Genomic DNA, 58,386 nt, shown 5'->3' with positions numbered 1-58,386 from the left:
GTTGTTGTAACACACAACGTCAATTACAAAACAAAACCGACGTCTGTATACTGAAAAATGAACCAAAAAATTGTCCTGAAGAAGAATAGACGACCTATTTTATACAACATACGTCGTGTAAAAGAATACAATACGTCTTTAAATAAATAAAATATGACGTTATTAAATCATACGACGTCTAATATATTTATATAACCGTCGTGCAATAGTAATGCCACTTCGTTTTTTCCATTAATATTGACGTGGAAATAGCGGTTAGGGTAAATCACCGTCGTTGTTGTAACAAACAACGTCATTTACAAAAAAAAACCGACGTCTGTACACTGAAAAATGAACCAAAAAATTGTCCTGGAGAAGAATAGACGACCTATTTTATACAACATACGTCGTGTAAGAGAATACAATACGTCTTTAAATAAATAAAATATGACGTTATTAAATCATACGACGTCCAATATATTTATATAACCGTCGTGCAATAGTAATGCCACTTCGTTTTTTCCATTAATATTGACGTGGAAATAGCGGTTAGGGTAAATCACCGTCGTTGTTGTAACAAATAACGTCATTTACAAAAAAAAACCAACGTCTGTACACTGAAAAATGAACCAAAAAATTGTCATGGAGAAGAATAGACGACCTATTTTATACAACATTCGTCGTGTAAAAGAAAACACTACGTCTTTAAATAAATAAAATATGACGTTATTAAATCATACGACGTCGAATATATTTATATAACCGTCGTGAAATAGTATTGTTACTTCAGTTTTTCCATTAATATTGACGTGGAAATAGCGGTTAAGGTAAATCACCGTCGTTGTTGTAATAAACAACGTCATTTACAAAAACAACCGACGTCTGTATACTGAAAAATGAACCAAAAAATTGTCATTTAGAAGAATAGACGACCTATTTTATACAAACACAGTCGTGTGTATATATATACTACGTCTTTAAATAAATAAAATATGACGTTATTAATATTTACTACGTCTTATATATTTACATAACCGACGTGGAAAATATGTTAGGCTCATGACTTACGACATATTTATTTCTATAAACGACGTAGTATGTGATATACAACGTCGTGATCATGTAAAAGACAGCCGTGTTTCTCTATTTATACGTCGTCTTTAGTAAAATAATAGTCGTCTAATCCATCCAAGACGTCGTCTTTTGTAACGTTCAGGTTCGATATCTATCCTTTTAGACGTCGGTATTATTGTACTGAAGTCGTGTTATTTGTAATTACATGTCGGCTCTTTATCCTTCTCCGACGTGATATCGTTAATAACTGTTTCACAATAACGTCGTCTTTTTTCACTTTTAGTTCGCTTTTAGACGTCGGTAAATTCAATGCCGTCGTTGAATGCTCCAAAACGTCATTTTTTATTGACAATTTTATGACAACAGACGTCTGTTTTTCACAGTTTTATAAGGACCGTCGTTTTATAATACTGAACCAGTATTTTATGTACTGATTGTTTTGTGCCCAAAACCTGCATAATGAAAGTGAAGAAAACACATTACAATTTATTACAAAATTAATGTCATACAATAGTGTTGTTTAGGGCATAAATAATTTCATAAATTACAAGAGCATGATTCAATCCATATATCTTCACACCCATCTCGAATATTTTGACTCCCAAACTCACCCACTAGTTCATCAAATGTGTCAACATTTGGCATCCCTCTAGTAAATGGCTCACACTCAATTTCACATCACCTAAGACATCATCACCAATAACATCATCATTATATTCTCTATTAGGCGCTGATAACACTACCGACCAACCATGATGCATTGGGTCGTCAACAAAAAATACTTGTTTGACTTGAGAAGCCAAAACAAATTGGTCATTCCTATGTCCAATTTTACTCAAATCTACAAGGGTAAATCCAAGTTCGTCGACTACAAGGCCGGAAGTACTATCTATCCAATCACACCTAAAGACTGGGATTGTAAACTTTTGGTAGTCAAGGTCCCAAATTTCTTGAATGACACCATAAAAACCCATATTTGAGAGAATTGGGTTTTTATCAAACTCATAAGGATCGGATCCAAAATCACCAAAATCATTATCATCCATCTCTATTTCTTCAGACACAAAACTGTACCTACTATGGTCATCATCTTCTTCAACATTTCTACTAGCATTAGTAGTTGGTTCCCAAGGTTCTCCATGAAATGTTCAATTCTTATAGCTTTGGTCAACTCCATTAAAGTATAAGTGATCCCTTATAATTCCAACCCCAAACAATTTCAAATTCGCACATTTAACACATGGACAACGGATATGCGTTGTAGTTAGAAGATTTTCTACAGAAAATTGCAAAAATGCTTCCACCCCTAACTCATATGCCTTCGATCTTCTATCCGAGTGCATCCATGACTTATCCATCTCCGACACTATATCCTATTATCTATAATAAGGTGGAAAGACAAGCAATGACTATCACTATAGCAGATTATATAAGGTTTTAATAGCAAATAATATAGTAAACAGATGACGGTTTTTAAACAACAACAGACGTATTATGTTGTGTAGATACAGCTGCACCAAAATGGATTCAGTTGCATCCTCAACTTGTGATACTCGCAAGTGCACGAGCCGTTGGTAGTTTAGCGTATGTAAGTGCGAGGTCGATTCCACAGGGATTGGTGATTGAATGATCCAACTCAGTTTTCCTACACAAATAATAAATGAAAACAAAAGGAAATAAATAAAACAAGGAAGAAAGAAAATAACTAACTCAAGCAGATAAGTTCCCAAGTTCAATTAGATTAATGGATTGATTCTAGCTAAAGTATGATTAAGCCATGGTGTGTGGTCATAACCTTGTGTTCCTAATTCCCTAATTTGATCATTTGTTGTCTAACCTAAAATTAAGCATTAGGAACCCATTAAGCATAGAAGAACAATTTAAACAACCAAGCATGTATCTAATCCCTGTTGTCGAATGTCCATACATACTCTTCCTATTCATAGTTCAATTCGAATTAAAGCATGGTGTATACTCTTAATTCAAACCAAGATAGCTAACATGCAAGCCTAAATGGTGATCAATCATTCAAACTAGCATATTAACTTATAAGCATAATGAATAAGAACATGAATCATAATTGAAACTTGGAAACTAATCAAACTTGAAAAACTAAAGAAAAGAATTTACATAATGAAAAGTAAAGTGGAACTAAGAAAAACTTAAGGAAAATTTCAGCACAAAAGATTTCATTACAACAATTGAAAACTAGAAAATGAAACTAAGAGAATTTGAGGGAGAGAAGGGAAGGGAGCTCCAGAGAAGTGTTTGAGAGCTCCCCCCCTTGGGGTGTGTTTAGAAGCTTAGAGAACATCCCTATTTATAGGCCTAGGGGAAGTGAAAATCTGAATTTGATATGGCTAATGCATACAACACTTGTATTAGAAAATATGAATTGGTTGATGCACTTGTATTAGAAAATCTGAATTGGTTGATACACTTCACCAATAAATCCCACCAGCAGCCCTAGCTCATCTTCATGTCACCATGACCAAGCTTCCAACCAGCTACAATAGCTCATGCCTAGCTCACCATGACCAAGCTTCCAACCAGAAACAATAGCTCATCCTGAGGTCAGCATGACCAGAAACTTCAATGGCTTACAAATTGGGCTTCTCTTAATCAAATGACGACTTTAAGCACTCCAAATTGAAGTTCAGAATGTGTCTGATCCAACCACACAAGTATTGGCCCAATCCAAGCTCGGATGAAGAAGTTAAGGCCGAAACAAATTGCTAACTTGTTTTGCTCGCTGACAAAAATCCATCCTGAGCATGGTTCAGTGTTTGCTAGGTTACGGACTCCAGAGTTATCCAATGGGGCTGAATTTTGGATATGTTATAGTACACACCCATTGGAACAACTTTCATGAAGAATGTGGCCTCATCCGAGTTGTGTAGGTTGCTGAAACAAAGCTTGCAATATGACCTACGGAACTGGACTGGCAGGGGGCTGTAGCCAAAATGAGTTTGTCTTTAAGCACTTCTTCCCTTTATCCAAATCAGGCTTTAACATGCATGGATTGCATCATTTCCTATCCAAAGCCATCATTGTTACCTAAAGCTGAAAGATAAACACAAAAAGGATTAAAAGCACAAGTTTAACTCAAAAACATAACCAAATCATAAGCTAGAAGGGTACAAAATGATATACAATTATGAACCGATCATATTACACATATATAGACGACGGGTTTTAAAAAAAACGTCGTCTAATGCTAGCAAGAAACAGACGCCAGCGAACTTGAACCACGACGGTAGTTAAAAACTGCGTCGTGGTATATATTTACAAACGACGGTTTGTTAAAAAAACCGTCGTCGTATGCATAAAAAGATATCGAAATCCCAGTTTATTTTCAAGAACCCAAAATATATTCAGAACACAACATATATAAGGTGAAAAGACAAGCAATGACTATCACTATAGCAGATTATATAAGGTTTTAATAGCAAATAATATAGTAAACAGACGACGGTTTTTAAACAACAACAGACGTATTACACATATATAGACGACGGGTTTTAAAAAAACGTCGTCTAATGCTAGCAAGAAACAAACGTCAGCGAACTTGAACCACGACGGTAGTTAAAACAAGCGTCGTGGTATATTTTTATAGACGACGGTTTGTTAAAACAAGCGTCGTCGTATGCATAAAAAAGATTTCGAAATCCCAGTTTATTTTCAAGAACCCAGAATATATTCAGAACACAACATATACATTAATTTTTATGTAGGGTATTAAGAACACAACATATACATTAATACTAAGCACGAAACCAACATATACTAAGCATGAAAACATTAAATCCATTCCCGATTCATAATAACAAAGAGTATTAAAAGATCCGACAACATTAAACCCTAAACCCGATTCATGAAAACATTAAACATTAAATCCATTAACCCATACCGTCGACAACATTAAAAAATCACCAAACCCTTTACCACAGAACTGAATATCATTCAATGAATTTACAAGCATGAGATTAGGGTTTGCACTTACAGGTAGGCAGAGCTCACAGTTTATGGCCAACTTGGATTCGACGGAGTTGTAAACTTGGCCAACTTGGATTCGACGGAGAGACCAACTTTGAATTAGAGTTGAAGTGAGAGAGCGGAGCGAAATGTTTTAGGACACAGAAATTTTGGCAACTTGTATAAGAGTTAGAGCGAAATCTGAAAATTTTAGGTCGAGGTGAAATTTTTAGAAAGCACGCTTTTTAAAAAACATCGACGGAAACAAAAACACAATCGTCGTTAAAAGTTCAACCTAAACATGACGCTTATTTTAAAAATGACGTCGTTGTAAATATCCTTACGACGCAAAACCAAACTACCGTCGTTAAACCCTAATAGACAAATATAACCTAAACCCTAAATCCTAATAAATAAAACCACAATTATATATATATATATATATATATATATATATATATTTTAAATAATTTCTCCAAAGGGATTAGGGTTTTATGTCCTAAAATATCTCGTCCATAAAACCCTAAACCCTAATCCCTTTTCTAAATTTATATAAACCCTAAACCATGAAAGTATAAGTGATGTTGTGACTCATGAAAACATTTCTCTTTTTGGTTTTAATTTTAAATTTGTATAACTCAAACTTAATTTTTTAAAGCTTAAGGGGGAAGAAAATATCTCAATGACTTCATAGGAGTTGACGTTGCATTTTTTGGATTTATTTTCAATTTATTATGAATATTTCGAATTAAATAGAATAAAATATTATTTAAAAAACCCACAAACCACGTCGGCGTTAATAAATTAACGACGTTTTAAATTATAGTAAACGACGTAATTTTTAAAGAAACGTCGTTTAAAGTTAAAACCATGGCCATTTTTACACAGAAAACGACGTACAAACCATTTTCCACGACCTAAACGTGTATAATGTAATTAATACACGTCGGTATATGACAAAAAACGACGTGTTAAATAATATACCATGACGCGAGAGATTAATTTATCGACTTATTATTTTGGAGTATACTACGACGGTACCTACAACACTACTTTCGTGTTTATTTACCACGTCCTAAGTTCAAATTACCGTCGTATTTTTTCAATTTATACGTCTGCCTTCTCTGTAAACCGCCGTCTTATTTTTATAGATTTTTAAAATTAATTAATTTTTCTTTTATTTTGGTAATATATTTCTTAACACAAAACAAAATTTAATTCTCAATCCTCAACAACATATTCATCTTAAAAGGCAAATCTCTTCGTGTTAAATATTTACACAATATATGTACACAAATTTGGCAAATACATCGTGGCAAATATATGTTCAACTATTTCTTCCTCTCATATGCAAGCTGGGCCCTCTCCTTCCTCTTGTTCTCAAGCTCCTGCACAGCCTCGATTCCTGAAAATCAAAATCAAAATCAAAATCAAAATCAAAATCAAAATCAACAAAGTGTGAACCCTCACTCCTCGATTCCTGGTTACATTGTAGTCCCCTTTTCCACAGTGATCAACTTCAAAACTCCTGTGTAGCAAGGTGGAACCAGCCTTAGAACCTGTTGTGGGTTGTGCCTTTGGGGTGAAGCTGGGAGTGGGCTTGAGGTTAAGAATGAATAGACACCACCTACTCATTTTGAACCTCAAGCCCACTCCCAACTACAGCCACCACTGAGTCCGTCTCTGCGAGCATCAGGAACACCCATGCAGGTTCTCAAGCTGGTTTCACCCTTGCTACACAGGAGGATGTAGCAAACCCATGCTTGGTCTTGTGAGGAATCATTCTGCAAACTCATTTGCTTTCAGAAAGACAATTTCTTGTGAGGAATCATTCTGCAACCCTAATTGAAAACTGAGAGTTAAAAAACGAGTGAAAAATCATATTTAAAAAAATTATCGAAGTACAACGTCGGTTCTAATATACATAGCGACGTCATATTTTAATAATCAACGTCAGTTTAGATAAACAAGCGCTGTCATAACTACATCGGAAATCCAAAAGTCATTTGGCGAGTATTAAAAAGAGAACGACGTCGTTTTCAGAACCCCAAAGTAACCACGTCGGTTTATTAAAATACACAGTCGTTCGGCAGTTGTGATAACTACGTCAGTTATGAATTATTTACCGTCGTTATAACTTTATAATACGACGGTTTGTAAACCCTTTTACGTCGCTTTGTAAAAACTATGACGTTGTTATGTGTGTACAACGTCATTTTAAAGAAACCACGGTTTAGAAATGCGCCCTTCGATAATCATCGACGGAAAACAAAAAAACCGTCATTAACAATATAAATAAACATGACGCTTATTACATCTAAACCCTAAACCCTAAACCCTAAACCCTAAACCATAAAATATAAACCCTAAATTATATATATATGTTTAAATAATTTTAGAAAAGGGTTTATGGTTTTACTGCCTAATATATATTAACCATAAACCCTAAACCCCAAAAATAAACCTTTATCCCCCTAAACCCTAAACCCTAAACTATTAAAGTATAAGTGATGTTGTGACTCATGAAAATATTTTTCTTTTTGGTGGTAATTTTAAATTTGTATAACTCAAACTTAATTTTTTAAAGCTTAAGGGGGAAGAAAATATCGCAATGATTTCATAGGAGTTGACGTTGCATTTTTTGGATTTATTTTAAATTTATTATGAATATTTTGAATTAAATAGAATAAAATATTATTAATAAAACCCACAAACCACATCGGCGTTAATAAATTAACGACGTTGTAACTAATAATAAACGACTACATTTTAACAACAAACGTCGTTTAAAGTTCAAACCATGGCCATTTTTACAAAGACAACGACGTACAAACCATTTTCCACGACCTAAACTCTTAACCTCTCGCCGTCTAATGTCAAGAAAACAACGTCGTCTATATAACCAATAGCGTCGTTTTAATAATAATTTACGTCGCTTTTAAAAAAAATATGACGTTGTTATATGTGTACAACATCATTTTAAAGAAACCAAGGTTTAGAAATGCGCTCTTCGTAAATCATCGACGGAAAACAATAAAACCATGGTTAAATATGACATCTATACCCTAAACCCTAAACCCTAAACCCTAAACCATAAAATATAAACCATAAATTATATATATATTTTTAAATAATTATAGAAAAGGATTTATGGTTTTAGGGCATAATATATATTAACCATAAACCCTAAACCCCAAAAATAAACCTTTATCCCCCTAAACCCTAAACCCTAAACCATTAAAGTATAAGTGATGTTGTGACTCATGAAAACATTTTTCTTTTTTGTGGTAATTTTAAATTTGTATAACTCAAACTTAATTTTTTAAAGCTTAAGGGGGAAGAAAATATCTCAATGACTTCATAGGAGTTGACGTTGCATTTTTTGGATTTATTTTAAATTTATTATGAATATTTGAATTAAATGGAATAAAATATTATTAATAAAACCCACAAACCACGTCGGCGTTAATAAATTAATGACGTTTTGAATTATTATAAATGACTTAATTTTAAAACAAAACGTCGTTTAAATTCTAAACTATGACCATTTTTGCACATAAAACGACGTACAAACCATTTTCCACGACCACAACTCTTAACTTCTCGCCGTCTAATATCAAGAAAACAACGTCGTCTATAGAACCAAGAGCATCGTTTGAACAACCTTTTACGTCGCTTTTTTAAAAACTGTGACGTTGTTATGTGTCTACAACGTCTTTTTGAAGAAACTACGGTTTTTCACAACATGAAAACCTCAACAAATTTGGTTCAGCATGATCTTGGGTTTTTCACAACATGAAAACCTCAACAAATTTACAGGGACGTTGATTTCAACAAAAACTTGCTAATTCTAACTAATTTTGTACAAAAACTTGTCTAATTCTAACAAAATTTGTACATTTTATAAAAATGTTTAAGTATTCCAAAATTCCTCTACTCCATATGAACACACACAAACTCTGCCCATTCTTTCCTAACTTCTTCAATGGCAGCTTGGGGGTATGGCACTTGATCCTTTCCTTTGGCAAACTGCAGTCCATAAACAAAGATTAATCTCACAGACGACGCTATTATTCATTTACCGACGTAGTATATATATTCAACGACGGTATTTTTAATTTACCGTCGTTGATAATATAAAAACCCACATAAAAATAAATCTGAAAATTTTCTTCTTACCGTCTTCTCAAATTCCAGGGAAGTATCCTTTATGATGTCTCTCATAAAGCGCATGACATAATACCCGCATTCCACACTGCTTGGTTGCTTTGGAGTGCCGGGCAGAGTTTTCTAAAGAGGTGTTTTACGGCGTACTCTGCCTATGTGTGTATTATACATTTTTAGAGCAGAGTTCACTATGTTTTTCCCGTCCTCATCCACAACACGATTTCCAGGCAGTGGATCCAGAAAATAGACGGTCTCCTTCTTTGCTCTCACAATGATCAAGACCCAATGACGGCTGCACAAAATAAATATAAAGGTTAAATAGTTTTATATGCAGAGCATCATACAAACAAAATCCTGTTTTTTGTTTGGAGACTAACCCTGGATTGTAAGGCATCAGGAAAATCTGTTCACCATCTGTTTTTTGAAGTCGATTGGCTACGAGACGTGATCTTTCAGTTAATGAACCAGCGTCGGCACTAACTAGAGCAGGGTCGATAAAGCCAACCATGTTCACCATATTTGCAGCCTTCAAATGATCAAATAGGCACCTAAATAAATGAATTGAAACCATGAGTGTTTTTTTTTTCAACATAAAGGAGAGTGTCAAATGAATATTTGATAAGGACAAACCTCATATATACTGCAACGACAGTAGCCCCAATTTCTTCCATGCCAGCAAATTGGGTAATATCTTCATGCAAGACGAAGGTGTTACAATCTATGCCAAACACCTCCTTCTCAATAGTAAAGCTCATAGCCTTCTCCTGAGGCTTTAGTGTCGATTCAACATAACTACAAAGGGATTGTAAAGAAGATGGCAACTCCAACTTTGAATAATCTGGTACTTCAGTACTCTGTTTGAACAAATAAAGCAACATAAAGTGACGTGGTAAATAAATAACAACGACGGTTTAAATAACAAAACGTTGTCTTAAAATGAGTTACACGACGGTAAAAACATACCGTCGTAATGAATACTTTATTACGTCGTTTAAATAAAACCGACGTCTAATTCAAATGCAAAATTCATAATTAATGAATTTACCTTTTCAATTTTCTTTTCTCCAACACTGGATTGCTGTTTTAATAAATAAAGAGATATATATATATAAGAAAGATTGTACAACAATTTAAACGTTCAACTAAATAAAAAATGGCGTGGAAATTTAAAACAAACGATGGTTGAAAGAAAATATAGACGTCTGAAAATTGAAAAACAAATGAAAAAGGCAAAGTTAAGAGAATTTACCTTTTCATCTTTCTTTTCTTCAATCTTTTCACCATCCCCAGATTTCTATTATAAGAAATAAAGAAATATATATAAGACATAGTACAAAAAGGGCAAAAAAAAAGAAGTAAAAAAATTAAATTAAACCGTCGTGGTAATAATAACAAACGACGGTATTTAAGAATTACAGACGTGTATATTTAATCAAACGACGGTAAATAATAAACGTCGTGGTATTTCATATACTACGATGGTATCTAAGCTTGTACAACAATTTAAACATTCAATTAAATAATTGCAGACATGTAACATTCATTAAATGTCGTGGTAATTCCTTTATTGAAAAAAAAATGAAAAAAGAAAAGTTATGAGAATTTACCTGTTCAACTATCTCAAGTATCTTTCCTTCTACTCTCTTTTCTACTTCCCCTGATTTCTGTTTTAAGAAATAAAGAAATATATAAATGACATTGTAGAAAAATTAAAACAAATAAATAAACCGTCGTGGTAAACATTAACAGAAGACGGTATGAAATAATTACAGACGTCTGAATAACATCAAACGACGGTTTAATAAAAAGCGTCGTGGTATAACTTTAACACGGCGGTAAATATAAACAGAGAAACAGAGAATTCAAAGTTCAAAGACGTTACCATTTCCTCCTGCTTTTCCCCATTCTTGGCAGTATCCTCCTCAAATTGTAGGGCTCTAACATCAAGTGCCCCAGAGCAGCTTGCTTTGTCCGACATTGGATTTTTGGGACTTTGCCCTTGGATTTGTGACAATGTATTCAGTTTCAGCATGCTTGGATCAAAATTGGGGATGATTTTTGAAAGCTGACTTAGCAAATTTTCCCTCTCAGCTTCTACCAATTGCTTGGTCCTAGCCTCCATCTTTAAACTCTCTTCCCTTGATCTAGCCTCCATTTTCAAAGTCTCTTCTTGAAGGACAAGTCTTACACTTTCCTTCAATTGATCAGCAAACCTTACCTTCTGTTGTCTAGGTAAATTGAAGTATTGCTTAGGGGAAACCCCAGCCCCTACCCCTCTAACTCTTCCTGGATGCTCGGGACCCAAAGCCAATGTCAAAACATCATTGGATCCTGACAGAGAAAGAGTGCCTTCAGAGACTTGCTTTTGCAAATCATCCTAACAAAAAGACATAATAAAAAGTCAGAATAAGGAAACAAACGACGGTTATTCATAAAAAATAGACGTAATATAATATTTCACACGACTCAATAACATAACAATCGACGTAATATAATATTTAAGACGACGCTAACTAAATACCGACGTTATTAATATATTAACACGACGTGAATAATAATCCACCGACGTCTTATGATATAATTACAAAAAACAGAGCATGGATTCCAGATTCAGACCTTTAACGACGCCTTTTAAAATATTTCGACGTAGTAAAACTTTTCACACGACGCAAAAATATAACAGCAGACGTAATAAAATTTTTAAAACAGAGTGAGTAGGCTTACAATTAATGTTGCTTTCTCTGCAGTCTTTGGATCCGGGATGTTACCATGTTTGTCTTCTCTTGCTTTTTTCCATAAGGTAGATCAATCAATATCTACCCCAGGCATGATTTCCTTCAAGTCCTCCTTAAAACCAACATATCCTTTTCGAGACAATCGATGATTGTACTCGAGTTTCTCCCTCCTCTGTGATTGTTCTTCATGCACAGCCTCAAATTCTTTAGATAACCTTCAAGCTACAAAGGCATCCCATTGAGCTTTCTCTATGAATTTGTATGTTTCAGGGGGCTGCCTTAATCTATCCTACTCCTTGATGAATGGAAGGATATGAAACCTCGTTAGTGTAGACTTGAAATCCTTCCATTTCTTGGCGGCAGAAGATAGCACCATTTGCTTGCCCCCTTTACCAACCACAAAAGCCATGTCAACGGCTTCCCAAATCTGCTCTTTTATATCCTTGGATATTTGAACCCATTTCTTGTCCACAAGTGGGACTCTGGAGCGTGCCAACACACCAATGTAGGACTGCATCTCATTATGTGCACGGCCATATGGTTTCCCTTCTTCATTGTACTCAACAACAGGCTTGATTTTCTGAATTTTTCTCTGCACAACACGGGGCATTGTGCTCATACCCCGACCTGACTTTGCCTCCTCAGAAATAGTTGCCGTGCTGGCTGGTTCTGTCTCAGAAGATGAAACAAACTTCATCTTCTTCGAGGCCTTGGTTTGAGGATTTACAACTCTAAGCTCCTTCTTCGAGGATTCATTTTTTTTCAAGCCAGACTCCTTACTTTGGGATTGAGAAACCATGGTTACAGACAAATTAAACCTGCAAGTGAAAATATATCAGTGAAATTAAGAAAAACCACGATGATTATTTATAAACTACGACGTATTATAATATTTCAAACGACGTAAGAACAAAACAAACGACGTAATAATAAATTTACACGACGGTAATTAATCACCGACGTGATAAAATATTACAACGACGTCAATAATAAACAACCGACGTCTTATGATATAATCAAAAACAGAGTATTAAATATTACAATGACGTTAATAATAAAAATTCGCCGTGGTATTGAAAATAAAACGACGTAAATATTAATATACCGTCGTCTATACCACAAAAACAAATTAGGAACAACGTAAAATATTTTCAGCAGAAAAATAATTAAAAAGATTTTCGAAACAAAAACCATTGTTCAGAGAAATCAAACATGCGATGAATATATCCTTAAAAATCAAAAACAAAAAAAGGATATCATTTTAAAAAACAACGATGAACACTTTCACACGACGCTAGGGTGACTGACGAACCGTCGTGGTCTATAAATCTAACCACGTAAATAACAAGCCACCGTCGTCTTATTTAGTTGAAGTAAAAGAACCAGGGTAGTGTTCAAACTTGGAAACTTTTCGTCTTTGTTTGCAAATTTTATCAAACTTGGAAAGAAAAAATGTAAAAAGATTTAAAAAAACGAAAATGATATGCGCATGCAAAACAGGAACAAAAATCCTTCCAGAAATGCTTACCCTTTGCTTGCGATGAAAGCTTTCTTCTGCAGTTTGGTGTTTCAGTTCAGAGATGAAGACGAAGAGGAGATAAGCTTGAAAGTTTGAAACAGTTCTTGGAGAATGAAAAATGAGAAAAGCTTGAAAGTTTTTCTCGGGTTTGGAAACAGTGCAAGTATGGGTCAGGAAGGCGAAAAGTTTAAAATAATAAAAAACCGTTTCATAAAAACGACGCTATTAATAGTATGCGCCCTAGTATGATACATTATACGGCGCTATTGTTAACACTGCCCTATAATATTACTTTAAACGACGGTATGTTTTAATGAAACGACGTTTTTAAATCGAATTACACGACGCATGTTTCTTCAAAAAAGATGAATCGTCATTTTCCAATTTACCCAACGACCTTATATTCAATAATAATGACGTGAAAAATTAATACCACGTCGTTTTAATTACTCATACCGAAGTGTAAGTTTTTTAATTACACAATAAATTAATTTTCCAAAAAATTACAACGTCGTTTTTATATAGCGTCATTGTTAAATAATTTATGCGACCTTATTTTAAATTTAAACAACGTGTATGTTATATATAAACGTCGATAATTTAAAAAACCGACGTGGTATATAAGATTTGTTTATAAATAATTGGTTTTCTGTCTTTCTGTCGTCTTCATTTTTCAATTAGGGTTTCAACTTTTTCTCAATTCTCTGGAGGCACATCACTTCTCTGTCTCATCTCGCTTTCATTTTTCAGTTTGGATGTTGATGTGTGTGCGCGTTTGTGTATCTGAAAGACACAAACACGCACACATCATCTAAAAAATTGTCTTTCTGCACAGAAGGAGAACAAGGTCTGCATCAGCCCTCTTTCTCAGCTCCTCCATGATGGGGTTCTCTGGGTTGATCTCCATGGTCTTCTTGCTCGACATGTACCCAGCCGCTCTGTTATCCCTCAAGGCCTGAGCCTTCATGATTCTTTCCATGTTGGCAGTCCAGCACGGTCAGACGGTCAGACACCACAACCTTCTCTACTCTGTCACCCAAAACATCCTTCACCACCTTGCAGAGTCCCTCAAACTTCTCCTTCAACTCTTCCTTCTTCTTTGCCTCGTCTTCACTCTCATCAAGCTTGAGACCTTCCTTGGCGGCTGAGACAAGCTTCTTGCCCTCAAACTCCTTGTGAGAGTAATTGGCACATCATCCACTTCTAAAACATTGCCTTTGTTCATTCTGGTTCGATTATGATGAGGAACAGAGTTCATTCTGGTAATGATAGACGAATAATGGCATAAAATTTGTACGTCGTTAATTTAACAAACCATCGTGGTTAGTACAATTATGCAACAGTAGAGTTATGGATACCGTCGTAGTATATTATAATTAAAAAATCGATAAATTTATATTTACAGTCGTGGTAACTTAATTTAAATCGGCGATTTTTTTTGTAATTAACCGTCGTAGATTCCTTTGAATTTATGCGTCGCTGACTAAGAAAATTGGGTCGTGTTTATTAATTAATTAACACGGCGTCTTATTTTTATATCGTCGTCTTTACTTTCTACGGCGGTGATTTCATAGATGCAGTCGTTGTTTTTAGGTTCAGATTTTAACTCTGAAAATACCTTTGTAATAAGACAACGCTTTTTAATTTGGTGCGTCGTGGTTTCAAAATATCTATACGTGTGCCGTTTTTTAGGTGTTTAAAGTATGTTTCTACGACGGGTTTCTATTACCGTCGTCTTTTAAAAAACAACGACGGTTTTTTGATCTACCGTCGTTGTTTACTGGTCGTCTTTTGCCCTTTTTGTAGTAGTGAATGTGGTTGAACCATGGATTCAATTTGATTTTGTGGTTGGAAAAGTGTTTGAGGCGAATTTGGTTAAGGTAAACCAGGGATTCTATTTGGACTTGCGGTTGTATTTGGATTGAATTTCCAAATTGCCTACGTATCCTTGTCGGAAACAAACCGGACGTAGTTCAGAACTTGAAAGAATTTGATGAGTTTGAGAGATTGATCTCACTGAAATTTGTAAGGGTAGATGACCCATGAGAAAATTTGGAATGGTTTTGTACCATATTTGTTTATTGTCAATGTCCAAAGAAAATTAACAGGCATTTTAATATGCCCATTAATTTACTCACATATGGTTGTGGGGATGGCATAATTTATTTGGACCACCCATCAAATATTTTGGGCTTTTGAAAGTTAATGGGTAATTTGTTTTGTCAACCCATCAATTTATTTGCAAGCCTTAACATTTGGCCCTTAAGAAAACAGTCCACGTCAGAAAGGCTTTGAGAGCCAGCTGCCATTTGAAACCGATATCCATTTGGAGTAGTAAAGATCAATCCAAATTGAGTCACTCCCATCTTTATCTAGACTAGTTCAAATTTAAACTCAAACTGGACCAAACTATATATCTCTTCAGCTATCCGTTAGCCATAATCAATTCAGAGCTTTGAGTTTTGAGAAAATCAAAGAAAAGTCAAAGCAAAGTAAGTCTTTTCCTTCTGTCAGAGTAGACCAAATAGTTCATTTAACTATTTGAAAGTCATCTCAGGCTTCAACTTTTTTTGTCTTTTAGCTGGTTACTTTTGTTTCGTCATTTTCCTTTTCTTTTGGCTTCTGAAACTTCAACTTTTTTTGGCTTCTTGGTTTTATGTTGCTTTTGGGTTCTTCAACAGCCGCAACACAATAGGCTTTTCAACTTGAAATTGGTCTTTTGCTTTTTGCTGGTTTCTTCCTGGTCTTCCAAACTCCCTTTCTTGTTGTTTTCTTCTTTTGTCTTGGGCATGGCAGGAAATGGCGAATCTCTTTTTGCTTGTTGCATGAACCATTAATTTGCTGCTCTGGCCCTTGGTGTCGATAAGCTCTTTTACCTTTTGGGACCTTGCTTTGCTTTTTGTATGTGATTTTTATTTTCATCATCTCCTTGAAGACTTGACTGTATTGTTTTGGGCTCAAAGACCATTTTGAATTTTCTGCTCCCTTCTGGTCCCTTGGTAACAATGGTCTAATGCTTCGGTGCAATTTTTCTTCATTTGATTGCAGACAAAGATCTTTTGGGAAGGCAATCGTACCGCTAATAACAGAGTGAGAACCCTTTGTGGTGTTTGCAAATTACTGCAGAGGATAGCTGTCTTGGTGACTTTCGTGGGCTATCTCTTCGTTCTCCAATTTGCAGACTTGGGATTTCACTGTGCTGAAGGTGGGTTAGGATGAAACTCGCCATTTTCTATTTTCGGTACTCAAGAACACTCGCAAGGTCTTCTCTAAGTACCACAATGTGCCCATGAACACTCGCAATGTGTTCATAGCACTCAGTACTGTGGGTTTCTTGCAGAAACCCATCTGTAATTCACAACAGAGAAGTCCTTGCGAGAGCTCTCTTTGTGTAAGCAACACCATTATCATCATTTTGAAGAGATTTGTTTACATCTTCCATTGCCAAGGCTTCTGCATAATTTCTTTTACACTCTCTCTTTTGCCTGCAAGTTAGCTGTACATAGGAGAATGTTGAAATGAGTTAGTTTAATACCTTCTCAAACAGTATTGTGACAGAGCTTCGTATCTCCCCTTGGATTTCTGTCGTAGTTTGATACTTCTTCTTCTGCGTTTTTACTTTTGTTCTCTGCTTCTGTTTTTTCTCTCCTCCGTTCTCTCTGTCCTCTTTTTTCCTTTGCTCACTAATGGTCCCTTTTATAGACCTAGAGAAACTGAAAGGAGTGGAGCCAGTTACAGGCTCACGTACTGCGTGGGTGCTGTATGTGGGAGTAACTTCCCATTTCTAGTCAGCCCCTCAACTCCGTACATGAAGCATATCCTGTTACTACTTTCAATTCATTAATATTTTCTTGTAAAAATATTAATATTAATTCATTTTGGGCCTAAATTAATTTAGCAACATGAGCCCCACTTCTTTAAACTTGGGCCAGAATTTAGTTTGCTGACAATGAATTTTTTATTTCAACAGGGATAGCATCCAGAGTGATTAGCGAAGACCAAAGCTCAAATGGCATGGCCAAAGAGACATTTAATTGGATGATGACTTGACTTCAAGAAAAATGAACTTCTCAAGTTTGAAAATAAGGTACTAGTATAGTGATCCTGATGGAAACTTCATATGTCTTGATGCAGAACAAAGATCAAATAACATCTATCTGAATGCCATATATTTTGGGTAATTGGACGAGTTGACTTCAAGTCAAAATGAACTCACTTGAAGTCAAGAACATGTTCTTGCAAGTAGATGCAAATTTCAAACCATCATTGTTCCCCATCCCCATCTTGTTTGAAATTTAGTCCTGTGCTCCTATTGCTCAATAATTTGAGTCCAATCTATAAATTATAACTCTCTCACATTTTCACTTCCATGCATGCTTTACCACATGGAACCCAACTAACTTTGTTCAATAGCTCTTCATATGAAGGAAACCCCGGCTTGTATGGGGATCCACTGCCTAAGAAATGTGGAAATGCTGAGACCCCTCAACTGCCACCTTCAAGCAGAGAAGAAGACGATTCAGGCTCTAGAATTGGATATGATTGGAAATTTGTTTTGGCCGGGATCGAGAGTGGGAGTGGTTCTTGCTGACATTGTGATCACAAGGAGGAAGGAGTTATTTATTGAGATTGTAGAAATGATCAGATCAATGATAAGAAAAAGGTAGAGTGATGCAGAAATTCATAAGTTTGTTATAAGGTTATGCATTTGATGTTATATTTTGCTTGTTTTTATGTTGCATGTATTCCTTATCATGTGTTTATATATGTGCGATGGCTTACGGATCGTTGAATAAAATAAATTTGTAAAAAAGAAAATTGCATGTATGTATGGCAATTACAAGCAAAATATCACAAATACTTCATGGCAATTGCCTTTTGTGTCCTTATTGGTCCGAGTATTTTTATTTCTTGATGCATAGCAAAGATCAAATCAAAGACCAAAGATCAAAGTGTATGTAAATTTCAAACCATGGTCGGTTGTTCCCATCCCCATCTTGTGGCTCGACATTTTGAGTCCAATCTGTAAATTCTAATTCTAGTTCTCTCACAATTCACTTCCATTCATATTTATCTAGCTCAGACTGCACAATAGATTAAGTACAAATTATAACACCTCTATGTTACATGTTGGATTCTACACCCTTATATCCTTAGTTATATGATGAAATAAGAGAGTTGTTGTTGGCACTCTAAAATAGTTATCGTATAGTCATTTGTTACATGTTTCTTTTTATTTATAAAGAAGGGGTATATGATCACTAGTCTGAAGTGCAAACAACTGTTCTTTTCAACTAAAAAGTAATGTCGTTTGTTCACGAAATTTGACCATTGATCTATTGTAGACCTTACATGCATCAATTGTCAGAAAACTGACCTTAGAATAGCCTTCATAAAAGTACTTAAATTAAATCTGGACAGTTTAAATGGAGAAGGCTAGGTGCAAATAATTATAGTGTGGTACTAGAGTATGGTTGTATGATATAATGTGTCGAGGTACCCTAAAAGTGGGAAATTTTAACATAGTCATCCACTCTTATTATGACATGTGGAGGAGTTATACCATAAGGGGTCGTTTGGTACGGCGGACTGTCATGGACTGTGTAACATCCCACATCGACCAACGGAGAGGGGTGATGTGCCTTATATGTATATGCCCACCTCCATCTAGCACGAGGCCTTTTGGGAGCTCACTGCCTTTGAAGTCATGAGAACTCCGAAGTTAAGCAAGTTGGGGCCAGAGCAATCCCAGGATGGGTGACCCACTAGGAAGTTGCTCGTGAGCTTTCAGAAACAAAACCGTGAGGGTAGAGAGGGGAGCCCAAAGTGGACAATATTGTGCTACGGCGGAGCCGATCCTGGGATGTGACAATTTGGTATCAGAGCCACTCTGCCATGTGGTGCAAGTGTGCTGATGAGGACGTTGGGCCCCTAAGGAGGGTGGATCGTAACATCCCACATTAACCAATGAAGAGGGAGTGATGTGCCTTATATGTACATGCCCACCTCTATCTAGCACGAGGCTTTTTGGGAACTCACTGGCTTCGAAGTCATGGGAACTCCGAAGTTAAGCGAGTTGGGGCCAGAGCAATCCCAAGATGGGTGACCCACTGGGAAGTTGCTCGTGAGCTCTCAGAAACAAAACCGTGAGGGCAAAGAGGGGGGGCCCAAAGCGGACAATATTGTGCTACGACGGAGCCGTGTTGGATTGGCTTGGATTGGCCTAAGTTGGATTAAGTATTGACCTACGTTTGGTGCCACGTCGGACTAAGAAGCTGGATTGAGAAGCTGAATTGTAAAAATAGTGAAGACCTATGTTGGACTAAAAAATAAATATTGTAATAATTAGATTTAAAACAATAATAAAAAGAAAACAACTAAAATTCTGTTATTTTTTTAAAGGCTAAAATTATGTTAAATAAAAAATAAAAAAATCATCAGATTCAGACCCAACTCAACCTCCTCATTCTTTTTATCTTTTTTTTTTCTCTCTATTTTCTTTTTCTTTAGTCAGAAACCCAACCTCCCCATTCTTTTTATCTTTTTTTTTTCTTTAACAAGAAACCTCCCTCCTTCTCTCTCTCTCTCCCCCATCGCAACCCAACATCCTCATTCTTTTTATCTTTCTTTTTTTTTTTTTCTCTCTATTTGTTATCTTTATTCAAAAACCTCCCTCATTCTCTATCTCTCCCATCGCAACTCACTTCTACATCCCTTTTTTCTCTCTAATTTTTTTTTTTCCTTTAATCATAAACCTCCCTAATTCTCTCTCTCATTCCCATCGGAACCCACCTCCACATCCCCTTTTTCCCACAATTCTTCTTCTCCCCCTTTGACTCCTTTTTATTCAATTGAGAAAGCCCTAGGCAAAGGCTTCAGCAAATGCGTTTTCCACACACGTCCTCTTCGATCTTGTCCAGCCAGTGATTTGGGTTTGTTTAGTTGCAGAAATTAGGTAAACTCATGGTGGTGGTCTGATGGGTTGATTGTTGGGGGGGTGGTTGATTCAAGCCAAGGATCTGACTTCAGTGAATATGGTTTACTGAAAACACAAATAAAGAAAATCCAATTTCAGTTTAAGAAGAAGAAGAATTAGTTCGGACTCGTGTGTTCAATCTAGCGAGGGCACTATATTGCGAACCACTTTTCAACCTCTCTAAATTAGCGGAGCGAGTGAGGGGTTTTGTTTACTGTTGTACTACATAATCTCATTAAGTTAGTCCATTACCTTACCAAACATGGGTTTCAAATACTATTTAAGCTAGTTCAAATATGGGTTTCAAGTACTATTTAAGCTGATGGCACTACGAGACAAACCGAGAGGTCAAGTGGGCTGTAATAACTGGGCTTTACAAATTTCCAGTCCGTCTGGTTTGTGGTCTTGAATTTCGGCCAAACTTTTGCATTTCTTAAAGTTTGGCCCGCGCAAATACAAGTTTTGGGCTGAAAACCCAATTTTGGAGTTTGACTGCTGAGAGATGGCCCAACCGAGCAGCAATCTTGTTCTGTGAACAAACCAAAAAAAAAGAGCAATCGTTGGGTTCAAACAGAATCAGTCTATGCAGCTTTTATTGGGGTGGTGGTTCCTCAGAGATCCTCTCTCTCTCTCTCTCTCTCTCTCTCTCTCTCTCAAAAACCACTTTCCAATTCCCTCACTCCAAAACCCCTCTCTAATCTCCCAAATTTTGACCCACCGAAAACCTAACTCTCCACTGTTGAACTTTTCACCGTCTTCTATCCATTTTTTGATTTAATTTTTTTTTCTTTCTATTATTGCGGATCCTACTTCTGTGCTCTAGAGATGGACATTGAGCAAAAGCAAGAAGAGATCATCGATCATTTCGTGAAGCAAGCCTCGTCTCTCGAAGGCTCTGCCCTCGGCTCCCTCGTCGTCGAAGCCACCTCGCACCCTTCTCTCTTCGCCTTCTCCGAGATTCTCGCCGTTCCTAATGTTCTTCAGGTTTCTTTTCTTTTTCTTTCCTTCTCTGTTTTGTTGTGAATTTTCCTTTTCTGCTCTGTGGTGGTAGAAACTAAGAATGAATGGAGAATTTGAATGTTAAGTTAGGAAATAGGAGACGATATCCTCACTGCTACAACTGGTTTTTTTTTTCCCCCAATTAATGATGGCCAATGGATGTGGTGGAATATGATGTGGTATATTTTTAATTTTTAATTATTTGGGATGTTGTTCTTAGCTAAACAGAAATGTTATTCTTGTTTTGGTTGAGAGAAGGGTTCTGTTGTTTTAGGAGTTAGGTCATTGATTATGAACAAAAAATGTCTAAATCAGAATTTTGTTGTAGCCAAAGAGAAAATTAAATTGTTTATTATTGTTATTGGGTTTTCATACTAGGAATGTCATTGTAGGAATAGTTCTTTTGATTCTGTAATATTTGCAGCTTGAAGGAACAGAGACTTCTGTGAACCTGGATGTGCTTCGCTTGTTTTCACAAGGAACATGGAGTGACTACAAGAGTGAGCGTGCAAAACTTGCTTCATCTTTTGGTCCATTTTCTCATCAGTGAATCTCTAGTTGTTGGTTTGATTGCTTTGACCTTCTTGCACCAAATCGATTAATGTTTCTTTTCTGCTTCTATGTCTGTGATACAATATTAAACGCCCTAAACTCTAAATGTTAAAAACTAACTTACACCCTGAAGTGTTAAACCCTGTTGCAACATGGGAACAAAAATCAGAAAAAGATAACCCAAAAATTGAGCAGCCATTGGCATTGCGTAGTCTGCACCTGAAGTTCAATATATATGCGTGTAGATGTACATATGTAGCCGAAGAAAAAATTAAATTGTTTATAGTTATTGGATTTTCCTTTTCCTTCTATTTGTTTGCTTCTTTTTCTTGGTTGGTAGTTGTATTTTTAGCGCAAGTTTTCGGGGTCCATGGTGATATTTCAAGTTGCATATATTTGAACGTTAAATGGTTTTATTATTCAAAACATATGCTGCGGATGCAGGAATTGCCACTCATGGGGTCATAGTGTAAACTACCCAAAATGGGATTTTGGAGATTTATTTTAGGGTCTGCGCTGTTAAGAAGCTGCAGCCCCCTTTATTTTATTTTTTTTCTTATGTCCTAGCCCAAAACGACGTAGTTTTGGCTAAGTCATTTTAAAAAAATTGCCTTGGCCAAAACGACGTCGTTTTGCCAAGCAGTTTTTACAAAAAAAACAAAAGAACCCCAGCTGCCCACTGAAGCTTTTTCTTCTCCATGGGGTCATTTGATGAAATGAAATTGAAGCTTTCCAAAGCCTCAAATATACCTACAATGGTTGCTGCTAATTGCAAAATGCAAAATCAGTTGTCTAAAACCAGAGCTATGGGTTTGGAAAACTTTTCTATGAAGATCGTGCATTATAACGTCAATGTAGACAAATTCAGTCCAGCAGTTGCTCAATAACGAAGGCAACAAATTAATGCTAACGCAAGGGGCAGTTTAACGTTCATTTCTCTAGGTGCTACAAAGTGGCATCGTTAAAACCTTGCCATAAAAACCCCCCAGTGGAGGAAATCCAGTCAAGGAAAAAGACACAACACCACAATACAGAAAAAACTGTCCCCTATTTCTGTCATTTTCTAGTAAAAATTCAATCCATATCGGACCCACACCCCTTCCCATAAAAATTGGTTGCCTTCCTGCAGCCCAAATTGAGCCAAGGCATGAGCCACACTTTTAACCCTTGGGGTCTGAATTCATGTTTATTTGAATTGAATCCCCCTCCCCCACATATCACTTGTATCGAAAAAAAAAAATTCCAATACCAGCTAACTCTCCATTGATATTCATAGATCAGATGATCAGACCAATTGAAGGCATTTTTTCTAGCATGGAACTACTGATCTAACCCATGTAATTTATGACTTTGACTTGGAAAAGTTAACGTGTAGAAGGGTGCTTTTGTCAAGAGGGCCTTCTTTCCATCGAATTGTGTTCCCCCGTTCTCTCTCACTTTCAACCCTCTTTTATTTATTTATTGTTTTTGGGGTCTGAATAATATTCAAGAGGGCCTCCCTAGCCTTTTTAATTAAGTCTCTCTGTGTCTCAAAAACAATATTCACCAGTTGATAGAAAGTATGGGCTCGTTTAATAAGTTTGAATTCATCAAAATAATAGATATGAAATCTGACGTAGCTACTAAAATGCAACCACAACATGTAACATGTAATGTAAGGGCGCTTTTGTTTCTCCAAGACATTTGTAATCAACCCAAAATGTAATAATAGTGCGTCTATTTTTCTTATTAATGTTAGATTTGTAGGGCTTAATTGCTATATTTGAGTGGGCTTAATTACATTGCTTTTGCTTTTAGAATATATGACCAATCAAAGAATTTGTTCCTTTTTTCACAATGTCGCGCTTTTTGATTAATATGATATAAAGATAGAGTATATTACAATGTCTTTTTTTTTTTTTTTTCGGTCAAAATCTGATTTCATTCTGTTTGGATGAAAGGAAGTGAAAATTACATAGAATTCTAAAATGATGTATTTTAGATTTCCATCATTTTAATTTCTAGCAATTGAAGATTTCAATGTTTGAATTTATATATGTCGATTTTGTAAAGGCACTATGGAAATTGTGAAATGACGCCTATTTTAGTGGAAATTAAACTCAAGAATTTGATGCCCCAATTTCCACAATTTTTTATGCGCTTCATTTAATAAATTTCGGGCTTAAATTACCAAAAATGGGAATTGTCAACTTCTCCTTTTAAACTCCTGGCTTTTAGCTAAATTCCAAATCTCATCTAAACGGAGGGTAAAGAAACCCAGAGGGAAGGGAAAACAAACAGTACATATGTTTTGTTTCTTTTATTTACTATTATTTAAAGTCCCAAGCTCCTCAGGAAGTCTTCCTTACAGCAAATTACCCACCAAAAGCAATTCTCCTCAAGAACCAATACTGTAAAAACAAAACAATCAATGATGAAAGAACAAGCCCTTATATGTGAACTCTCAAGAGGACAAGAGAAATCTCACATGTGGTGCCAAAACAATTTCCACAAAACAAAGACTCAAAAGTCAGGCCAAGAAACCGAAGAAACGATGAGGAAAGAGCTGATGCTGAACACGTCCAATACCCATAAATGCATTGCTACTTGACTTGAAGTCAAACACGTAATGTTTATTGCTCAACCATTTGATCACATGGCCTGTCCATAAATAGATAGCTCTTCAGCTTTCACTTTCACAGATGATTCTTTAGCTAAGAATGCACTCAAAAAATATCAAAAAAATTATGGGCAACGTGTCGATTCGCATGCTCTCGAAACTAGTAGTAGTTCTACTGCTGTTTCATCTTGTGTGGTTGCTAAGGCCATCTTTAGTCATAGGGTTAAATATAGTTCAGGGTTATAAATTGGCCTAGGCCAAAGTTGGGCTACAATTGGCCTGGTTGGAGGACTAAAGGGCCAAATGTGGCCCTCCAAATTTGGCCAAATTTTTTTTCATCCCATAACTGGAGATAGGTTTTGCATTATTTTAGAACTATATTTGGCCTATGACTTATGGCAAATTGACTTGAAGTTTCGTAGCACCTTAATTTAATGGCAAATTGACTTGGTCATTTTTCTTTTGTTTCGAATTGACATCAACGTTGATTGCAAGGATGGAATTTTCTGTAATGAATATTTGGTTGCATTTACACTTTTTTATTAATCAGATCTAAGTTCTTGATTTAAGTCATAAAATACTTCTTTTTTGAGAGATATATATGTCAATAAATATTATCCCCTTTGGAATAAACAAAAGGGTTGGAAATGAAAACAAAGGATTGTGTGGACTGTGGAGATCCATTGCTATTTGTTTTGGCAGACTTGGGAAGTGCGTTGGTAATGAAAACAAAGGTTATGCATGCATCATGTTAATTTTTTTGTTCTTTTCGTCTTATTCCTTTCTTCTACCTTGGTCCGTGTCTTCTCTTTCTACTTTTTTTTTTTTACCAAGTCCAGAGCATGATTTGTTTGACAGATTGAACAATCCATTTACTGTTTGACAATAACAAGAACAAAGTGCCACCAACAACACACTAGGTAGTATATAGGTGCAAAAAGTCCAGAGCACATGGTGACGTGCATGTTTGAAGACGTAACTTTGGAAATTTAGGTCTCATCAATTTCGCAAATTGACTTGGAGTTTCTTGGTCTTTTTAATTGAAAATATCACAAATTGCATATATGTGATTTACCAGAACTATTTTTTTCTTTGCTTCGAATTGACAAGACAACAATGGTCTTATTTTCAAGGATGGAATTTTCTGTGATGGCAAGTTCTTGACACTACGCCTCAAGTTTATTATTATTATTATTATTATTTCTATTAACTTCTTTATTGATCAAAATGTCAATAAATATTCTTTTGATGAAGATGGTTAATTCGGAGTGATATTGATCAACTGCACACACAACCTTGGTCCGTGTCTTCTCTTTCTATTATTTTTTATTCCTAAGTCCCACTTGATTGAACATGATTAAAAGAGAAGAGTAATCTGACAATAGGGTGTAGAGGAGTTTGTATTTTTCTAAAACTTAATATGAAGAGTGGTGGGGTGGCGTGTATAGATGTACTATGGTAATACTTAACTGAACATTCCATTAGGTTTATCTAATTTAAGTATTTGCAAAGGCCTTGTGTGGTGCAACCATTCCCTCTCTCCAGACTCTCCACAAATATCTACACTTTTGTCTCGGCTTCAAAGTACGTACGTGCTTTTCTCTGTTTGTGTAGTTTGATTTGGGTTTTTGACAGACTTGTTTGATTTTTTTTGGTAGAGTACGTACGTGCTTTCAATTTTCCATTATGTTGTTTGTGTTGAAGTGAGTCTCCTAATTAATCAAGGAGATTTATTTCCTTGATTAATTAGGGGATTTACTTTCCTATTTTATAGATTTATTTCCTTTAATTAATTAAGGGATTTACTTTCCTATTTTATATAGTTGTCAAATCATTGTATAATTAGGAGATACTTTCCTAATCCTTTACTGGATCTAAAGCACTCATGTAAACTCTTATATATACCTCCTTATGGAGAAGAATAAAAGAATCTAACATATTCAAAACCAAATATTCATATTTTAGCATGGTATCAGAGCAATCGATCCTCGGTTGTCTCTAAATTCTCATATCAAGATTTTTCCTCCCCTCCTCTTCAAGGGGGGGAGGGGAGTGAAAAATGATCTGTTTCTCTTTATCATGGAGATTTTGCCTCTTTCTTGACTCTGACATACCCTTCTCTTCAGGGGGAGAAGAGAATTGAAGAGAAGTTTCTATGTTCTTAGCCGTGTTCACAGGGTTTCTGTGTTCTTTACATTCCTCATATCGTATTCCTCGTACCCAAAATAACATTCCTCATATCTTATTCCTCGTATTTTCAGTTTCAGATTCAGATCTTCATACCCGAATCCTCATATACTCTTATCCCGAAACCCTAAACACATCTTTTTTATCTTATTCTTAAATCCTTCCGCTACCATGGATATCGTTTCCAAAACCACCAAATCCACTTTCTCATATTCAAATCCAAAACCCTAAATCAAATTTCTCATACTCAAATCTCAAATTTCTCATACTCAGATCAAATCCCTCAAATCTAAAGTCCTCAAATGCCTTATCTCAAATTTCTCATACTCAAATCTCAAATTTCTCATACTCAAATCAAATCTCTCAAATCTAAAGTCCTCAAATGTCTTATCTCAAATTTCTCATACTCAAATCAAATTCCTCAAATCTTATACACATACCTCTCAAATCCAATTCCTACATCAAATTCATACATCAAATTCCTCAAATCAAATTCCTCCAATCAAAATCCCTCACATTCTCATATCACTTTTTTATTGCAGACTCAAAACGACCGGTCGCCCGAAGCAAGCGGCCGGTCGCTCGAAGCAAACGACCGGTCGCCAAAGACTCTGCCTGAATTGCATGGATTATCGACTTGGGTGCTACGGATTTCTTGACTCACTTACTAAGTTGGGCATTTGTGACGTATATGCACCAACTTGAGGAGGAGTGTTGAAGTGAGTCTCCTAATTAATCAAGGAGATTTATTTCCTTGATTAATTAGGGGATTTACTTTCCTATTTTATAGATTTATTTCCTTTGATTAATTAAGGGATTTACTTTCCTATTTTATATAGTTGTCAAATCATTGTATAATTAGGAGATACTTTCCTAATCCTTTACTGGATCTAAAGCACTCATGTAAACTCTTATATATACCTCCTTATGGAGAAGAATAAAAGAATCTAACATATTCAAAACCAAATATTCATATTTTAGCAGTTTGGTGCTTGATCTTCACAGTTCACACAGCTCATATAGAATTGGAATTTTCAAAAGTTCCGATGGTCCCTGATTAATAACCTCACCAGATTAATAAATCAAAAAAAGATGCGGACGACAACAATGACAATTTAAGATAAGAAACATATACGTGTTTGACTTCAAGTCAACTAACAATTTAAGATTCCTCTCATTTTGGATCATATATATTCATCAAGAGATAATATTTTTCGTCATTTTCATCAATAAAGAAGTGGTAGCAAAAGTAAAAGAAGAACTCGTGGCATAGTCTCTTGGCGGAGGCACTTGGGGACCAGTGCAGTCACTGGCCCCCACTAAAATTTTATTATAAAAAAATGGTACTAGTATTAGGAGTCTGAAGCCATATGGATATGGGCAAAGAAGTTAAGTCATAGTGGCGTGGTCCAGTAGATTTCAACGTGGCCCAGCTAAATATCCTAAAATTATACACTATCCATTTCTAAAAAGATTAGAATTATTATTATTATTATATATTGTCTTCTGGTATAAATCAATAAATTTAAGAGTATCTCCAAGGGAGATGTCAAATGCTCAATTTGCTTCGGTTTATAAGTTTGAGAAGATGTTCATAATTGTTTCGATTTAAATTTAGTTCATATATATATTTCAGATATGGAAAGAATTTTCAAAAGAAAATCAAAGTCTGAGTTAGTGGAGTCGTCACCTGCAAAGAGTCAAAAGAAAACTGAAAGTCGTTCAAACCAAACTACGGAAGTTAACTTGGAAAATCTGCCATCTGATCCCGGATTACGTAATCAAATATTGAGTCCACACCTACTAAGTCTGCCTAAGCTATTTTTCAATGTTAGGTGGAATTTAATGAAACTTTGTGTGAGTGGCAACAACTCACTAGAAGGATTGAAATACGAAGACTTAAAATTTATTAACTGACTAAAATGAAGCTTATATAGGTGCAAAAAATCGACGGAAATTACCAAAATTAACCCCCTATTAATTCACTTGAAGTCCAGGAGCACATGGTGACGTGCATGTTTGTTACAAAGCCCCAAGAAAAAAAAGGTTCTGGTAAATTACATATATGCAATTTGTGATACTTTCAATTAAAAAGACCAAGAAACTCCAAGTCAATTTGCCATATTGAATTTAGGTGTTGCGAAATTGATGAGGCCAAGTGTAAATTGATGACTCTGGATGCTACCTGCCCCTCTGGATGCTACGTTCCTGCCCCTCTGTTCAAGTCAAGCACGTATGTATGGACCGATAAAGACATGCAACCAAATAATCATCACAGAATTTTTCATCTTTGGGGTATCTGGGATACATATGAAAAATTCTGTACAAGTATTTAAATAGTTATTTACTATGTACAAGTATATATGCAATGATATTTGGAAATACAAGGGCAATGCTCAAGTAAGAACTGTTTATAAACTGAATATTAAAATCTTGCACTGGCTCAATAACGAACGCTCCAAATGCTAATGGCTGGGTGGTGCTGCATCATCCATGCTGATTCCAAGTTGAAGATATACAGAGGAGAGACCAATCTTCGGCTTGCCACATCACCAATTTAACAGACATCGAATTTAATGGCAAATTGACTTGAAGTTTCGTGGTCTTTCTAATTGACAGGAACCGTTTTTCTTTTGTTTCGCTGGTCCTTAATTGCAAGGATAGAATTTTCTTTGATAATTATTTCTTTGCATTTACACTTTTTTATTAATCAGTTCGTGAGTTGTTGACTTTAGTCACCTCAAGCCAGTCCATAAATAGATACTTGACACGTGTATTAACCTATCACTTATATTGATCAAAATGTCAAATAATATTAAATAGTTACTTGACACGTGTACGCTATTGCTCTACCATTTGATCATGCCAGTCTATAAATAGATAGCTCTCTAGCTTTACTTTCATGGATGATTTTTTTAGCAAAGAGTGCAAACAAAAAATATCAAAACATTATGGGGATTCACCTGTCGATTCGCATGCTCTCGAAACTACTAGTTCTGTTGTTGTTTCATCTTGTGGTTGCAAACTTTGTAGACTCTTTGCAGCAGCTATCTTGCCATGCCAAGGAGAGCTCTGCCTTGCTGCAGTTCAAGGAGAGCTTTATGGTTGACAAATCTGCTTCAAGTAATGACGGTGCTTATCCAAAGGTTTCATCATGGAAACCAGTTGGAGGAGGAAATAGCAGCTGCTGTTCGTGGGACGGCGTGGAGTGTGACGAGATGACGGGTCATGTTATTGGCCTTAATCTCAGCAGCAGTTATCTCTACGGCTCTTTCGACTCCAATAGTAGCCTGTTCAGCCTGGTGCATCTTCAAAGGTTAAGCCTCTCTGACAATAACTTCAATTACTCTCAAATTCCATCTAGCATAAGAAATTTTCCAGGCCTCACTCATCTTGACCTCTCTTGGTCTTTCTTTTCTGGTCAAGTCCCATTTGAAGTCTCACACTTGTCCAAGTTGAGTTACCTTGATCTGTGTTGTAATGTTCTTGAAAATGAAGATCCTAGTAATCCTCAGCGATTGTTGAAACTTCAACCATCCGATATGAGAAGTCTGGTTCAAAATTTAACTAGTCTAGAAACTCTTCATCTTAGTTTCATTAACATATCATCGATCATACCCGTTTCCTTGACAAATTTATCATTTTTAACATCCCTTGCCCTCAGGAAATGTGATCTATTTGGCGAATTTCCAGTGAAAATTTTCAATCTACAAAACTTAGAAGCTCTTAGTGTGAGATACAACCTAGATCTCACTGGATATTTGCCCGAATTTAACCGAAGTAGTCCTCTCATCTCATTGAGAGTTGGGTTTACTATGTTTTTCGGAACAATACCTTCTTCGATTGAAAAGCTTAATTCATTGCAAGAGTTGGATGTCGCTCAATGCAATTTTTCAAACTCGTTGGTTCCTTCTGCACTTGGCAATCTTAGACAGCTCACTTACCTAGACATTTCAAAAAGCGCATTTGGAGGTCCAATTCCTGATTCTTTGGCAAACCTTACCCAATTGACTGTGTTTAGAGTTAGTACGAGTTCTTTAACTGGTCCAATTCCATCTTGGCTAGGTAACTTTAGCAAACTAGTTTACCTAGATTTTGCTTATAATCATTTGAGTGGTTCAATCCCGGCCTCATTTTCCAATCTCATCAATCTTGAGATCCTTTATCTACAGTCAAATAACCTGAGCGGTGTAGTGGAGTTTCAAATGTTTCCGAAGGCACAAAATCTCTACCAGCTCCAATTGAGTGAGAACAACTTTGAATTTGTTACTGGATCCAATATTATGAACGCAACTCTTCGACAGTTCACCATTTTGGGTTTGAGGTCATGCAATTTAAAGGAGCTCCCATATTTCCTACAAAATCAGACAACTTTGGAGCGGTTGGATCTGGCAGACAACAAAATCGGTGGTGAAGTACCAAACTGGATGTGGAATTTAAGCAAGGAAACTCTGCTACTCCTGGACATTTCTGGAAACTTCTTTTCAGGAGAACTTCCAGCTGTCATACCCTGGGTTAAACTACAATGCTTGAGGCTTTCGTTCAACAGTTTTCAAGGACGATTACCGATCCCTCCACCATCCCTTCTAGAATATGGTGCGACCAACAACAAATTTACTGGAGAAATTTCACCATTGCTTTGCAATATGTGTTCTCTTATGTACATGGACTTGTCAAAAAACAACTTGAATGGCATACTTCCTCAGTGTCTCGGAAACTTTAGTGATGATCTAATCCTTTTACTTCTTGGAAGCAACTCTTTTCATGGCATGATCCCTCAATCATACAACAACAGAAGCAGTTTAAGGATGATTGACGTTAGTCATAACCAACTGCAAGGGCAATTACCGAGGTCATTGGCGAATTGTGTGATGCTTGAGTATCTGGTTCTGTCAAACAATCAATTTAGTGATGTTTTCCCCATTTGGTTGGGGAACCTTCCAGAGCTAAAACTTCTGGCAATGCGCCATAATCACTTCAACGGTGTAATAGGACAATCTAGAACAAATGTTGACTTCCCCAAGTTACGCATTCTTGATTTGTCTTACAACAATTTCACAGGTGAGATTCCACCTTTGTTTCCAGATATTACTGTAAACAAGTCAACATATATGTCCATAGACGTAGTCTATCAAGTCAATGGTTTTTCTATTCTACAAAGTGTTGCTTACTCAATAACAATAGCAGTTAAAGGTTTAGATTTGTACTATTCAAAGATTCAAGAAGGCTTTGCGGCCATTGACATCTCAAGCAACAAATTTGAAGGTAAGATTCCAGAATTCATTGGGAACCTTAAGGAGCTTTGCTCACTCAATATATCCAGAAACATTCTCACAGGTTCTATTCCATCATCCTTGGGGAACTTAAGAAATCTTGAATCGTTGGACCTTTCACAAAACAAGCTCTCAGGACAGATCCCCCAACAACTGACGAGGCTTACATTCCTTGGGAACTTTGATGTGTCCCACAACAATCTCACAGGTCCTATACCGCAAGGTACCCAACTTACTTCATTGAATAGGACTTCATATGAGGGAAACCCAGGATTGTGTGGACATCCATTACCAAAATGTGGAAATCATGAGGCCCCTCAACCGCCACCTTCTACTGAAGATGACAGTGATTCAGGCTCAGCTCGAATTCTTGGATTTGATTTGATATTTTGTTCGGCTGGAATTGGAAGTGGGTTTGCAGTAGGAGTGGTTCTAGCGAATGTCGCCATCACAAGAAGGCAGAAGTTGTTTCTTAAGATTGTTGGAATGGTGAGGCTAATGATATGGAAAAGGTAGAGTTGCACAATTATAGTGTGTTAGGTTATGCTCTAAACCAACCTTGCTATGTCTTGCTAGTTGTACTTGTCGTGACGCTAATTAATGCAAATAAAGGGGTTAGAATGTTGCATGTTTTTCTGTATTTGAATTTTTTGCATTCATAATGTTTGTAGTTTTCTGTATGTAATAAAATGATTTTAATCGTTAATTGAGCACAGAGTACACTGGACGAAATGAAATTGAAAAAAAAAATTGAGGTTAGAGCTATAAAATTCATTTTTAATCATCTATAGACTATATAACCCTTTTCCTTATTTTTCTATTTAAAATACCCAATTTTTTTTTTCAAAAAAAACCCGATGACTAGGATACAAATAAGCAAGTTGGATAATCTAGTTTAAAATCTGAGTTATTATATTTTCGGATTCCAAAACTACCCCTATTTACAAGTTAATGTATTATGTGGGGGTTGTAACTAATGACACGTTGAATTTGGAAAAATCTCCAAATTGTTATAATGAATGTATGAATTAATTTAGAAACTGATTTGAAATTACATATTAAATTCAAAATTAGCATATTAGTACTCTATAGGTGGTTAACATTTTGGTTTATTTAATTAAAAAATTATGTTGTTTTCCTTTTATGAATATACGTGACTAGTAATCTATTTTATTATAGTTTTATGAATAATAGTGTACATTCTAATTATGTTGAAAAATAATTTTATAATCTATCTATCGTTTGTTTTATGATTTTTTTTTAAAATGAACCTATTTTTTCTCTAAATAATGTACCCTTTTTTTCCCCTCTAAATAATGTACCTATTACTTGTTTTATGAAAAATAATTTGATAATCTTTTTGTTGTTTGTTTTATGAAAAACAAATCTTTTTAAATGAACCTATTTTTTCTATCTAAATAATGTACCTATTTTTTTTTCTCTAATAATGTACCGAAACCAGCAAGGAATATCATCACCAACTAATTTGTTATATCTGTTCACTTTCATTTTCTCCATACTGAATCTCATTTTTACAATGGATAAAATCTCATTTTATGTGGTTTCGTAATAAATTCAGGATTTAATGGAAGTTTAAACTCTGTCTTAGGCTTCCATCCAATGTATTTGTGTACATGATCATTATTCCTATTTTGTATGACATTAGTATTACATATTAGATGATACAAGTGGTGCTAATGTATGCATGTGAAATTAATTTTGTATAGGATTTAGTAGGGATGATGAAGATTAGGTTGAAAGGATTGATTTTATTGTGACATTAATTATCTTCTTTTTTTATTCATAATAATTTCTTCTGCCTAGAAATAGACACACAAGTCTTCTTTTCAAATATATTCTCTTATGTGCAATTAGACACTCGAAACAGTTAGAAATATCATATTTTTGTAATTGAATGTAAATTTAATGAGGCCCCAAAGTTGTGAATTCTTAATTATCAGGCAATTTCATTTCTTCCTTACTATACAACACCCTAACTAACATACTGCCATTCAACGAGAGAAGTTGCAATCACCCTAACATAGTGCCATTAAATGAAGGCAGTAGCGATCACTTACAATTTTTCTAATTTTTCTAATTTTGCAATTTTATTTTTCTAGATAACCCTCTCAAAAGTTTTTTATTATTGCCCTTATTTTTATAGATGTGTGTCTCACCAGTTTCTTTTTTCTTTCATTGTGCATAAACTGTTGAGACTTACATCTAGAAAAATAAGGGCGATAAAAGAAAACTCTTGAGACGGTCATCTAAAAAAATACAATTGCAAAATTAGAAAAATTGTAAGTCGCACATAGCGCGCGTGATCGAAAATAGCCTTCCCACACACGTAGAAGCGTGTGCAGGGAGGCTAGTATTCATAATTAATGTTGCATGTGTTGTTGAAACGAAATTGAAATTGAAACTTTCCAATGTCTCAAATACGAAATTTAATTAATGTTGCTGCTTCTAATTGCAAAAGGAAATACGTAAGTACAGTCATCCACTCAAAGGTCAATGGCCAACTTTCTTTGTAGGTTCCTTTGCACTGTTTGGATTTATCTTTATACATAATTTGACAAATTGCTTTGCTTTGCAGTTTTTTGGTCATGATGAAACTTTCTATGATGAAGTGCAAGTGATCATCATTAGGTTGGAAGTCTTTCCTCTACAAAAGAGTAGCCAAGCTATATAATATTTTGGCTTTAACTACTTTACCTTAGTTTTCGGATGAACTATTTCCTTTTTGAAGGAAATCCAATTTTAGTTCCTTTTTCCTGCTTTTGGCCATACATTTTAGTTCTAATGTAGGGACTTTGAAACTCAAGTGTACTTTAAAAATAGTTACTCCCATTCAAATGCCCCTCCCCACACATATCACTTGTATCAGAAGAAAAAAATCCAATGCTAGCTAACTCTCCATTGATATTCATAGATTAGATGATCAGACCAACATGAGGGCATCTTATTTTGTGAGAATGTGAAGGTGAAAATGTCTCACATTGGAAAGTTGGGAAACCTAGCAAGGGCTATAAGGAGTTCAATCACTCCCTCCATTGCCAATTGGTTTTGGGGTGGAACCTAAGCTTCCTTAATGGTATTAGAGCAAGTTAGCCTACGTGTGAAAGCCCAACAGCCACACGTGCTTCATGTCACCCAATATGTGTTGTTCACGTATTAGACTTGAAAATTCGTCACATGTGCGGGGGTGTGTAAAAATGTGAAGGTGAAAATGTCTCACATTGGAAAGTTGAGAAACCTAACAAGGACTTATAAAGAGTTGAACCGCTCCCCCATTGCCAATTAATTTTGAGAAACCTAGACTTCCTTCATTTTTTTTAAGCATGAAACTGCTCATCTTCTAACTGCTCATCTAACCCATTAACAAGTTTTATGACTTTGACTTGGAAAAGTTAACGTGTGGAAGGCAAGTTCATCTTCTAAGTGCTGATCTAACCCATTAACAAGTTTTATGACTATGACTTGGAAAAGTTAACGTGTGGAAGGCAAGTCTATGACTTTGACTTGGAAAAGTTAACGTGGGGAAGGGTGCTTTTGTCCAGGGGGCCTTCTTTTTTTTCTTGTCTGAATCCAGAGGGCCTTCTTTCCATCGTGTTCGATATAATTGTGTTCCCCCGTTCTCTCTTGCTTTCAACCCTTTTTTTTTTTTTTTTGGCCTGAATCAGTCCTCTCTTGCCTTTTCTCTGTCTCTAAAAAAAAATTGGGTTAATTACATTTTTCACTACTGGGGTTTTGCTCGAAATCAAATTTGGTCCCCGTAATTTTAATTTTTCTGATTTCATCACCGCATTTGCAATAGTTAACAAATTTAGTCTAATGCCTCAATTCCGTCAGTTTGTTTAATTAAAAAATATTAAATATTAAATAATCAAAATATGATTTATGTACTTTTGCCATTTTAGTTTAATTAGCCCAAATAATCAAAATATGATTTATGTACTTTTGTTATTTTAGTTTAATAAAACTACTATACTTGAGCCACTACGATTGTATACAAAGAGAAAGAGCCTCATTTTAATTTTTGGCCCTGGGCCACTCAAAAGTCAAAGTCGGACCCTGCTCGGGACCTCATAATTCAAAATTCACTAAAGCTTCTTTCTAACTCCTAAAATTTCGACGAAAAGTGTTACGTAGTCTTTTGAACATGCACTTTCATTCTATGACATCAAATTCACAATTTGACACAAAGAAAAATTTCATTTCCAAGATCCATATAAAACTTAAAACTGAAAATAGTTACCAAATAAGTTTCATGTATTCAGTTTTTATAAAATGAAAACTAAAGATTGAAAACATAAATGGTTATCAACCTGACAATGTTCATGGAGCTCTCATGTCATTGTGCTCTCCTTCGGATGTCGTCCTGTAGTCTAGTGTGTCCTCCTCCACCATGCCAAAGAATTTCAACAGGAGATCGAGGGGTCCCCCCCCCCCCCCCCTCCCCCCTTGTTCACCCTTCGAATCCCAGGAAAAACCAGGAAAAAGTGCCCCCCTCCCCAAATCGCTGCGTTTCAACAAAAAAAAAAAAAAAGAATTTCAATAGGAATGGAACATATGTACAGTTTTATCATACCAAACCAAATAATAATAATTTTGTTTTAGATCTTTTAGTTTAGCTTCTATTTTGACTATGCAATGCAACTATTCCCTTTGTCCAGGCTCTCCTAGATGGGTACATTTTTGTCTTTGCTTAAAGGTACATACTTGTTGTGCGGAAAGACTTCAAGACCTTGTCGTTGATGGATTATGCGATGGCACACAGACAAACCCCTTTGAGAATAAAATACAAGCACACCGAAGAGAGAAAGCAAACACACAAGAACACAAAGATTTATAAAGGTTCGGCCTTGTGCCTACGTCCTCTTGGTGAAACCCTAATAGTTCTAGTTGCCCTCAGCATGCTCCATACTCGGTCCGTACATATATGTCTTGACTTAAACAGAGGGGCAGGTAGCATCCAAAGCAATTAGCGAAGACCAAAGCTCATATTGCATGGCCCAGCGAAGACATATGATATGATTAAGTGTGGTACTTAGGCCCCGTTTAGGATTGCTTTTTTTAGCCAAAAATCTGCTTCACTTTAAAGTTAAGCAGTTTAATGGGTTTGGTAAAAATAAAATATCCCGATTATTTTAAAAGCAGTGACCTTTTAACAGCAGCTTTTAGAAGTAGGTTCTGGGTTGCTTTTCAAAGCTGCTTTCAAAAGAAGCGATGAGCCTTTAAGGAATTTTTTAATTCCCAAAATACCATCATTAATTTTTTAAAATGACACCACCTCCACCTTCACATCCAACTCCCCCACCTCCACCACCACTTTCACCACCTCTACCACTTCCGCCACCGTAACCGTCATCGCCGCCACCACCACATCCTCCTCCTCCGCCACCACCACCACCACCTCCTCCTCCACCTCCACCACAACAACCATGTCACCATCTCCTCCTCCTTCTCAACCTCCACCATCTCCACCACCTCCACCTCCACCTTCACAACCGCCATCACCACCACCACCACTACCAGAACCACCACCTTCACCTTCATTACCACCTCTTTCACCACCACCTTCACCTCCATCTTTTTCACCACCACTTCTACCACCACCTTCACCTCCATCTTTTTCACCACCACTTCTACCACCACCACTACCACCACATCATTAGTGTATAACACTTTCAACATCATGTCTATTTTAGTCATTATTCACAGTTACAACAGTGTCATATTAAAATTTACCAAACGGTTTTGACACTGCTTTTTGTATTAACAACACTTTAAAAATATTGTTAACCAAACATGGACCTGCTTTACTTTACAACTAATTATTTTCAAAGCACAACATAAGCAACTTTTTTAAAAGTAACAGCAATCCCAAATTGGTCCTTAGTATAATGATCTATTTGAATGCCTTTTCTGTGGGATAATTGGACGACTTCACTTCGAGTCAAATGAATTAACTTATACTTGAAGTCAAGCACATGTTCTTGCAATGCAAGTAGATGCAAGTTTCAAACCATCATTGTTCCCCATCCCCATCTTGTTTGAAATTTGAAATTTATTCCAAGTCCCATCCGTTCTCTCTCCCTTTCAACCCTTTTTTCTTTTCTTTTTTCTGAATCAGTCTTCCTCCCTTGTTGTTTTAATTAACTCTCTCTCTCTCTCTCTCTCTCCAAATCAAGCTCTTTTTCTGTTTTGTATGGCTGGTGAATTCTCAGGAAGGTAATTTAGAATGGGGAGAAAGCCACGAAAATGAAACCGACCCCAAAAGTATGCAAGGTTTTTATGTTTTTAACTTTAATTTTGTAAATCTAGTTCAACATGATCCCACCAAACAGAATCCGGTTCAACATGATCGCATCAAATAGAATCCAAATTCAACATGTTGAGGTGGATCGACACTTTATCAAACAGAAGCTTGAGGCTAAAGTGATTTAGTTTTCTTTCGTGAAGTCCGATGATCAATTGGTAGATTTTTTGACAAAGTGCAACCAACAACACACTAGCTAGTATATTAAATGGAAAGGTGATGTCAAAAACCAAATGGCTGCCTTGTATCGTACTTAATTATGTCCAAGGAGATGTCGTCTTGGGTGTGTCGATGACCAAAAGCTATTGGATGTCTTTATCGGTCCATACTTGACTTAAACGGAGGGCCAGGTAACATCCAGAGTGATTAGCAAAGACCAAAGCACAGATGGCATGGCCCAGCGGAGACATATGATATGATTAAGTGCGGTACTTATCTCTTAACATATGACTATTAGGTCATTGGACTTGACTTCAAGTCAAATAAGTTTGAAAATAAGGAACTTAATTAGTATAATGATCCTCCTGATGGAAACTATATATGTAGTCTTGATGCATAACAAAGATCAAATAACATGTATCTGAATCAGAATGCCTTATTTACGGAGTAATTGGACGACTTGACTTGGAGTCAAATAATGAAGCAATAACTCACTTGAATTCTGAATGCCTTTTTAATTAACTCTCTCTCTCTCTCTCTCTCTCTCTCTCTCTCTCTCTCTCTCTCTCTCTCTCTCTCTCTCTCTCTCTCTCTCTCTCTCTCTCTCTCTCTCTCTCTCTCTCTCTCTCAGGGGGTAATTGAGAATGGGGAGAAAGGCACGAAAATGAACCCGACCTCACAAGTATTCCTTAACAGTGCGTATTTTTATGAAGCAATACCTCACTTCGTATTTTTATGTTTTTAACTTAAATTTTGTGAAGATGTAAGTTAAAACTATTGATTTACACTTTAGAATTCACCAAAAGGATTGAAATACGAAGACTTCAAATTCATTAACAGTGCGTTTGGATGAGCAAATTTAAAAGTACAAAGGATTTCATTAATGACGGAATTTAAAATGACGGAAATTAATGTTCTAGAATTTGTAAAGTTTCTTGTTTGGATGACTGATTTAAAACATGGAATTTAACCTTTATTTGTGAAGTTATCTTTTTTAAAAACTCAATCTCTCTTGGGATTTTAGAAATGATGACTTTTAAATAGAATTTAAAGTTGGGATTTATGATCTCCAAATTCCATGTTTTTTCCCACGCGGAATTTCTAAATCTATGTTTTTTTTGTCCAAACACGGGAATTGGTTCATGTCAATTTAGAAATTCTGAGTTTTGTCAAAATCCCAAGTTTATGAAGACTAAAATGAAGTCCAGAGCACATGGTGACGTGCATAAGACTCTACCAACTTTGTGGAATTTCAAGCAAAAAGAAAAAAAATTCAAAAGCTAGCTTCTTTGTGGAATTTTCTGTAATGAATATTTGGTTGCATTTACACTTGTTTATTAATGAGATCTGAGTTGTTGACTTAAGTCATCTGGAGTCTTAAATACTTCTTTTTTGATCGATATATATGTCAATAAAGGATTGTGTGGAGATCCATTGCTATTTGTTTTGGCAGACTTGGGAAGTGGTTTGGTAATGAAAACAAAGGTTATGCATGCATCATGTTAATTTTTTTGTTCTTTTCGTCTTGTTCCTTTCTTCTACCTTGGTCCGTGTCTTCTCTTTCTACTATTTTTTTAACAAGAACAAAGTGAAACCAACAACACACTAGTTAGTATATATTAGATGGAAAGGTGATGTCGAAAACCAAATGGCTGCCTTGTGTCGTACTTATGTCCAAGGAGATGTCGTCTTGGGCACATGGTGACGAGCATGTTTGATATAAGGCCCCTTGAAGACGTTAATTTGGAAATTTACACTTGGTCTCATCAATTTCGCAAATTGACTTGGAGTTTCGTGGTCTTTTTAATTGAAAATATCACAAATTGCATATATGTAATTTATCATAACCATTTTTTTTCTTTGCTTCTTGATTGTATTGTTGACTTTAGTCATTTGCAGTGTGAAAACATTACTCCTCGAGTTTATTATTATTATTATTATTATTTCCAATCACTTCTTTATTGATCAAAATATGCTCAACCATATTACGCCTCTATTGCTCAACCATTTGATCATGCCAATTTATAAATAGATAGCTCTCTATAGCTTTAACTTTCATAGATGATTCTTTTGCAAAGAGTGCAAACAAAAAATATCAAAACATTATGAGGATTCACCTGTCGATTCGCATGCTCTCGAAACTACTAGTTCTGTTGTTGTTTCATCTTGTGGTTGCAAACTTTGTAGACTCTTTGCAGCAGCTATCTTGCCATGCCGAGGAGAGCTCTGCCTTGCTGCAGTTCAAGGAGAGCTTTATTATTGACAAATATGCTTCACGTTCTAAAGGTGCTTATCCAAAGGTTTCATCATGGAAACCAGCTGCAGGAGGAAATACCAGTTGTTGCTCGTGGGACGGCGTCGAGTGTGACAAGATGACAGGTCATGTTATTGGCCTTAATCTCAATAGCAGTTATCTCTATGGCTCTTTCAACTCCAATAGTAGCCTGTTCAGCCTGGTGCATCTTTGTTGTTAATAATATGTTAACTCGCAATTGTACGGGGCAATTAGTAGTATAGCAAGACAAGTACGAGGTCGTACCCACGAAGACTGAGAAGTTCAAATTAGTTATGTACTTTAGATTACCGAATTCAAGAAGTTAGGAAGTTAAATCTAAAACAGAATTTAAAGCAAGAGTGAGTTTGAAAACAAATGCAGCAAGATTAAAATGAACTTTGAAGTGAGAATGCTTGTGATTATAGAAAGAAATGAACAAACTGAAATTGCAACGGAAAGCAAGTAAACAAAAGTAACAAAGGGTGGTTTTGAAGGTTAAAACACAAGTTTGGAGACTAGGGCATTCGATTCACCATAACAATTCAATTCTGGGTTATAAAGATTCAAGTAACAAGTCTAATTCAGATTCAAAGATTGATTCTAGCTAAAGTATGATTAGGCCATGGTGTTTGGTCCTAACCTTGTGTTCCTAATTCCCTAATTTGATCATTTGTTGTCTAACCTAAAATTAAGCATTAGGAACCCATTAAGCATAGAAGAACATTTTAAACAACCAAGTATGTATCTAATCCCTGTTGTCGAATGTCCATACATACTCTTCCTATTCATAGTTCAATTCAAATTAAAGCATGGTGCATACTCTTAATTCAAACCAAGATAGTTAACAAACAAGTTCTAATGGTGATCAATCATTCAAACAAGCATGTTAACTTATAAGCATAATGAATAAGAACATGAATCATGAATCAAACTTGAAACTCCAAACTTATAAACCCAAAATATTCATGTTAGGTTACATCGAAGCCCTAGTTATGGATTTAGCTACTCATAATGGAAAAGAGACTTGAACATAAATAAGAAAACATAATGAATGCAATAAGAGTAAAAAAAACCCTTTTCTGAAGTTCTTGTGGTGTCCAAGGCTTCTCCAAGTGCTTCTCCACTTCTAATGCTTCTCCAAGAGCTTCCCCACTTCTAGAAAGATGTATGAAGGATATGGAGGTGATTTGGGATGAGTTTGAGTGAGTGGTGATGGCTAAGAAAGATGAAATTCGTAGGGAAATGGAAGAGAGGTTTGCTGGAGTTGTTTTGGTGATTGCTGGAGTGTTTGGGATTGTGAGAGTGTTTGAGGATGGCTGGAGTGAATTGTGGGGTTGTGAATCCCAGGATTTGTTGTTTCTTGAATGTGGAATGGATGTGGTATTTATAGGGAGAGGGGAGTGATAAATCTGAATTCAATATGGCTAATGCATTCAACACTTGCATTATAAAATCTAAATTGGTTGATGCACTTCACCAATAAATCCCACCAGCAGCCCTAGCTCATCTTCATGTCACCATGACCAAGCTTCCAACCAGAAACAATAGCTCATGCCTAGCTCACCATGACCAAGCTTCCAACCAGCTCATCCTGAGGTCAGCATGACCAGCAACTTCAAGGGCTTACAACTTGGGCTTCTCTTAAGCAAATGACGACTTTAAGATGTCCATTGTGAAGTTCAGAATGTGTCTGATCCAACCACACAAGTATTGGCCCAATCCAAGCTCGGATGAAGAAGATAAGTCCGAAATGAAATTCTAACTCAGTTTGCTCGCTGACAAAAATCCATCCTGAGCATGGATCTGTGTTTGCTAGGTGACGGACTCCAGATTTATCCAATGGGGCTGAATTTTGGATATGTTATAGTACACACCCATTGGAACAACTTTCATGAAGAATGCAGCCTCATCCGAGCTGTGTAGGTTGCTGAAACAGATCTTGCAATGTGACCCACGAAACTGGACTGGCAAGGGGCTGTAGGAAAAATGAGTTTGTCTTTAAGCTCTTCTTCCATTCATCCAAATTAGGCCTTAACATGCTTGAATTGCATGAATTATGCTCTCTTGCTCTATTGGCCTACAAAACACACAAAGGGAGGGAAATAACTTAGAATTATAGGAACTAAGCAAAATAAGTAAGTAAATTGGGCATGTATATGTATGAAATTATGAGCTTAACACACCCCCAAACTTAGATTTTGCTAGTCCTCGAGCAAAACAAAAGAGAAACAAAGATAAAAACAAAACAAGAAGTTAACTAGACCACTTTCGTAGGTAACTCGATTGCATTGAGCGTATGCAACAAGCCTTTAAACCTCTAGGCATCCCTAGTAGGAGGAGTTGTGTCTCCTGAGGGTTTAATAGATACGATACCCACAAACGTTTTTCTAACTCTACAAAACAAAATGGTTAGAAAAACAACTTTGAAATCAACTAATGAAAATGAAAGAAAGTTTTAGTCATACCTCCAACACCATAGAGTTGCCAAGATAGGTCATCAATCAGTGTGTACAAGTGGAAGCTATAGCTCAAAGGCACACAGTTTCAAAGCAAGCACACTCAAACCTTGAATAGAGAACATGCTTCGACTCTAATTCTCACAGATAACACTCAATCACTCAGAACCTATGTTTTAATTCTCTCAAGAAAGCATAAGTGAGTGTATGAAATAGAAGCACAAATTTGGTTAGATCTCATGAAAGGAATTAAATACTAAGAATAGAGATACACACATACTTACCAGCACCCATGAATACATCCTCAAAGATCAACTAGGTCTTTCACAATGTTGTAATGAAAGGCTAAGGTTTAGGGGAAATGGAAGAATTGGAAGGAAAAACAAATAACTTAAGAACATACCAAGGTTGCATGCTTCATTAATCTGCAAGGCATCATTGATTTAGATTGGCATGGCAGCAAACTTCATGGTATCACCTGGCATAGACTTTATTTTTCACACTTAGATCATATTGAAACACTTTCATCTTTGCTGATTTGATCCGCATCTTCTTTACTTTATTGCACAGATTCACACAAAATTTTTATTTAGGTACATGGCTGCAACTTCCTTGCTTCAAACTTTATGTTGGCAAACCTTGGTATATTTCTAAGTTACTAGGGTATGGCTACAATAGGTCAAGTATCTCAGATTGAGATACAAAGGTAGGGAAATGATGAGGGTGATAGAAGAAAAAGGCTTTAAGTGTTTGGCTTCAAGAGGGCTAATGGAACACACATATGGGTAGGGTGAAAAGAAAGCACATAGAATGGTTATACACACATAGCCTAGCATCACTTCAATGAGTTCATTCATGAATGAGAGCAAGCACATGATATCTGTAAAAGAGAATCATCCTTAGTATTCAATCAAAATGAAATGATGAGATCAATTAGAGTGAATTGAAGAAAATAAGTATGGATGAGAAATAGAACACTTTAAACCCTCTCAAGAAAGCAATTAGGCTCGATATAGCTCACTAGGGTAGTCTCCACTATTTTCCTTCAAGAATTTGAGCATGGTACTTTAGCCACCAGAATTCTAAGAGCAAAAGCTTTGTGAAGTGCAAAATTCTGATATGAAAACCTCAAATAGCAGCTCCATAGCATTGATTGTATGACATTCTTTTAAAAAAATAAAATAAAATAAAATAAAAATAGTGACAAGAGAACGAAAATTGAAAACACAAATGGATAAGAAAATTGAAATTGAAAACCTTCCCCCCAGACCTGAATTGAACATTGTCCTCAATGTGAAAGCATACAAAAGATGATTGAGAACAAACAAATGATAAAGGGAAAAGTTTAGAAGAAGGTTTAGGAAACACAGCCAGGGGATCCGGGAAGGTTGGAGGGGTCACAATGGTCCCGCTTAAAACCCAAACTTCTTAGACACCGAAGGTGTCGCCTAAAGAACTCCTAGACACTGTATTGACGGAGGTGCTCACTGGGGTTACCAAAAGTTAGCTTATATGAAATTTTATTTTATTTTTTAAATTTATTTATTTATAAAAAGGAACAGAAACTTAAAATGACTAAAATAAAAACAAAACAAGTAAAGAGAAAGGATTGAAATGCTTCCCCTTGATGCGATTAGGTCGATTGCTACCAAGCACCTTCTTCTTGAACACATGGGTTGCCTCCCAAGAAGCGCCTTAGTTAATGTCTTGGCAAGACATTATGTAATCAGCTAAGTTGATGGTACAAAGGGAAGTTGATCCACCACATGGCCTGCTTGAATGCCAGCTGAAATTCCCTCATAGAATGGCTTTAAACGTTGTCCATTTACTTTGAAAGTTGATCCATCTTTAGGGTTTTGAATTTCCACAGCTCCATAGGAAGAAACATTGACCACGGTGAATGGCCCAAGCCACCTAGACTTCAATTTTCCTGGAAAGAGACGCAAACGTGAGTTAAACAAAAGAACTAACATACCTTTGGAGAACTCTTTCCGTTGAATGTTTCTGTCATGGTAACTCTTGGTTCGTTCTTTGTAAAGCTTTGCATTCTCATAAGACTCATGTCTAATTTCTTCCAATTCATTGAGCTGAAATTTTCTAACATGGCCAGCCTTGTCCAGATCAAAATTCAACTTCTTGATGGCCCAAAAGGCATTGTGTTCAAGCTCCATTGGTAGGTGACAAGCTTTCCCAAACACAAGACGATAAGGGCTCATTCCAATGGGAGTCTTATATGCTGTCCTATAAGCCCATAATGCATCATTGAGCTTGGCTGCCCAATCTTTCCTTGTATTGTTCACCACCTTCTCCAGGATGTGCTTTATTTCTCTATTGCTTATTTCCACTTGACCAGAAGTTTGAGGATGATATGGTGTAGAGACTCGATGGGTGATGTTGTACTTTTTCATGAGTGCTTCGAATGGCTTGTTACAGAAGTGGCTGCCTCCATCACTAATGACAGCCCTTGGAGTACCAAACCTTGTGAAAATATTATCCTTCAAGAACTTTAGCACCACCTTATGATCATTGGTTTTGGTGGCTATAGCTTCCACCCATTTAGACACATAATTAACAGCAACAAGTATGTAAGTATAACCAAAGGAAGATGAGAATGGTCCCATGAAATCAATACCCCACACATCGAAGAGCTCCACAACAAGTATGTTATTCAATGGCATTTCATTCCTGCGACTTATGTTCCCCATCCTTTGGCACCTATCACACTTAACACAAAAACTAAATGCATCTTTAAATAGAATGGGCCAAAAGAAACCAGATTTCAGAATTTTAAGTGCTGTTTTCTTAGCTCCAAAGTGACCTCCACAGGCCAATTCGTGGCTATGCCTAAGTATGCTTTCTTGCTCTTCTTCTGGAACACATATTCTGATGAGTTGATCCGGGCAATGCTTGAATAAGAAAGGTTCATCCCAGACATAATGTTTCACCATGGAAAAGAACTTCTTCTTATCCTGAGAAGTTAGATCATTTCTAAGAACACCACAAGCAAGATAATTAACAAAATCAGCATACCATGGCTCTTTGACTTGGGCAGCATATAGTTGTTCATCAGGGAAAGTCTCATTCAAGGGTAGCACAACTCCTCCTTTTTCTTCAACCACAATTCTGCTCAAATGATCAGCTACCGCATTCTCACATCCCTTCTTATCTCGAATCTCCAAATCGAATTCTTGCAGCAAGAGAATCCATCTAATCAAGCGTGGTTTGGCATCCTTCTTAGTGAGCAAGTATCTAAGGACTGCATGGTCAGAATAAACAATTACTTTAGAACCAACAAGGTAAGAACGAAATTTTTCTAAAGCAAAAACCACAGCAAGCAACTCCTTCTCTGTTGTGGAGTAGTTGATTTGAGCATCATTCAAGGTCCGGCTAGCATAATGAATCACATGGGGCAGCTTGTTCTTCTTTTGACCTAAAACTGCACCAATAGCAAAGTCAAAGGCATCACACATTATTTCAAATGGTAAAGACCAATCCGGAGCTATGATAATAGGGGCTGAAGTTAGCTCCCTCTTCAAGGTAGAAAAAGCTTCCATGCAAGCTTCATTAAACTCAAAAACAGCATCCTTAGCAAGGAGATTACACAATGGCCTTGTAATGCTTGAGAAATTTTTGATGAACTTTCTATAGAATCCAGCATGACCTAGAAAGCTTCTAATTCCTTTAACAGAGGTAGGGGGTGGAAGATTTGAGATGAGGTCGATCTTGGCTTTATCCACTTCGATTCCCTTGCTTGAAATCACATGGCCTAGTACAATGCCTTGTCTCACCATGAAGTGACACTTCTCCCAATTCAAAATCAGATTTGTTTCCTGGCATCTTTTAAGCACTAGAGACAAGTGGTGAAGACAATTATCAAAAGAGGAACCAAAAACTGAAAAATCATCCATAAATACCTCAATGAATCGTTCCACCATATCTGAAAAGATTGACATCATGCATCTTTGGAAAGTTGCAGGGGCATTGCACAAACCGAATGACATCCTTCTATAAGCAAACGTACCAAATGGGCATGTGAATGTGGTTTTCTCTTGGTCTTCGGGAGCAATGGGAATTTGATTATAACCTGAAAAACCATCAAGAAAACAATAGTAAGCATGGCCAGATAAACGTTCAAGCATTTGATCAATAAAAGGCAAGGGGAAATGATCTTTTCTAGTGGATGTGTTCAACTTCCTGTAATCAATGCAAACTCTCCAACCAGTGACAGTTCGTGTAGGAACTAGCTCATTCTTCTCATTCTTCACAACAGTGATTCCGGACTTCTTTGGAACAACTTGCACAGGGCTCACCCACTTAGAATCTGAAATTGGGTAGATGATTCATACATCGAGTAGCTTTAAAACTTCAGCTCTAACCACCTCTTTCATGTTGGGATTTAGCCTCCTTTGGGCATCACGGGATGGTTTGCTGTCTTCTTCCATTAAAATTCGGTGCATACACATGCTTGGACTAATTCCTTTGATGTCTGCTATGGTCCACCCAATGGCTGTTTTATGCTCTTTTAGAACTTTAATTAAGCTCTCTTCTTCATGTGAGGAGAGACCTGCAGCAATTATAACAGGGAGAGTTTCGTTAGCACCCAAATATGTATATTTGAGATGATTGGGAAGAAGTTTAAGTTCTAGCTTTGGTGGGATGACAATGGATGGCTCCAATTTCATGGATGATGGTCCAAGAGGCTCGATTGGTGGCCTAAAGGATGGTGGGTATGGCGGAAACACTTCTAAGGCAGCCACCACTTCTTGGAACTCCAGTTCACAAAGATCTTCCTCTTTTTGTGTTAAGACAGCTTCTAGAGCATCATTAGACTTTCTCTGCAAAATTTTGGAAGAAACCTCATGATCCACAACATCAATTGAAAAGCAAGAATCAAGAGAGATAGAAGGTTGAGATCGAGCATTAAGCATTTTAAATTCAACAGTTTCACCCAAAACAGTCATGGAAAGGGTGCTATCTTTCACTTTGATGATTGTGTCTGCAGTGGCCATGAATGGCCTGCCTAGGAGAATGGGATCAACACGATCTCTATTTGGATTGTCTTCCATGTCCATCACTACAAAATCAGCAGGGAGAATTAGTGTATTAACTTGAACTAGAATATCTTCTACAATACCTTTTGGATATTTTATAGAATGATCAGCTAGTTCAAGTCGCATTGAAGTCTTCTTCATCCCTTCTAAGCCAAGCTCTTGATATACTGAATATGGCATTAGATTGATGCTTGCTCCCAAGTCCAACATGGCTCTTCCAACCTTCTTGCCTCCAATGTTAATGGGAATGTCAAAGCTGCCAGGATCATTTAGTTTTGGTGGAAGCTTCCTTTGCAATACAGCACTTATATTCTGGTCGAGCTTTACTCCTTCATTTGGAGCGAAATTGAGCTTGTGAGTTTTCAAGTCCTTGATGAATTTTCCATATGCAGGAATCTGTTCAATAAGATCAAGCAAAGGCAAATTGATATTAACTTTACTCAAAATATCATAAATCTCTTTAAAAGCCTTATCTTGCTTTGCTTTCTTAAGACGGCCTGGAAATGGAATCTGTGGAACATATGGAGCGGGTGGCACGCATCTATCTTCTTGAAGATGTGGTGGCACAAATTTGTCATCCCTTTTATGCAATTGGAATTGATCGGATTTCTGAGAATCTGATTTGGCCTTAGGAGCAGATTGAGAAGTTTTGAGTTGTTCTCCTTCCGTGGCCATGGTCTCCTCCTCTTCATTTTCTACAATCACAACATCATTTGAAATATTAGAATCATCTTTATTATCAATGATCTTACCTGATCTGAGCACATGAATGGCCTTGGCTTCTGGGTTCTTTGGATTGATCTCAGTTTGGCTTGGCCATTTCCCAGGCACTCTTTGAGTTATTTCAGCAGCTATTTGGCCTAATTGGACTTCCAATTTGGAGATGGCAGCTTGTGTAGTTTGCTGAAAATTGGATTGGTTGATTGCCATCTGCTTCATTATATCTTCCAATGATGATGATGATTGTTGTGGTCTTTGGAATGAAGGGGGATTTGCTTGATTCTGGGTATTTCTCCATGAAAAGTTTGGATGATTTCTCCAACCTGGATTATAACTTTGAGAGTATGGATCATTTCTTGGACCTTGGTTGTAGGAATTTACCAACTTAGCTTGTTCTTGCACAAATTCTGGATATCCAGCCCCAAGTGGACAAGCAGTGGTCCCATGGTCATGAGTTTCACAGATGCTACACACTTCCTTCGGAGGGTTTCTTGAGTTTAATGCAAGAAGAGCATCTAGCTTTTGTTCCAGTTTTGAAATCTGCACACTAGAAGCATCATTAGAACCACTAATAACACGTTTACCTCTTGTATCCGTATGTTGGGTCTCCATTGCTATCTCCTCAAAGAGTTCGTACGTTTCTTCTGGAGTTTTGGTTTTAAAAGAACCACCTGCAAAATTGGTGACTATATTATGACTAGAAGGGGTTAGTCCTTTATAAAACATACGCATTTGAAGCTTCAATGGAATCCCATGATGAGGACATTGGTTTAGCAGCCCATTGAATCTCTCCCATGCTTCACAAAACGATTCATCACCTTGCTGTGCAAATAACAAGATCTTGTCCCTAAGCATGTCGGTCTTTTGCGTGGAGAAGTATTTTTCCAGGAACTTCTTTTGAATGGCAGACCATGTAGTGAGTGAACCATGCTTCAAAGAATTCAACCAATACTTCGCCTTATCCTTTAAAGTGTATGGAAACACTCTCATTCGAAGTTGATCTTCTGTCACACCTGTCAAGGGAAAAGAACTCACAACATTAAAAATATCATTTATATGAGTCAATGGATCTTCATTAGGTAAACCATAAAAGGAGGGTAGCATATTAAGATGAGAAGATTTAAGCTCATAATTTCGAGCTACAGTGGGCAGCAAAATGCTTGAAGGAGATGCTGGAATTGTTGGGATATCAAGTTCTCCCATGAACTCAATGGCAGCCATCATTTCTTCTTCTTCTTGGTCTGAACTTGCTTTCGAATTTGAAAGTGAAGAACCAGGAAGTTCAGTGTGGAGAGCAAGACTTGTAAATGTAGCAAGAGCTTGCTCTTTTGCAGTTGACAACTCCCTTTCTAGACGATTCTGAATTTCAGAGGTCACACGATTTGGTTGCAATGATGGTCCTGCGTTCAAAGATTTGGAACGTTGGAACGAAGACCTCACTTGTTCAAGGAATGGCCTGTTAGACATAAACTACCTGAAACGGAAAATTAGATTAATTAGAAACACTAAAAAGAATAGGGTAACCTTGGGCACATAACCAGGGAAGAACTTTCGTTCAGTCCCCGGCAACGGCGCCAAAATTTGTTGTTAATAATATGTTAACTCGCAGTTGTACGGGGCAATTAGTAGTATAGCAAGACAAGTACGAGGTCGTACCCACGAAGACTGAGAAGTTCAAATTAGTTATGTACTTTAGATTACCGAATTCAAGAAGTTAGGAAGTTAAATCTAAAACAGAATTTAAAGCAAGAGTGAGTTTGAAAACAAATGCAGCAAGATTAAAATGAACTTTGAAGTGAGAATGCTTGTGATTATAGAAAGAAATGAACAAACTGAAATTGCAACGGAAAGCAAGTAAACAAAAGTAACAAAGGGTGGTTTTGAAGGTTAAAACACAAGTTTGGAGACTAGGGCATTCGATTCACCATAACAATTCAATTCTGGGTTATAAAGATTCAAGTAACAAGTCTAATTCAGATTCAAAGATTGATTCTAGCTAAAGTATGATTAGGCCATGGTGTTTGGTCCTAACCTTGTGTTCCTAATTCCCTAATTTGATCATTTGTTGTCTAACCTAAAATTAAGCATTAGGAACCATAAAAGGAGGGTAGCATATTAAGATGAGAAGATTTAAGCTCATAATTTCGAGCTACAGTGGGCAGCAAAATGCTTGAAGGAGATGCTGGAATTGTTGGGATATCAAGTTCTCCCATGAACTCAATGGCAGCCATCATTTCTTCTTCTTCTTGGTCTGAACTTGCTTTCGAATTTGAAAGTGCAGAACCAGGAAGTTCAGTGTGGAGAGCAAGACTTGTAAATGTAGCAAGAGCTTGCTCTTTTGCAGTTGACAACTCCCTTTCTAGACGATTCTGAATTCAATATGGCTAATGCATACAACACTTGTTTTATAAAATCTGAAATGGTTGATGCACTTGTATTAGAAAATCTAAATTGGGTGATGCACTTGTATTAGAAAATCTTGAATTGGTTGATGCACTTCACCAATAGATCCCACCAGCAGCCCTAGCTCATCTTCATGTCACCATGACCAAGCTTCCAACCAGAAATGATAGCTCATACCTAGCTCACCATGACCAAGCATCCAACCAGCACATGCTGAGGTCAGCATGACCAGAAACTTCAAGGGCTTACAACTTGGGCTTCTCTTAATCAAATTAGGACTTTAAGCACTCGAAATTGAAGTTCAGAATGTCTTCTTTCCAGCCATATATCATTTGGGCCAATCCAAGGTCGGAGGAGGAAGTTAAGGCCAAAACAAATTGCTAACTCATTTTCCGCGCTGATAAGATCCATCCTGAGCATGGTTCTGTGTTTGCTAGGTAACGGACTCCAGATTTATCCAATGGGGCTCAATTTTGGATATGTTATAGTACACACCCATTGGAACAACTTTCATGAAGAATGCGGCCTCATCCAAGTTGTGTAGGTTGTTGCAACAAAGCTTGCAATATGACCTACGGAACTGGACTGGCAGGGGGCTGTAGCCAAAATGAGTTTGTCTTTAAGCTCTTCATCCATTCATCCAAATTAGGCCTTAACATGCTTGAATTGCATGAATTATGCTCTCTAAAGCCATCATTATTACCTAAAGCTCAATGAACTGAAAGATAAACACAAAAAGGATTAAAAGCACAAGTTTAACTCAAAAACATAACCAAATCATAAGCTAGAAGGGTACAAAATGATATACAATTATGAACCGATCAAGGGTAGCATATTAAGATGAGAAGATTTAAGCTCATAATTTCGAGCTACAGTGGGCAGCAAAATGCTTGAAGGAGATGCTGGAATTGTTAGGATATTGTTGCGTAGATTCAGCTGCACCAAAATGGGCTCAACTGCATCCTCAACTTGTGATACTCGCAAGTGCACGAACCGTTGATAGTTTAGCGTATGTAAGTGCGAGGTCGATTCCACAGGGATTGGTGATTGAATGATCCAACTCAGTTTTCCTACAAAACATAAATGAAAACAAAAGAAACAAAACAAGAAGAAAGAATGTACATTAAGAAAAATAAATTACAACTTAGAGAACATTAAAGAGAGCATTTGAGGAAGAAAGGAGAAGTGTTTGGGAAAAGTGGTTAAGGACATGGAGGCTTTTTGGAGAAGAAAGTAGAAGTAGAGAATTGTTTGAGAAAGTGTTTGGAGAATTTGATGAAGAAAGTGTTTGGAAACTTGGAGGATTTTGGAAGAGAAGGTTTGAGAACATTGGGAATTTGGAAGAGAAAGTGTTTGGGACATGTTTGAGAGCATGGAGAACTTTGAAGGGAAGGGAAATGTGTTTGGAAAATTTGGAGAAGGGAGGAGAAAGTGTTTGAGTAGTTTAGAGACTTTGATGAAGGATGGGAGAAGTGTTTGAGAATTTAGAAGAAAGAAAATTTAGTAGAATGATCTCATTACAACAATTGAGAATTACAAAGGGAAACTAAGAGAATTTGAGGGAGAGAAGGGAAGGGACCTCTAGAGAAGTGCTTGAGAGCTCCCCCCCTTGGGGTGTTATTACAAGCTTAGAGAACCTCCCTATTTATAGGCCTAGAAGAAGTAAAAATCTGAATTCAATATGGCTAATGCATACAACACTTGTTTTATAAAATCTGAAATGGTTGATGCACTTGTATTAGAAAATCTAAATTGGGTGATGCACTTGTATTAGAAAATCTTGAATGGTTGATGCACTTCCCCAATAAATCCCACCAGCAGCCCTAGCTCATCTTCATGTCACCATGACCAAGCTTCCAACCAGAAATGATAGCTCATGCCTAGCTCACCATGACCAAGCATCCAACCAGCACATGCTGAGATCAGCATGACCAGCAACTTCAAGGGCTTACAACTTGGGCTTCTCTTAATCAAATTAGGACTTTAAGCACTTGAAATTGAAGTTCAGAATGTCTTCTTTCCAGCCATATGTTATTTGGGCCAATCCAAGGTCGGAGTAAGAAGTTAAGGCCAAAACAAATTGCTAACTCATTTTCCGCGCTGAAAACAATCCATCCTGAGCATGGCTCTGTGTTTGCTAGGTAACGGACTCCGGATTTATCCAATGGGCCTGAAATTTGGATATGTTATAGTACACACCCATTGGAACAACTTTCATGAAGAATGCGGCCTCATCCGAGCTATGTAGGTTGCTGAAACAAAGCTTACAATATGACCTACGGAACTGGACTGGCAGGGGGGTGTAGCCATAATGAATTTGTCTTTAAGCTCTTCATCAATTCATCCAAATTAGGCCTTAACATGCTTGAATTGCATGAATTATGTTCTCCAAAGCCATCATTGTTACCTAAAGCTCAATTAACTGAAAGATAAACACAAAAAGGATTAAAAGCACAAGTTTAACTCAAAAACATAACCAAATCATAAGCTAGAATGGTAAGAAATAATATACAATTATGAACCGATCAGATATCAAGTTCTCCCATGAACTCAATGGCAGCCATCATTTCTTCTTCTTCTTGGTCTGAACTTGCTTTCGAATTTGAAAGTGAAGAACCAGGAAGTTCAGTGTGGAGAGCAAGACTTGTAAATGTAGCAAGAGCTTGCTCTTTTGCAGTTGACAACTCCCTTTCTAGACGATTCTGAATTTCAGAGGTCACACGATTTGGTTGCAATGATGGTCCTGCGTTCAAAGATTTGGAACGTTGGAACGAAGACCTCACTTGTTCAAGGAATGGCCTGTTAGACATAAACTACCTGAAACGGAAAATTAGATTAATTAGAAACACTAAAAAGAATAGGGTAACCTTGGGCACATAACCAGGGAAGAACTTTCGTTCAGTCCCCGGCAACGGCGCCAAAATTTGTTGTTAATAATATGTTAACTCGCAATTGTACGGGGCAATTAGTAGTATAGCAAGACAAGTACGAGGTCGTACCCACGAAGACTGAGAAGTTCAAATTAGTTATGTACTTTAGATTACCGAATTCAAGAAGTTAGGAAGTTAAATCTAAAACAGAATTTAAAGCAAGAGTGAGTTTGAAAACAAATGCAGCAAGATTAAAATGAACTTTGAAGTGAGAATGCTTGTGATTATAGAAAGAAATGAACAAACTGAAATTGCAACGGAAAGCAAGTAAACAAAAGTAACAAAGGGTGGTTTTGAAGGTTAAAACACAAGTTTGGAGACTAGGGCATTCGATTCACCATAACAATTCAATTCTGGGTTATAAAGATTCAAGTAACAAGTCTAATTCAGATTCAAAGATTGATTCTAGCTAAAGTATGATTAGGCCATGGTGTTTGGTCCTAACCTTGTGTTCCTAATTCCCTAATTTGATCATTTGTTGTCTAACCTAAAATTAAGCATTAGGAACCCATTAAGCATAGAAGAACATTTTAAACAACCAAGTATGTATCTAATCCCTGTTGTCGAATGTCCATACATACTCTTCCTATTCATAGTTCAATTCAAATTAAAGCATGGTGCATACTCTTAATTCAAACCAAGATAGTTAACAAACAAGTTCTAATGGTGATCAATCATTCAAACAAGCATGTTAACTTATAAGCATAATGAATAAGAACATGAATCATGAATCAAACTTGAAACTCCAAACTTATAAACCCAAAATATTCATGTTAGGTTACATCGAAGCCCTAGTTATGGATTTAGCTACTCATAATGGAAAAGAGACTTGAACATAAATAAGAAAACATAATGAATGCAATAAGAGTAAAAAAAACCCTTTTCTGAAGTTCTTGTGGTGTCCAAGGCTTCTCCAAGTGCTTCTCCACTTCTAATGCTTCTCCAAGAGCTTCCCCACTTCTAGAAAGATGTATGAAGGATATGGAGGTGATTTGGGATGAGTTTGAGTGAGTGGTGATGGCTAAGAAAGATGAAATTCGTAGGGAAATGGAAGAGAGGTTTGCTGGAGTTGTTTTGGTGATTGCTGGAGTGTTTGGGATTGTGAGAGTGTTTGAGGATGGCTGGAGTGAATTGTGGGGTTGTGAATCCCAGGATTTGTTGTTTCTTGAATGTGGAATGGATGTGGTATTTATAGGGAGAGGGGAGTGATAAATCTGAATTCAATATGGCTAATGCATTCAACACTTGCATTATAAAATCTAAATTGGTTGATGCACTTCACCAATAAATCCCACCAGCAGCCCTAGCTCATCTTCATGTCACCATGACCAAGCTTCCAACCAGAAACAATAGCTCATGCCTAGCTCACCATGACCAAGCTTCCAACCAGCTCATCCTGAGGTCAGCATGACCAGCAACTTCAAGGGCTTACAACTTGGGCTTCTCTTAAGCAAATGACGACTTTAAGATGTCCATTGTGAAGTTCAGAATGTGTCTGATCCAACCACACAAGTATTGGCCCAATCCAAGCTCGGATGAAGAAGATAAGTCCGAAATGAAATTCTAACTCAGTTTGCTCGCTGACAAAAATCCATCCTGAGCATGGATCTGTGTTTGCTAGGTGACGGACTCCAGATTTATCCAATGGGGCTGAATTTTGGATATGTTATAGTACACACCCATTGGAACAACTTTCATGAAGAATGCAGCCTCATCTGAGCTGTGTAGGTTGCTGAAACAGATCTTGCAATGTGACCCACGAAACTGGACTGGCAAGGGGCTGTAGGAAAAATGAGTTTGTCTTTAAGCTCTTCTTCCATTCATCCAAATTAGGCCTTAACATGCTTGAATTGCATGAATTATGCTCTCTTGCTCTATTGGCCTACAAAACACACAAAGGGAGGGAAATAACTTAGAATTATAGGAACTAAGCAAAATAAGTAAGTAAATTGGGCATGTATATGTATGAAATTATGAGCTTAACACACCCCCAAACTTAGATTTTGCTAGTCCTCGAGCAAAACAAAAGAGAAACAAAGATAAAAACAAAACAAGAAGTTAACTAGACCACTTTCGTAGGTAACTCGATTGCATTGAGCGTATGCAACAAGCCTTTAAACCTCTAGGCATCCCTAGTAGGAGGAGTTGTGTCTCCTGAGGGTTTAATAGATACGATACCCACAAACGTTTTTCTAACTCTACAAAACAAAATGGTTAGAAAAACAACTTTGAAATCAACTAATGAAAATGAAAGAAAGTTTTAGTCATACCTCCAACACCATAGAGTTGTTAATTTCCTAGCTGAAAATTTGTGTGATGATTATCTGTTCTTGGCGTTAACAGAGGGGTAGCATCCAGAGTGATTAGCAAAGACCAAAGCTCAGATGGCATGACCAAAGAGAGATTTGATTAAGTACGGTACTCATCTTTTAGCTTATGATCGAATACCCCACTATTAGGTATTTGGATGATGACTTGACTTCAAGAAAAGTTAACTTCTTAAGTTTGAAAATAAGGTACTAGTATAGTGATCCTGATGGAAACTTCATATGTCTTGATGCAGAACAAAGATCAAATAAGATCTATCTGAATGCCATATATTTCGGGTAATTGGACGAGTTGACTTCAAGTCAAAATGAACTCACTTGAAGTCAAGAACATGTTCTTGCAAGTAGATTCAAATTTCAAACCATCATTGTTCCCCATCCCCATCTTGTTTGAAATTTAGTCCTGTGCTCCTATAGCTCAATAATCTGAGTCCAATCTATCAATTATAACTCTCTCACATTTTCACTTCCATGCATGCTTTACCACATGGAACCCAACTAACTTTGTTCAATAGCTCTTCATATGGGGATTCGCCTGTCTATTCGCATGCTCTCGAAACTACTAGTTCTGTTGTTGTTTCATCTTGTGGTTGCAAACTTTGTAGACTCTTTGCAGCAGCTATCTTGCCATGCCGAGGAGAGCTCTGCCTTGCTGCAGTTCAAGGAGAGCTTTATGATTGATAAATCTGCTTCAAGTAATGACGGTGCTTATCCAAAGGTTTCATCATGGAAACCAGCTGGAGGAGGAAATAGCAGCTGCTGCTCGTGGGATGTTGTGGACTGTGACGAGAAAACGGGTCTTGTTATTGGCCTTAATCTTAGCAAAAGTTATCTCTACGGCTCTTTCGACTCCAATAGTAGCCTGTTCAGCCTGGTGCATCTTCAAAGGTTAAGCCTCTCTGACAATAACTTCAATCACTCTCAAATTCCATCTAGCATAAGAAATTTTCCAGGCCTCACTCATCTTGACCTCTCTTTCTCTTTCTTTTCTGGTCAAGTCCCGTCTGAAGTCTCACACTTGTTCAAGTTGACATACCTTAATCTGTGTTGCAATATTCTTGAAAATGAAACATCTCCTGGTCATCCTCAGCGATTGTTGAAACTTCAACCATCCGATATGAGAAGTCTAGTTCAAAATTTAACTAGTCTAGAAACTCTTTCTCTCAGTTTCATTAACATATCTTCGGTCATACCCGTTTCCATGACAAATTTATCATTTTTGACATCCCTTGCCCTCAGGGAATGTGATCTGTTTGGCGAATTCCCATTGAGAATCTTCAATCTACCGAACTTAAAATTTCTTAGTGTCAAATTCAACCAATATCTCACTGGACATTTTCCCGAATTTAATCGAAGTAGTCCTCTCATCTCACTGAGAGTTGGGTTTACTAGTTTTTTGGGAACAATACCTTCTTCGATTCAAAATCTTAATTCATTGCAAAAGTTGGATGTCGCTCAATGCAATTTTTCAAACTCGTTGGTTCCATCTGCACTTGGCAATCTTAGACAGCTCACTTACCTAGACATTTCAGCAAGCAGCTTTGGAGGTCCCGTTCCTGATTCCTTGGCAAACCTTACCCAATTGACTGTGTTTAGGATTGCTACGAGTTCTTCAACTGGTCCAATTCCATCTTGGATAGGTAACTTTAGCAAACTAGAGTACCTATGTTTTGCTTTTAATGGTTTGAATGGTTCAATTCCCGCCTCA

At 36.7% G+C, this 58,386-nt stretch overlaps 2 protein-coding genes, 1 long non-coding RNA gene, 1 other non-coding gene and 1 pseudogene across 4 annotated transcripts; all 5 read left to right on the top strand.

The window, feature by feature from the left end:
- The first annotated feature begins 15,720 nt into the window (after positions 1–15,720).
- Positions 15,721–18,336, top strand: LOC148296849 (uncharacterized). Its single transcript, XR_015834054.1, has 4 exons — positions 15,721–16,350; positions 16,498–16,654; positions 17,420–17,536; positions 17,863–18,336. It is a non-coding gene; the product is annotated as an uncharacterized LOC148296849 (long non-coding RNA).
- Positions 18,337–20,913: 2,577 nt separating this feature from the next.
- Positions 20,914–22,116, top strand: LOC148296848 (COP9 signalosome complex subunit 7-like). The gene is made up of 2 exons (XM_088248017.1): positions 20,914–21,409; positions 21,849–22,116. The coding sequence occupies exons 1-2, from the start codon at positions 21,251–21,253 to the stop codon at positions 21,972–21,974; spliced, it is 285 nt and encodes a 94-aa protein (XP_088104143.1). The 5' UTR covers positions 20,914–21,250; the 3' UTR covers positions 21,975–22,116.
- A 7,554-nt stretch (positions 22,117–29,670) lies between these two features.
- Positions 29,671–32,672, top strand: LOC110746527 (receptor-like protein 7). The gene has a single exon (XM_088247775.1). It carries the CDS (start codon positions 29,714–29,716, stop codon positions 32,549–32,551), a length of 2,838 nt encoding a protein of 945 aa, XP_088103901.1. The 5' UTR covers positions 29,671–29,713; the 3' UTR covers positions 32,552–32,672.
- Positions 32,673–49,766: 17,094 nt separating this feature from the next.
- LOC148296847 (small nucleolar RNA R71) lies at positions 49,767–49,873 on the top strand. Its single transcript, XR_015834185.1, has one exon. It is a non-coding gene; the product is annotated as a small nucleolar RNA R71 (small nucleolar RNA).
- Positions 49,874–57,171: 7,298 nt separating this feature from the next.
- LOC110744236 (receptor like protein 27-like) overlaps positions 57,172–58,386 on the top strand; it is a 6,182-nt pseudogene continuing 4,967 nt past the window's right edge.

The sequence above is a fragment of the Prunus avium genome, chromosome 2, assembly GCF_965620075.1.
Source record: "Prunus avium chromosome 2, drPruAviu1.hap1.1, whole genome shotgun sequence".
NCBI classification, from domain to species: domain Eukaryota; kingdom Viridiplantae; phylum Streptophyta; class Magnoliopsida; order Rosales; family Rosaceae; genus Prunus; species Prunus avium.
The sequence above is the reverse complement of the archived record's forward strand: the minus strand, read 5'-3'. Positions and strand labels throughout refer to the sequence as shown.

Excerpts from the sequence above, each read along its gene's own strand:
- LOC110746527 (XM_088247775.1), top strand. The coding sequence starts at position 29,714 with ATGGGGATTCACCTGTCGATTCGCATGCTCTCGAAACTACTAGTTCTG.
- LOC148296848 (XM_088248017.1), top strand. The coding sequence starts at position 21,251 with ATGGACATTGAGCAAAAGCAAGAAGAGATCATCGATCATTTCGTGAAG. Across the intron at positions 21,410-21,848 it reads CCGTTCCTAATGTTCTTCAG|CTTGAAGGAACAGAGACTTC; the intron begins GTTTCTTTTCTT and ends TAATATTTGCAG.